The sequence below is a fragment of the Diospyros lotus genome, chromosome 15, assembly GCF_014633365.1.
Source record: "Diospyros lotus cultivar Yz01 chromosome 15, ASM1463336v1, whole genome shotgun sequence".
NCBI lineage: Eukaryota > Viridiplantae > Streptophyta > Magnoliopsida > Ericales > Ebenaceae > Diospyros > Diospyros lotus.
In genome coordinates, this window is record NC_068352.1 from 3,044,265 (window position 1) to 3,116,353 (window position 72,089).

The 72,089-nt window shown below is 36.7% G+C and overlaps 3 protein-coding genes and 2 long non-coding RNA genes across 19 annotated transcripts; 1 reads left to right on the top strand and 4 right to left on the bottom strand.

Annotated features, from left to right (window-relative positions):
* Window positions 1–13,459: 13,459 nt before the first annotated feature.
* LOC127792093 (DNA topoisomerase 1) lies at window positions 13,460–23,714 on the bottom strand. 3 transcript variants are annotated; one of them, XM_052322438.1, is made up of 17 exons: window positions 23,420–23,714; window positions 23,293–23,344; window positions 20,818–22,090; window positions 20,442–20,636; window positions 19,769–19,849; window positions 17,379–17,438; window positions 17,078–17,172; window positions 16,839–16,995; window positions 16,597–16,722; window positions 16,287–16,367; window positions 15,977–16,067; window positions 15,757–15,890; window positions 14,525–14,593; window positions 14,354–14,443; window positions 14,053–14,156; window positions 13,812–13,980; window positions 13,460–13,697 (listed from the first exon to the last, which is right to left on the bottom strand). In XM_052322438.1, the coding sequence occupies exons 3-17, from the start codon at window positions 22,057–22,059 to the stop codon at window positions 13,629–13,631; spliced, it is 2,763 nt and encodes a 920-aa protein (XP_052178398.1). In that variant the 5' UTR covers window positions 22,060–22,090; window positions 23,293–23,344; window positions 23,420–23,714; the 3' UTR covers window positions 13,460–13,628. The 3 variants fall into 3 exon arrangements, with proteins under 3 accessions (XP_052178398.1, XP_052178397.1, XP_052178399.1); XM_052322437.1 differs by lacking the exon at window positions 23,293–23,344; XM_052322439.1 differs by lacking the exons at window positions 23,293–23,344; window positions 23,420–23,714 and adding an exon at window positions 23,090–23,242.
* A 4,599-nt stretch (window positions 23,715–28,313) lies between these two features.
* Window positions 28,314–29,549, bottom strand: LOC127792246 (probable long-chain-alcohol O-fatty-acyltransferase 5). The gene has a single exon (XM_052322693.1). It carries the CDS (start codon window positions 29,519–29,521, stop codon window positions 28,466–28,468), a length of 1,056 nt encoding a protein of 351 aa, XP_052178653.1. The 5' UTR covers window positions 29,522–29,549; the 3' UTR covers window positions 28,314–28,465.
* A 27,261-nt stretch (window positions 29,550–56,810) lies between these two features.
* LOC127791385 (uncharacterized) lies at window positions 56,811–58,832 on the bottom strand. Its single transcript, XR_008020936.1, has 3 exons — window positions 58,526–58,832; window positions 58,368–58,414; window positions 56,811–57,024 (listed from the first exon to the last, which is right to left on the bottom strand). It is a non-coding gene; the product is annotated as an uncharacterized LOC127791385 (long non-coding RNA).
* Window positions 58,833–62,589: 3,757 nt separating this feature from the next.
* On the bottom strand, window positions 62,590–68,475 carry LOC127791383 (rust resistance kinase Lr10-like). 13 transcript variants are annotated; one of them, XM_052321217.1, is made up of 3 exons: window positions 68,276–68,475; window positions 64,312–64,448; window positions 62,590–64,185 (listed from the first exon to the last, which is right to left on the bottom strand). In XM_052321217.1, the coding sequence occupies exons 2-3, from the start codon at window positions 64,325–64,327 to the stop codon at window positions 62,885–62,887; spliced, it is 1,317 nt and encodes a 438-aa protein (XP_052177177.1). In that variant the 5' UTR covers window positions 64,328–64,448; window positions 68,276–68,475; the 3' UTR covers window positions 62,590–62,884. The 13 variants fall into 13 exon arrangements, with proteins under 13 accessions (XP_052177177.1, XP_052177180.1, XP_052177179.1 ...); XM_052321220.1 differs by having other exon boundaries at window positions 62,590–64,164; window positions 68,255–68,475; XM_052321219.1 differs by having other exon boundaries at window positions 62,590–64,173; window positions 68,255–68,475.
* Window positions 64,890–65,942, top strand: LOC127791386 (uncharacterized). Its single transcript, XR_008020937.1, has 2 exons — window positions 64,890–65,184; window positions 65,263–65,942. It is a non-coding gene; the product is annotated as an uncharacterized LOC127791386 (long non-coding RNA).
* Window positions 68,476–72,089: the final 3,614 nt, after the last annotated feature.

Sequence of the window (72,089 nt, forward strand, 5' to 3'; positions counted from 1 at the left end):
TCTGCATCGATTAGGCTTTTGGAGACGTAATAAATGGGGTGCTGCACCCCTTCTTCCCCTCGAACGAGGGCCGCGCTGAGAGCCTGTTGGGATACTCCTAAGTACAAGGTCAACCTCTCTCCCTCCTTAGGTTTGGCGAGCAATGGGGCCCGTCCCATGTACTCCTTTAGTTGTTAGAATGCGAACTCGCATTCTTCTGTCAATCTGAAGTCTTTCTCCTTTTTTAAAAGCTCGAAGAACGGGGCACACTTGTCAGTTGCCTTTGAAATGAAATGGCTCAGAGCCGCGACTTGACCATTGAGGTTTTGCACCTCCTTCTTTCTTATGGGCGACCTCATGTCGAGCAGAGCCTTAATTTTGTCTGGGTTGGCTTCAATGCCTCTGTTGTTTACCATAAACCCAAGAAATTTTCCAGAGGCTACACCGAAGGCGCACTTGAGCGGGTTGAGCTTCATCTGATATTTCCTGAGGACTCCAAACGTTTCTCTTAGATCGGAAACGTGGTCCGTCACTTGCTCGGATTTTACCAGCATGTCGTCAACGTATACTTCCATGGTTTTTCCGATCAGTGTTTCGAACATCGTATTGACCAGCCTCTGGTAGGTTGCGCCAGCATTCTTCAATCCAAAGGCCATGACCTTGTAACAATAGAGCCCCCGGTCGGTTATGAACGAGGTGTGCTCTTGGTCCGTGGGGTTCATGGGGATCTGGTTGTAGCCTGAATAGGCATCCATGAAACTGAGGAGGCGGTGACCAGCCGTTGCATCCACGAGCTGATCAATTCTGGGGAGAGCAAAGCTATCTTTAGGACAGGCCTTGTTCAGGTCGGTGAAGTCGATGCAGGTCCTCCACTTCCCGTTTTTCTTTTTTACTAGGATCGGGTTGGCCACCCAGACCAGATAGTGGGCTTCCTTGATGAAATTATTTGCCAAGAGTTTGTCCACTTCTTCTTTAAGAGTGGCATAACGCTCCGGAGTCATTGGCCTCCTCTTCTGGCGCACTGGCCTGTAGCTTGGATCTACGTTGAGCCTGTGTGACATGAGTTCTGGGGCGATTCCCACCATATCTTCGTGGTTCCATGCGAATACATCAAGGTTAGCTTTAAGGAAATCTGTAAGTTGGGATTTTACCTCGGGGGCTAGACTCTTGCCTAGCTTGAGGAGCCTTTCCTCGTCTGCCTCGCCAACTGAGATATCTTCGAGCTCTTCCATGGTACCGGTGGGTTTTTCGCAGTCGACCTCGCGTGGATCCAGGTCCTCCCATTGGCCGGTTGATTGCGGGCCGACTTTTGCGATGATATTTACCTTCTTTCCCTTTGCTCCCATTTTCAGGGCGTCCTCATAGCAACGTCTTGCGAGGTGCTGCTCGCCTCGTACACACCTTACACCGTCGGGGGTCGGGAATTTCACCGTAAGCGACCTGGTTGAAGTGACTAGATCCAGGTCGTTCATCGCCGACCTTCCGAGTACGACGTTGTATGCTGAGGGGTAGTAAATTATTAGGAATTCTGCCAAAGTAGTGGCCTGGCGGTTCGTATCCCCGATGGTGAGGGGAAGGTTGATCCGACCGACGGGAATCACTGCGTCCCCCGTGAACCCATAGAGTGGCTCTGGGGACGAGCTCAACTGTTCCGATCCCAAACCCATCTGATCGAAGCATGCTCTGTACATTACGTTTACCGAGCTGCCCGTGTCTACCATTATCCTTCGCACTTCGGAGTTGCCGACCTGGGCTCGTATAACGAGTGCGTCGTTGTGCGGCCAATGGACGTCTCTGGCGTCTTCTTCCGAGAAAAACATCTTCTCTGGGATTGGGTTACCCCTAGGCCGCTTCGCGGGAACCGGCTGTTCGCTCGATCTTGCTAGCAAAACATGGTTGGCCTCTCGTATGTATTTGTCGCGGGATTTGTGGGAGGATCCAGCGAGGTGGGGCCCGCCATGGATCGTGTAGATGGTTCGTACAGCCGGTGATTGGTCATCATCGGTTGGGGGGCTGCTGCTGTACCGGCGGCTGGCTTGGTTGATTAGTCGGCCACACCACGTAATCTTTCGAGCGACCTCTTCTTATCAGATCTTCGATGGCGTCCCTTAGGGCCCAGCATTCCGAGGTGTTGTGACCCGCCTCGTTGTGGTATGCGCAAAATTTTTCTTTGTTTCGGAATTTGTTTGGGGTTCTTAACGGGTTGGGCTTCCCGAATTCCTCTTTGTTCCTTTCGATGGCGAAGATCCTTTCTTGGGGGTCTGACAGGGCACAGTAGCTGTCAAAGCGCTGTGATCTACGAGGTCGCTCATCTCCCTCTGCCTTCCGAGCTCGCTTGAACACTTCATTGCTCGAGCGCTCCCCCCGAGCTTCTCTTCCGGCGTCTCCGTTGTGCCTTCTCTTATTCTGGCTGGAGCCCCCAGCTTCTTTTCTCGACCCGACGGGTTTCTTCGTCCCGAAGGCGTCTTCCCATCGGATTTCCTTAGAAGCTTGTTCATAGAATTCCCCCCAGGTCTTTGACCAGGGTTCGGTAGATGCTCTCGTAGAGCTTTCCGTCTTTTCGGAGGCCGGCGGAGATCGCCGTTAGGATACTTTCATCTGAGGGATCCTCGACGTTGGTCACCTCGCGCCTGAACCTGGCAATGTAATCCCTTAGTGGCTCGTTTGCTTTCTGGAATACGGTGGCGAGGTGGCAAGGTGGCGCGAGCTGCCTTCTTAGAGCCCTGTATTGGTTAAGGAACCTCTGTTGGCACTCTTCCCAACTGTTGATGCTACGAGGCGGAAGGCTCCTGAACCAAGCTCGGGGGATGTCTCCTAAGATTGCTGGGAAGGCGCAACATTTAGCCAGCGAGCTGGTTGTCTGTAGATCCATTTGCACGTTGTACGCATCTAGGTAATCATAGGGGTCCCTGTCCCCATTATATTGTGGCATGCTCGGGACCTTAAACCTCCGCGGCAGGTGTTCGAGCTCAATCTCTCTGGTGAACGGCGTCATATCCCCACGACCATTATTCTGGCTGCGGACTCCTTGTCGTTCTTCCAGCTGTCGCACCTTTTGATACAGCTCTTCCACAGTTGAGTCCGGTCCTACTGATTGCTGGGCTTGCGATCGCCTGCTTCTTTCTCGGACTGGGGAGCGGTGAATTGGGGACGGATAGTTATCCCCGATATCCTCTTCCGCAGGTGGGTGTCTCTCCTCCCGCAGTTGGAGGACCCTGCGAGGCGACGCCGGTGGGTCGTGGACAGCCCGTGCTTGAGCTTGGGCCAGAATTCTGACCGTGCCAGCGAGTTGTATTACCGTATTCTCCAATGCTTCCTGGCGCTGCTGCCAGTCCCGGATCGTCCCTGTCCCAGTGATTTGGACAGTAGGCTGGACAGGGACCCGTGGTGGTATGCCGGGACGTCTCCGGCGGGCGGCGGCAAAGGAGTATCGGCTGCCGGGGCAACGGGTCCTCCATTTGGTGGTAAGTCTCGTGGTCGGTCGTGGTGATTTTCAGGTGGGTCGACCGCCGCCTCGGAACTTCGAGTATTCCTTCCCCTAGCCATGGCTATTGATCAGAGCGGCCCCTTCCTCTAGCACCAAAATGTCGACATTCGATTTCGGCCGACCGTGATTCGTTTTGGGCCGCGGTGAGTCAATCCAAAAATACCGAGAAGGAAGGAAACCCCCCCCCCCAAATTCCAAGCGTGTACACCAGAATCTTTTACGTGGTTCGGCCAGAACGATGCCTAGTCCACGGCCGCCATCTGATTATTCTCTCAGAGTGGCGGTATCTGATTATTCTTTTTTTGTCCTTCTTTCCCCCCCATGGTCTCTTTGATTTTCATTTATATTGAGGGGCTTTTACAATTTAGATAATATATAAAAATACAGTGATTGTATAATGGGGGACAAACAGTTCTTATCGCCTTCACAAGACCGGGAGTGAGATCCTCATTACGAGGGGCATGGGCTGTTACAGATAAAGTGATCGGACCCTACCTCTGACTTCTCAGCAGCTTTGCCACTCATGCGAGCTGGAGGTTTTAGGCCAGCGACCTGGATGGGCCAGCGATCTGGAGGATATTTCAGGAGCTCGTTAGTCGATTGCTTGGAGCTCGTTGGGGGATTACCGGGAGCTCGCCATATGCTCGCTTTACGAGTTCCGGATCTGTGGTGGAGGCTGGACTTTCCTTGACGAGGTCGTCCGGGCCTTCTTGGCCTTGGGTGATTGGGCCGGTCTATCGGACCGAGTCTGGCCCATGCGGGGTGATGCGGGAAATACATATAACAACAGTAAACCTTCCCAGTAAATTCCTCTTGAAATTCCCTAAATTTTGGTATTGTGTACACTTATTGAAATTGTTTTTCAATTGCATACTTAGTAGCACATGGGACCATTTGTGAGAATGACTTAAAATATGCTTGGAACTCCTTTTCAACCTTACTCTTGAGTGCCAGCTCATATTGTTCAACAAACTGCTTGAGAAAAGTTTTGGAATAAACATATCCATCAAAAAATGCGTTAATACTCTCACTACATTGAGTTGTTGATATCCCTGCCCAGAAAGTAGTTTTCAAGAAGCATGAAACCCAATGGCTTTTGTTTTCAAATAGTCTAAAAAACCAATCGTTCTCATGCAAATCAAACTGATCAACCATCGCATTCCAGCTATGCTCAAATTCTTCTTGATGTTGCGACTCATACACTAGACCATGTACTACCGAAAGTATCAATCCCTTATACGGATGGCTCTCAAACTTTTCTGACAACTTCTTTAGTATATTCCATAAACACCATCTATGCTTCGTATTAAGAAAAATAATCTCAATTACTGCTTGCATGACCTTGTCCTGATTGATAATTATTCCATTGGGAGCCTGACCATGCATACATTCAAGCCATGTCCTAAAAATCCAACCAAAGGTTGTCGTATCCTCATTTGACAACAGACTGCAACCGAGTAAGATTGATTGTCCATGGTGGTTCACATCGACAAAAGGCATCTCGTACTTATTAGTTAAGTACGTCGTATCGAATGTTACAACATCTCCGAACTCTTTATACGCTTACCTGCACCTGTTATCGGCCCGAAATACATTCTTCAACCAACATTCCTCATCCAAATCCATACTGAAGTAGAAACTGGGACAACTTGTTTGCATTTTTAAAAAGTAAGTTTGTATTGTTGTAGCATCTCCTTCCCCAAGTCGTAGTCGCTTTACTTTTTCGATATAGTTTCAATAATCATTTTCTATGCATGTCAACTGGTCGTATCCACCAGTTTCGATAATAGCTGAATTAAAACTTTTTTGTAAGGGAATCCCAGCTAAATCATTAACTTCAAGTCCCCGCTTAATATGTGCATTAACTTCATGATTGCATCGGCAAAGCCTTGATTTGGACGGACTTATTTTATGATTGTGTTTACGATATACTTTATTAATACGCCAAACACCATTGAAATTTGTACCTATCTTGGCTTTACAGCCTGTATGGATTGTTGATTGGGGTTTCAAGGAAGTGCTTATGCTACCAACTCTATTACCTCTCTCCTAACTACATTCAAATGTCACATATCTCAAAGCGCTATCATCACCCTTCTTCGAATTTCTTTTTTTAACTGGAAAGCCTATGCTATAAGTATAACTTTTGTAAAATTCAAATAATTCATTGACATCATTAAACTTCATCCCAACCTCCGGAACAATCTAACTGTCTTTTACTAAGGTTTCATCATTGTGTACGTCAAGATTTTCTGTGACTAGTAATTCGTTAGGGACTTCATAACATTCTTCTTCGGAACTACGAACTACGTTTCATGAATTAGATGTTACAAAATAATTTTAGAATCAATTCTTATGTAGTGCATCTATGTGTTAATTTGATAAACTTTTCTCTAAAATTAATCGGCTATAAAAAAAAGAAAGATCATGGGATGTAAAATAACTAACATTATTACCTTTGTTTGTCATGGCTATTGAGACACTGTATATTGTAAGTGACGGCTTTGCTATTGTAATACCCCATGTTTAGATAAGATTGCCACGTAATTTTAATAAGTTTAGAATATCGAAAAATTGAATTGATAGCAGTTATAAGTACCGAATTGACTGCAGGGAATGCCTCAGAGTGAAATTGTCCAAGAAAAATGATATGGTTTCGATGAGCGTTCCGATATAGGATTTATGGTATCAAAAGGAATCAGAACGGGAATAGTTTTCGGTACAGCTAAAATGCAGCTGCCATTTAGGTTTGCAAAACCGAATTGTTGTAAAAGACTCCCGAAAAATCAACGAAACCCTAGGGGGGCTTCAATTTTGCGTAAGGAGCAACCCTTCAGTGGTTTCAGGATGAAACGATAGCCCGGTGAGGACACTGGGGCGAAATCGTCATTTTTTAACTAAGCTTCAAGTTATTAATTTTGTGTTTTCAGTATCGTAATGCCAATTAATTCAGTGTTTGACGATATTATTGCAAATAGAGAATTATTCCAATAAATTTAGGATTAAAAATAGAATTTAAATATATAATTTTTATAATACAATATATAATTATATATATATATTTATACATAGGCGTGCTATGTGTGCAATGGCCGCCCATCCCTCTGCAGCTTCAACCATGTCCTGCAACCTTCACCACGTGCTCTGCAACCAGCCGCACCGTTGCAAGATTTTTGAGTGTTTCCCATGCCAAGAGGTATGGGCAAGGTAGTGAGGAGAGAGGCGGGATGCCTATAAATAGAGGGGAAGAATGAGAGTGAGGGGGGCAGGGGGCTCGGGCTTAGTCGAGAGAGAGAATGAAGAGGAGAGAGATCCAGAGGAAGCTCACGAGAGAGAGAGAGAGAGAGAGAGAGATCTAGAGTCGAGAAGGCCACCTGGAAGGGCCGAAATCGGCCATGGTAGCAGCAGCCAAGCTGTTGTTCGGTAGCCATGGCCGCGCGGAAGGAGGCAAGCCAGCTAGCAGGGGCAGCCGCGGTGACGCTAGGGGTGTGTGATGGTGATCGGTGGGCTCAATGGAGGCCAAGGCAAGGGGCGACCGCTCGAGGGAAAGCTGCAAGCGGCCATAGCCGCGAGCTTCGCAGCTGGACGCGAGGCAAGGGAGCTGCCGCGATGGCAGCTCGTGACGGCGGGCGGTGGTGCGACCGGTGTAGCAGCGGCTGGTGGCTGGCGGGGGAGGCGGAAGCGGCCGACGAGGAAGACGACAGCGCGCGGGCGGTGATCGCAAGAAGAAGAAGATGCAGGTCGCACGGGAGAAGAGGAAGAAGAAGAAGGAAGAAGGGAGGGAAGAAAAGAAAAAAAAAAAAGAAAAGAGGAAAAGAAAAAAAAAAGGAAAGAAAAGAAAAGAAGAAAAATAGGAAAAAATATAAAAAAAATGTCTAAAAAATAGGAAATAGTAGTTTATTAATATTCCGGAGTTTTTGGTGAGAAAAGCGGCCCAGGCACGCATTTCGAGTATATGGCACGCATACCGAGGAAGTTGGGGAGGCTAAGTCAAGGTAAGTAAAATTTTCTAGAAAATTTCAAAAATTCAAGAATATTATTTTATGAATTTTCGTAGTGAAATATTTGAGAAAATATTTTAGAAATATTTAGTTTGGATTTATTGAGGAAAAATAGGAAGAAATATAGAGAAAATGCCAGAAATTATGTAAAAATAAGTTTTAATATTTATTTAAATAATTATGGTGATTAGGATGCTTTGAGGCTTAAGTTGAAGAGACTTGTGCAAATTTTGAAGTTGGCACGCAAATCGAGGTGATGCACGAATTTCGAGAAATGCGCGGATATTGAGGTAGCCTAATAAGTTTGAGAAGGTAAGTGGTACTTCCCAATTAAAGTTAGTTTTACGGAAAATGTTTGATTGTAAGTGATATATGTTTAAGAAATCCGATCCTCGGGAATGTTTTCATCATATTGACATGCCCTGATATGTATCCATAACGTAGACTACATACATGACATGACTATGAAATGCATAAATATACGTTGATATCATTGATCACTGATCGAGACTGTCGAACCTCGATGATTGTAAAAAAAATATATATATTTCGGATTTGCAGCAAGGGTGCGACCCCAAAGTTATCTCTCAAAGGAACCTCAATACAAATCTGTCATGACAAGAACTGAACGAGGGAGGTTTTTGATGAAAGAGAAAGTATGAAGATTGAGTAAAAATATAAAAATGAAATTGTTTATGGATCCAAACGCAACCAGTTACAAATCTTTCCCTTAAACCAGGTTTTCATCATCCCTTCTTATAGATTAGATCTAGCCGAGTTTCAACACCCAAAATCTGCATAAATAAATCTCCAACAACCGTCTAGAGATCAAATCAAAGCTGATATAAAAATCAAAGAAAACCTCCTTCAATCAGTCTACCAATTTTAATCTTCATTCACACAGATTCCAGAACCTAGTATCCATAACCATCCATACCAAGTTATTTGTTTCTGCTTCTTTCTTTCGTGTGTTGTATCAACCGACTATAACATTAAAATCGCAATATAGAAAAGAGAAATCCACCCCGTATATGTTCATACAACCATCTTGAACATGCACTAGAATAAGCGGAAAAGAAGTAGAGAAAACTTAAAACAAATATAATTGAAATTCAAACCAGATTTCGTAGAAGATTTCGGGATTCAAACCATGGAATAAGTTCAGATTTGCAACTGATTACAAGTGTTTAGCCCTCCATGGAGAAGAAAACAAAAACAGAGAAAAAACGGCTACTGTTCATGAGACAAAATATATATATATATATATCTCCACCTAATGGCCTCCTAAGGTGCTTAAATAGAGCTTAAGGAGGAAACCCTAGGTTACCTCAACTTCACAGCCGATTTTGAATAGGATAACGTGCGTTCTGGGCTTCGGCCCCTTCATAAAAATTGTAGATCAGGAAGAGTAGATGAATTTGGGATTTTTAATCACTTGATTTGGATATCGGACGCCCAAGTTATGGCCTTTTAAAGAATCAATGTCCATTGTAGCTTTCCTAATTTAACCCAGCTATCTAGTCCCGACTTTGAAGCGATGTTTGGAGGCCCAAACGAACTCGGATTTGGACAAACCATACCATTTTAGAAATCCTAAGAAGTCCTCTACAATATCTCTGAAGACATCATTCACGTTTTGAGATTATAACTTTGCCAAAAATTTGAAAGAAGCACAGAAGGTCAAATCTGTCAACACACTTTTGCTTCTTTGTCTCTAATCTCCTTGTTTCCCTTCTTGCCATCAAAATTCCTTATGACCCAGGAAGCCCTAATCTGTCAAAAATAAAATAAAATAGTGTGAAACCAAACAAAATCAAGATGAATAAAATGACACAACTAACGTGCAAAAAGACTAAATATGAGGGCTAAATAATATGAAAATATGCGCTCTATCAATCACGCACATTTGTGGTCGTAGGGAGTACGAACTGGCACCGCTGCTTTACCAATGGTGCACCCATACACCCTAGCTTCGAAAGAGGTGGCCACAAAAATGGTAGGTAGCATGAGGGGTGTAGTTGACACCTACAAGGAAAGACATTGCATACACACATGACATAACATTATGTACCCTTACTTAGATGATTCATCATCTAACTTGGGTTTTGCCCCTGGAATATTCAAACGTTCCAGGTGGAGATTGTAGCAGATACGAGGATAAATGAGGCATGAAATGGCACTTAGCAGAGTGTATGAGAAATGAAATATATGTAACGTAGCCCCTATATTTAAGTTCTGCTACTTTAGATTCTGAACGTTTTGAGGAATGTTGAAGATGTAAGAATTTATTTATGATTAATGTTAAGATATCAGGTTTCGATCTTTGCTTCCGCATTTGATGAGTATAATGATTCTCTTTCGAGATTAATGTATGGGAATTCTGGGACGGATTCGAGGAATGATGTGATTTAGGTTTAGTGTTTGAAAGAAAAATTTTATTGTCCCGGAATTATCCCAAGTTATAATGCGTCCGGGAAAGCGGGGCGTTATAGCTATCAACAATGCTACTGTTAAGCTCAAGGGTAAGTAAATATAATTTTGATGATAACAAAAATATTTTTATGATATAAATATATTTTTTATTCATGTAAAATGTAAATTTATTTTAAATTAAAAGTGGGTACAAAAAGTAAATTTATTTTGAATTAAAGGAGAATTGTTTTGAGACGTATTTTCTCTTACTCATGCAAAAAGTAAATTTATTTTAAATTAAAAGAGAATTACTTTTAGACATGTTTTCTTGTTTTAATCATTTATGTCTCAAAAGCTTACATTTGAATTTTCAAATCTTGAATTAAAGGAGAATTATTTTTAGACATGTTTTCTCTTACTCATGTAAAAAGTGAATTTATTTTGAATAAAAAGATAATTATTTTTAGACATGTTTTCTTGTTTTAATCATTTATGTCTCAAAAGTTTATATTTGAATTTTCAAATTTTGATTTCTCATGCAAAAAGTAAATTTATTTTGAATTAAATGTGACACATATTTTCTTATTGTTTGAGAAAGTTTAAACATTTTTTTGAATTTCAAACTTCATATTAACATTTTCTTTAATGACTAGTGTGTTTAAAAGATGTATTTATATAGGATAAGTATGGAGGCTCAAAGTGGAGAACAAACTTGATAAAACATTCAAACAAGAGTGAGAAAGTTTGAAGTGCTGGAAGTGTGATGGTTGGTGGAATTCTTAATCGTTGGTGACTTGTTTGTAATTGTTTCTGGTTGTAAGTTTGTTATTTTTATTCACTTGTTGTGTGAGGGGATTGTATTTGCTAGTAGTGTGCTAGTGGTTCTTGTTTAAGCAAAGGATTGTATGTTGGTTTCAGTTCCAATTAAAAGCTAGTGTTGATTCTCCCTAGTGGAACCTCAAGTTAAGTCTTTAGATAGAGGATTAGGCTCTTTAGAGCCGAATCTCTATAAATTTCTCTTGTTCTTTGTGGTTGTATAATTTTATTATTATTAATCTTACTGCAATCATCACATATTAAGATCACAAATTTAAGAGTTTTTAAAAGAATTAAAAATTATTAATTTATTTAAAAAACCCAATTCACCCTCATCTTGGGTATTTTTCTAGGCAACAATTACAATAAGTCAAACCCAATAGGATTGGCACCAAAACTTACATGCATACAAAAAATGTATTAACTTTTTTTTCCACAATATGAAAATAATTACATTATATGAATTTTAACTTTTTGAATACTAAATTTACACACCCAAATAGCAAAATTTGATCAGAATTACAAAGGAATCGTACCTATATTTAAATACTTGCACAATTACATTGAATATAACTGAAATTTAGAATGCTAGAATCAAACTTACATCCACACACATCTTTGGAAACAAATACTTAGATACATAACTTGGCGATGAAAAGTGACGTTTGTCAAAATCACAATCTAGAAATTTACTTACAAGCTCAACATTAATTAAGGAAAAATATGTTATAATTTTTTTCATGGATTCCAAGAAATAGGATCAATGGAGCACATATTCAGTTATGAAGTTTACCAGAACCCCCAAGGCCTGTCGATTCGAACCAACTCCATATCTTTGTCCTCCAGCAAACAACAAATGATCTTAGCTGTCGATTTCAAATCTACGGCGGATCTGGGCCTAAATAGAGGGGGTGGGGTCGATGGTGGAGAGGGGGGGCAACGGCAGCAGGTTAGCTGGGGGAGGGGGCGCGACCACGTTGGGGTTGGAACGACGAATGATGAAAATGGAGAATGATGATGATGCCCGAAAATTGAGGGGGTGGCGATAACGACAGAAAATGGGGTCGACAACAGGGTTGGGTTGAGAAGGGGGTGGCAGGTCACGGGGACGGATGAGCATCGACAGTGGGGCTCGATTGAGAAGGGATAGGACAACTACGAAGTTGGGGATAGGTTGAGATGGGGTTTCGACAAATGACGAAGGTGGGAGGCAAGGGGTCCCCTGGAGAGAAGAGGAGAAAGAGAGAGGGGGAATTTTTAGTGAGTGTCCGGGAGAAATAAGGGGGGAAGGAGGGAAGGGCGGCGTGAATGTCGAGAAAAGAAAAGAAAAATTAAAAATAAATTAAAATATTTATTTGTAAAACTAGTCTCGAGACATATAGTATTATCCAAACATAAAATAAATTATTATATTTTTTAGACTCACTGACAGTCTGGAGATTAAGGTAGATGTCATCTTACTGCTTTATAGAAGTTTATTTAGTTACTTGGGAGAGAAATGTTATGTTAGCTGGAAAATTAAGTTACATATTATCTTACTGATTTATAGAGATTTATTCTGTTGTCAGTTTCAAACAAATATTATGTTATTCGACAAATATTATGTTATTCGATGTAGCAAACGTAATATTTTTTTTGCTTTATAATGGTGTTAACTCTATTTTTAATCAAAACAATCTGCACAATTACTAATATCTAAATTTAGATTCAAATAATTAAAAGAAGTTATAATTTGACCATTTTTTATGGTATATTGATTAATTCGAGCCTAAGTCTAAAAGTATAATTGCTTATTTGATCTTCTATAAAGTACAATAACTCATTTATTTTTAGAGTTAAAATATAGCGATTTATTTGATATATGATTCTTATTTTTATTTACTCATTTAATGATTAAATTTTTGTTATATAAAAATAAAAAATAAAATAAAACTATAAATGTTAACTAAATAAATTCTATGAGACTATAAAAAGAATATTATGGATCATGCCAAGGTAAAATAATTAATTTATCAACCAATACAAGGGGACCATGTGATCCAATCCAAAATGAGACACGTGGATCAACAAGACACAAGCACGTGGCTCAATAAATTGACCTAAGCACCACTAAGAAAGCATTCGAACTTAAAAATCTTCGTTAATATGCCCTTAAAAATCTTAAACGTACAACAAATTAATAGGTACTGCTTCCTGGCAACATCACCAATGAATTTGGCAATTACTCATTAAATCTAGCGACGTTTGATTTGATAAAAATTTATTTAAATTTATTTATCAAGATAAATAAATCAAGTTTAATTCTAATTTTCAAACTCAATTTATAAACAAACAAAACTTAAGTACAGTAAAACTCTACTCATTAAATCTCAAAAACACGTTCTATTAAATACTCATAAACATATTCAATTAAAAATTCTTAAATAATTTACAAATAAACTCGTTTATAAATATATTAATATATTTATTTGATATTTTAAAAATAAAAACGTTTGGAAAGTGCCATCGCAGCTCTGTGCATCATAGGATACAAGTGAGATGGGTCTGATTATCAAAGACGCTTCAGATTGCATTTTGTTTTAAATGAAAAGCAAATCACAAAATTAAAAAGCTCTATCCACAGAGCATTGAACACATAATTGGAACATTTGTGAAGTTGAAGAAGCAGATACAGTCCGTCACCAGGTTTTTATCACAGTATTATAATAGATTTGATAAAAGAGGGGAAAAAAAAAATTAAAGAAGGAAAGAAAGAAAGAAGAAAGGTGTGAAGGGACAATACATCCCCCAATAATAATAATTTGAGGCTGCAGCCATTCAGGTGCTGAATACAACAGTTAAAAAGCTTTCCTCTGAAACATTAAAAGAAGAAGAAAAGGAAAGAAAAGGGAAATATGTTGGAAAGACTAACAGAGTGTGATGATAGTAAGAACTCAGAATCTGAAGGTTGGATCGATGTCCATTGCCCAAGCGAACTTCGCCAGAAGAGACTTGTTGAAGATCTGCACAACCGCAGGAGCAGAGTACATATGATTAGAGGGAAGTCAGAAGAACAATCCAAAGAAGACTCCAACAGAATGGAAGAGGATGGATGGATGGATGGATCTCTCTCTCACCTTCTCGATCGGGACTTCGTGTCGCTTGCACCAGGCGACTGTGATGCGAGGGTCGAGATAGTTGATCTTCGAGGTGCCCAACGCGACTGTTTTCAAGTCTTCTTTGGTTTCCTTATCCCGCTCCATTTTCTCGATCTTCACTGTGGTTTGGGCAATCTTTCTCTCCAACCTGCAGTCATATCCGCCATTAGCCATTAGCCATTAGCTCTTGATAAAGACAAGTGATATTAGTATGTCTTACGCTTCTGGGTTCAGGTTCTTCTTCTGCTTCCCATCAGCACCCTTCAAAGGGGGCTTCCCTTTCTTCGCCCGAGCTAAATCTGTTCTAAGCTCGTCCAGAGCGGCCTACAGCCATGTAAGAAAACTATGCTTAAGAACCAACAGGCACGCGGTAGAGACCACATGGCGTAAGAGAGTACTGACAATGCAATGACGCGTTTCTTGTGAGGGGAGGGGGAAAGGGGGGTAGGAAGTAAAAATTTCAATGTTCTACTCAGGATGGTTGCTTCAACTCCCTTAGAATCTTGAGAAGTTGACATTACCTTCAATTCGTCGATCTTCTCATTCAACCTTGATATCTGTGCTGAGTGAGTCTTTGATACCGTACGCTGATGATTACAAATGATAGCAACCTGCAAGAGGACAGCTAAATTTGGCACAAAATAATATGCAGACAATTAATTCATGAAAATTTTGAACAGGATGCCTCTTACCTCTTTGTTTGCATGCTGATAAACTACAACCTTCTCAGGAACATCTCCACCTCTTGTTTCCCTACTCAACTGTCATAAGCAGGGACCAGTTTCAGAAAAAGACAATCTTGAGCAAAAAAATTTGAACGGAAACATCCAAAGCAAGAGCACAGTGACGATACAAGTGAATAAGAATTCCAAGAAAGCAAAAGCATAACCACACAGAAACACTTTATAAACATTAAGGACAAAAAAACAAAATGATAATAGATATTTTGCATCTTTGATAGAAATTCTCAAGCAAACATTCACATATTACTGAAATCCACAGGCTTTCACTTCTTTTAAAATCCATAATAAATCACGACAGCTCTCTTTTCTTACCATGCATATGATCATTATAACAACTAGTATCATTCATCTCAATTACTTCTCTCATTCCAACCAACCATATCTACATGCCACGCACACACAAAGCCCAATTTATTAATTGACTTAGCTATAAGATGAATGTGTTGCCATGTGCCCATTCATGAACATGTCAAAAACTAGGATCCATGCAGCTGACCTGAGAACTGGGAAACTTAATGTAATAACCATTAGTTAAGGCTCCTCCCAAGAAAGAAACACGGTGAACACAAAATAATTGACCAGTGGAACCCTCACTGAGCTAATTGGGCATTATGTGGCGGAAAGAACTCGGGTTAGGAGGCCTGGAACAGGGGTTCAAACTTGGGATTACCATAATAAGAAAGTATAGCTGGATGTTTGTCCATAGTCCAGCCTCCTATCACAGTACCACTTGGGATTCACTGGACCATCACTGATATAGACTTTCCTAGTGAACACCAAGAAATATAAGTGGTCGCAATATGAGATGGACCATGTTGGCCAGCTTCCTGGCTTTACAAATTATTTTGTCAATAGATTGTTATTGCTGAGGCATGCTGTGTCTTCAGGTCATCCTAAAGGTAGTTTTGAGATTCAAGGAAAAAGAGATATATCATGTTTATTATATATATAATAAAACACATTTCATGCTTATTAGATTTTTATAGCTTCTGCTTGCAATAACTGTTCAAACAAGCACCACTACCTGATTTGGAGGTATCAAGAAAGTGGTTGTCCAAAGTTTTACAAATTGATGGTCAGACAAACAAAACATCAAGATACATATTAACCACATGCATCCAAGTTTGGTTGAAAAATAACACGTGCATAACAGGAGAAAAAAATTCAAGCTTGCATCTTACCATGTCATCCAAAGTGATAGATGCATTATAGGTACGGAAAACTTTGGCTGTGAGGCCAGGCATAAGTTCCTTCAGATGAGCATTTAGTTTGCTGGTATCTAGCTTGTCAAAAAGATCATCACTGCCTCTCTTTCCTGTAGAAAAATAAGAAGCATGTACTTAAAGGTTGAACTATTAGATGTAAGAAGACAAATTTCAATACAGAAATCCATCTACCCACCAGTTCGGAACTGCTGAATTGCCTTAAACACAGGAAGTTCAACTGCAACATCATTTTGGTATCTAATTGAATCTTTACCAAGGAAGTCAAACTGAAAATCAGAAAAAAATGGAATTACCATGAATTACAATTTCCCAACTTTGTGCTTTTACATGGTTCTACAACACCAAAACATTTCATGAACTAATTCTCTCTCACAACATAAAATCCATTTAAAATTACTTAGAACTTTAAAATTTCAACTAACCAACCCATCAAATCAAACCTATCCTAAGTTGAGGTTTAAACCTTTGCTGCTGAGATATTATACCTTCAAAGTGTTTGGAGGTACTGGCTCTACATTCTCTACTTTCAACGTGCAACAACCAACAGTATCAGCTTCATCATCATCCTGCAAGACACCAAAAAGTTTACCAGACGAGATCAGGATAACTTTCATCTTTTTTCTTCATGTGTTCTACTTACTACCATGCAAGATAGGCATTGCATTTGCAATATAATCTGCATCATTAACTTTCCTACTGAGTGAAAGATTTCCACACTGCTTGACATTGCCTTATCCAAGAACCAGAAAATAAAATACAAGTAAATAAGCACAGAGGCATTTAAGCAGATCCTACCTTCTCATTGCCTGCCCTGAGAGCCAGTTTATCAATAAGATAGGTAGCAACAGCTATTTGACGTTTTGTTATATCCTTATTGGTAAAATCTTTGGTGTAAGCTGCTCTGATGCCTTGTATGTAGTCCTATACTCAAACAATGCATTATTGTGGGGATTGGAAATCAGAATAATTTGTCTAAAATTCAAGAAAAGGAATCAGAGGATGGACAAAGTAGATTTTTTTTTTTTTTATAAATTTACCTTCAATAGCCTTGCTTTCTCATATTTCTCCTTGTCACTTTGTCCTTTCAAGGAACTGCTAGCAGCCAAGAACACATATTTGAATTCCTTTGGATTAATTGGGTCATTCCAATAAGCTAGCCATGTGACGGTATTATCATTCCTTATTTCCTTCCAGCTGCAAAGATCAATTTCACATGAATTTAACGAACAAGACATGTATATTCTTGGACTATATAGATTGTCAAAGAAACAGCAACCTTTCGCCAGGGATAGGGCATTCTGGAATTGGAGCATCCTTTCCAATATTTATTGTAATGTCACTAGGCCGAATTCGGTTTTTCAGCTTACCCATCTGAATTTTTTTTTTTTTTTTTTTTGGGGGGGGGGGGGGGGGGGGGGGAGAAAAAGAAAAGGAAAACAAAACATAATCAACAGCAAGTATTGAATAGAAATTGAGCACTGTTTTTAAGTCTTTTACATATATCTGTACTGAATTGTATATTTTATATAGGAGTACTTAAGTTCTTCATCCTTAGTAGAGAAAACTAAGACTAGAACCTTTGGGTGCTCTCCACGGCCACGAAACAACCCAGGCGGTTCAACTCTGAAGTTTCCAACCTGCAGTTTTAGAAACAAGCAGATCCTACATAAATGCTTCAAGAAAAATAGTAAAAAGCATTCAAAGCTAAAATATTGTTCCACAACTAGTAAACTGATAATTTCAAAAGAATCAGAACCTATTTATCAGAATAGCGGGATTCACGATTTGAATTGTGGGATTCAATACAATTTTGAACTAGACCTATTCGATTCTATAGGAGAATCGAAAATTAGAAACAATAGGAAGTGAATTGGTGAATCAGAAATGAATAGTGAATCGGTCGCAAATTGAAATTTAGAAAATGCTCGAAGAAAGATAGGAAAATGCATTCAAAGCTACAATATTGTTCCATGACTAGTAAACTGATAATTTCAAAAGAATCCGGACCTATTTATTAGAATTACATGATTCACAATTTGAATTGGGCGATTTGATACAATTTTGAACTAAACCTATTTAAATCTATAGGAGAATAAAAAATTAGAAAGAATCGAAAGTGAATAGTGAATTGGATGTGAACCAATCAATTCTGGTCAAATCAAAATTTAGAAATTAAATCAGAAAAATCCAAACACCCATCCATCTTCTAATGATATTTATACGTTATGTTCAAGGAACTTAAGGATTGATAAAAAATTAAAATGGTAAAGCTGTTGAAGGTGAAAAAGTTAAATTGATAGACGATGAGGAGAGAGAAGATCAAGAAATTTAAGAATAAGAACATGAGGATATGCTTGTACTCAAAGACAATGGTAAAGGAGATGATTTTGACCTTGAGGATGATTAACTAGAACTTAGAAGATGATGATCTTAATAATTGATATAAGTTTATTTATTTATTTAGTATTTAAATATATACTTTTTGAAAATCAGATATTTTATATGGATATTTATTAATTTTTCGTTGAATAATATGAAGATTTATGCTTGAATTTATATATTAATTAGTTTAAAATATATATATACATATATATATACTGAATCTTATGATTCAATATAATTCCCGATTCTCAATTAGTAATATGAATAAATCAATTCATGATTTGAATGTCAATTTAACAACTGTGTCTTAGACTATGTTTGGAGTGGAGACATCATGAAGGAATGGGATCCTGTTACTATAAAACCCAATCTAATAATATGTGTTCTTAGATAAACAGACTTCAAGTGATTGGGTTATTCAAAACGCGTCTTCGCAAGTAAAGTATGTTGAGATGTGAGGATGAGATCCCAATCCACCTTATATAGAGTTAGCCTGGAATCACAATTAGAGTCATTAACACACCCACAACTTAATAGAAGAGTTCTGAAATGAGATTCTTCCCACTCCTGTCTCCTAGCATCCAAAATACCACCTTGGAACTACTTATCATACAAAAAATAAGGTAAATAAATACTGAAAATGAGAAGAAATGAAATCATAATTACTTAGAAATTTTACAAAACACAGACATCATCATTTGTTTCAAGTATAATCATCTGATACAGAAACTGTAATGGCTCCTTATCCTGGAAAAGAAAAAACAAAAAATGCCCTAAAAAAAAATGAAAACTTCAGTGTTGAAGAATGCCTCATAAACAACACCATTCTGAAACATATATTTATATTTTGAGAATCACCAAAGCGAAGATGCACCTTCAAGTGGAAATTTAAATGGGCAAGACTCACAAACCCCTTACTCTAGAAGATAACAGCTAAATTTACTGCGAGTTAACACAAATAAGTGAATGGTTCCACATGCTACAAGTTTATCTTCAAGAACAGTTAGGTAGATAAAATAATCTATACAGTGAAAGAAATAAATTTTAAGGCCCAAAAACAAGAAATGACATGAAGACCTTTTTACCATAACCATTCATTCATTTATAAATTAAGAAAATAATGATCTGACAGGACTGGCATTAGGCTAGAAAAGAAAATATAAGAATAGAACAAAACTAAAAGAGGAAACACAATTCATATTTTACATCCAAAATGGAAATTGCTGTTACAAGAGAAGTTTCACTTCAGCACATTGACAGACAACCAACTAATAGGGAACATGTCAATAAAATAGATAAAAGATAATCAATCAATACAGCTCTTAGGCTAGCAGGTACCATCCAAGAAACTGTTGAACAGATAATTGCTACGCTTAACCCCCCATAAGTTATTTCAAGTTGCTTTTATCTACAATAGCCAACTTCAGAAAAGATACTACAAAGTACCGCTGCTGATGGATGCAGGCCTAAAGAGCACTTTATTTTTCCTGATTTAACAGGTAAACATAACTTCCAGAATGACAAAGGAAGGGATTAGAACCACAAATTCAAAAGCACGATACATAGTCAAAAGTTTAGCAGTAACCTTCTCTTTGACACCATCAACAATGGCCCACATGTATTTCTCTTCTTGTTTCAGTTTCTCTTCTTTCAAGGTCTTCTTCTCCTGCATGAGCAGCAACTCTCAAATTGATAAATATTCAAAATGCAAAATATCATCAAAACTAGTCTAAATGATTGAAAGAATTCTCAATGTAACAAACACTATACAAGCATCAAAACTTATCAAGTGAAACCATTCAAACTAAAATCTACTTGTATCTTTAATCATTAATACATTAGGAAGTAAGGAATTATAATACATGTTATAATAAAGGGGCGTGCACAGTGCATGAGGGTTCCCACTTTGCAAGGGTCGGGTGAGGGTTGTTTTTGTATGCAACCTTACCCTTGTTTTGCAAGAGAATGTTTCCATTACTCAAATCCATGACCTTCTAGTCACAAAGGAGCAACTGTAGCCATTGGTACCAAAACACACCCTCAATATATATCATCATAATGTACTGATAAAACTTGACCAATAAAATAGTAGATATAATCTGTTCAATGGTCAGATAAAAACCAAGTAAGTTAACAACGTAAAAAACCAAGTAAATTTTAGAACATTTAGTTTGATTCAAATTTTATAAGCAACTCATCAGGTCTGAGTTCTAGTATCCTTTCGCCCTATAGCCAGAGTTAATGGGCATTAAGCTTACTTCTGAACTCATCTGCTTCTTCTTATCCTTTTCTCTCTGGTGCCACTCATAGATTGGGGTGAAATCGCAATCGTCCAGCCTCTGAATTACATGGTTTTTACCAAGTATCTTTCTCCAGTCATTAAAGAAATTCTCTTTGAATTTAGCTTTGTTCATATAATCAGTATCTAACATCACTGCAAACATCGTTGCAACCTGCAAAACACAATTTCACAATTCCTTAGCAGAAAGAGGCAACCAAGATGACCTGTAGAAATAATACTTCAAAAACGAATGCAATAACAGTGAAATTTTTATGTTAAAAAAACAGAAATAAAATGCTATTAATCGAAATTTTGTGTGTGTGTGTGTGTGTGAGAGAGAGAGAGAGAGAGACCTCTTCTTGTTCAGAAGTCAAATCAACTGGCTTCCCCTTATAGAGCATCTTAACCCCATGAGGCTTGTATGGAGGTGGGAAAATGACACCATTGTGAACCAAGGTAGTCCATTTCTGCCCTTCACCAGAGCCAGGGGGCACCTTTAGTGACTTCGAGTATTTTGATTTTTTCATCACTTTCTGGGACTTCTTGCTTGATTTTTTGAATGAAGACGTTACAACTTTTGTTACTTTCTGTTTTGCAGGCAATGGTTTATTAGCTGATGTACTTGGCTTCTTCAATCTCTGGGAAATGGGAACATGATCATCATCGTCATCATAGTGTTTTTGTTCTTCTTTTACAGATACTTGCTTTCCAGTAATTGGAGAAGACAATCCACCTTCAAGCTTTGGTCTTTTAACTGAAGATTGACTTGAGGATTTGGCTTCAACAAGAGGTCTCTTATTCAATCCAGTAGCAGATTTTTTAAGTTGGCCCTCTTTTGTTGAGGAGCCATTTTGTTGAAGTTTCGATAAAACTGGTTTTTTTCCATCAAACTCAGAGGATCTTGAGGTAGATGGTCCTGCATTTGGCTTAAATTGGAACTTTGAGGACAAAGGAATTTCATCATCTGAGTCTTCATCTTTGATTCTTGGTTTTTGAAGCAGTTGTGAACCCAAGCTAGAAGTATTTCGCCCTCTGTTGCCATGATTGGCATTACCCTTTGACACCCTAGCTGGGAGCCTAGCACTCAATGGTTTATCATCTTCTGAATCTTCAGAATCACTATGAGGTTCACCAGCAGATTTCATCAACTGTTTCTCCTGCTTAACAGATTTTGTATTTGGTTGTGATGAATGTTTTAACTGATCAGCTGCTGAAGTTGACACTTTAGAATTTGCCGTGGGCAAATTCACAGGTGAAGTTGAGGGCTTTGGGCTAGGTGAAGGCAATTTGACTGCTGATGCCTTGGCAGAAGAAGTTGACGCTTTTGGGCTTGCTGCAGGAGATTTTACCTGTGATACCTTGATGGACGGAACAACCTTACCCTTCTGTGAAATGGAGTTTTGAACATTGGGAGAGCGTACTTCAGAGACCTGTTTCCCAGACTGTCCATCACGCCTCTGAGATGCTGGCTTCTTTGCTTCTGAGTTCAATTGATTTGGTCTTGATGCAGTGCTACTGCGCTTAAAAACTAAGGGTTTATCATCATCATCCATATCATCCATCATTTTAGAATTCATGCAAGCCTCAACCGCCATTGTCCAGTTGGCATGTATATAATATTACTTTCTGCAAGATTATCATTATATTGTTTGAATTAGGGAAAGGATGCACAAAGAAGATATGGTTAGACAAATCAGAAGAGAAGTTTAAATAGATTAAATTCCCATAAAGGTTCCATAGTCAAAAATTAAACAAACACAATGAAAAGAAAATTTTTTGGTTTTTACCGAATGATATATAAAACCAACAGACAACATAATGCACTCAAACAGCATTTCTTGTGAAGCGTATTAATGGAAGAAATATGGTTCTAAAACTGTGCAGAAAATTTTGGATCCTTTCTTCTTTTATTTTTCATTTTAAATTTTCTTTTAGTTCATCATTGGTGCAATACCTTCTGCCTATAAACACCAAAGCATTTGTCATTTACATGATCAGTCAGGTTTATTTCTGCTGTACTTTAACATTATTTTAGAAAAAAATTCACAGAAATGCTTGAGAAGACATGAACTATGGGAATCATAAAAATGTTATATTGATTGAGTTGGGACTAGTTGAAAGGGGACTGAATGCCAATGTTGAGGTCAAGTAACTGGTTGGTGCAGCTGAGGAGCAATTGAGTGGAAGACACAAAACAATGAAACCTGCAGACATAATTGTAACCAACTTGCACAGATACCCGCTAAAAGAAAAAGGAAACCTGATGGTCTGATCTAACCACAAGAGGAATCAAGTTATAGTCTCGAAGCACGCCCAATGAAATAGGAATGAGCCTAGGAATTTTTTGCAAATGGATGAAAACGTTCTATGTCAATACACTATCATCCTGACAGAATCTGATCAAGGGTTCAACATAAGCAGAAAGAGAAGTGAAAGGAAACAGTAAGGAAATTTATTTTATTCTCTAGCACTATATTGGGAATTAGGATTCTGAGGAGAGAAAGAAAAACAAAATTACATGTGAATAATTACTTTTTGGTAAATATCAATTGATTTCCTTCTCGTTTTAACCCAAGCAAAAGAAAAGGTAACTTTAACTTCAATCCCTTCATATTCTGTTCCTACCTCTCACTTTTCCCCCAAAATCCTACTTCCCGAATAAACCTTTAAGAATCTCAAACAATGCACATATCCAACACCCAGCAGAATCCAATTGCAGGTTCAACATAAACATATGCACATATCCAACAACTAGCATTCACTGGGAATTCGGGAAACGGCAACAAGTCTCACAATATTCAAAATCAACAAGTAAGAAAAACTAATACTCCGCCGGATGCCTCGACACCTCACTCTAAGCCAGCTGCAAACCCTAGAATCCTATCAAAACACAAATTCCTAGAATTAACGAAAGAAGCGGGCACAAAATAAAAGACAGATGATGGCGATACGTACCGGAGGAAGAAGAGCGAGAACCGACGGGGAGATAGGGCTTGGATCTGTGAGATTGTGATCTGAAAATCTGACAGACGATTGGCGGCGGCGGCGGCGATGAGAGAGGGAGAAAGGGGGCGGGGGGGGCTAGGGCGAGAGCTGAGAGAGTCCACAAGAGATGAACCCAAACCACCCCGACTGGCGAGAGGATAGATAAAGGAAGGGGAAAACACGAAACACAAACACAAACACAAACACAAACACAAATACGCGAGTCTGTTTCTTTCTCGGTGTGTCGTCTTTTACAGATATCGCCACGCCCAACCAAACCAACCAGCAGAGACGCCATTGATAAACGCCGTTAGCCGCGTCCAAGCTCAGGCCCAGTACAGGCCGAGAATTGGGCCCGACATTCCACGGCTTCCAACTTGGAAGCCCAATGGGCTTGGGCTCAACCTGTCCGTCCTTGTCTTAGGGGCAAGTAAAGCATGGCTGCTTCAGCTAGTTTTAGGGCTACTACATGCAAGTCGACTTATAAATTACTCATGAAACTCTAAACTCTAAATTCTAAATTATTTAAATAATTTAAGTAATTAAATTATATTATTGTTAAACCCAAAATTCGATTTACGTTTTGTGGAAAGAAAATTATATATTAAAATTATGTTAATTTTGTTCGGATCTTTATATATATAGATACATATATATGTAGATATATTTAAATTCATATTAGAAACGAGAGAAAAAAATGGCTTCAACCCATTAGGACTAAATCAATTCGGTTTGGTCCCTCTTTAATCGATATGATTTTTGGTCTGTCAACATCTATCCCATTTAGTTCGGACCAATTTTATAAATAAAATCTTACTTTGAACATGCCTCTTGTGCAATTATATTTTATATTTTAAAATATAATTTAAATATATTAATGTTTATAAAATAATTTTATAATTATATACAAATTTTAAAATGTTAAATTAATGGAGTTGTTAAGTATAATTTTTAATTATTATTATTATATACATTGATATTTCCAACATGTAAACTCAAAAAATAAAAAGAAAAATATGTGTAAAAGAGTTCAATGCATAACATGTCATGTGATGGAAGAAATGTAAAATAAAAAGGTCAAGACTTGTGAAAAGAAATTAAAAAAAAAAACTCAAAACTTTACTTAAATAAATACTAATTAGGACGGATTACACTCGAGATTTGATAAAAAGATAGAAATATTTTTGAAATTTAAGAAATAAACTTTTCATAACTTTACAATTCTAGTTGCACTTTTTTCTTGGTTATTTCATCGATGTTAAAAATTTTAATATGATAAAAATATTATTTTCTCACTCCATCTTTCTCTTCTACTCGTATGATGAATTGGCCAAAACATGGCTGGTTGTCGATCTCTTTCTTTCCAGTTTGGTAATGTTGAACTAAAGAGAGAGATAGAAAAACTGACAAATTGTTATATTATAGCTAATTTGCCCAATATAGAAGGAGGATAGAGGCAAAAGAGAGAAAATACAAGGGTATTTTCATTATGCTAATACTTTTAACAATGATAAAGGATAAACTATAGCTAAAGTTGTAAAGTCGAGAGAGGTTAGGGGTGTGTAAACAATAGGTTTAGTTATCGAATCAATCGAAATTTACTAACCGATTAACTTGAACAGAACCGATCAATTAACCCAAAAAATCGAATTAATCAATAACAGAAAAAAATGAATCCAAACGGTATAAACTAGATTGAATCGATTAAATCGAAGAAATGCAAAAATATTGAAGAAAATCTAAGTAACTGATAGAAAACACACAAAATCGAAAAAAATGATGTCATTTTATAAATATCAAAATAACATCATTTTAAAGTTCAGTCAATTTGGTTAGTTCGATTTTTTCAACCAAAAAATTGAACCAAAAATCAAAAACCAAACTTTTAAGAAAAATTAACCAAATTGAACGTATGCAAGAAAAAAATTGAACCAAATCGATAAGTTTGATCGATTCGATTCAATTAGTTCGGGTAAATTGAATGTTTGCTCTCGCCTAAGAGAGGTTACTATTATTTCTCAACTATCAGGAGTATATTTGTCTTTTTTCTCGAAAATCAAATATGTCAAAGTGTAATTTATCCAGTTAAGTATTATACATGAATATTTTTATAAAGTTTTATTATTCTTATCATATTGTAAGATTTTTTTGTGAAGTCTTTATTGATTTTTCTCTACCTTGATATTAAAGACTTATTTTACTTAGTCAAACCTCTTGACTTGAGTTTGCATTGGTCTTATTCATGTATTATCAAACTCTTTTTATGTAAATATGTATATGAATGTAAATGAGAATGTGAATAGTCATGCATACTCTTTCTATGGAGGAGATGTCTTTTGAGATTGAGGTCAGTCATAAGACATCTTATGAGGTTAAATAACACAAATAATCATTGAAATTTATATTAAAATATAAAAAAATTATTGAATTTGAATTTGTACTCAAAATGTCTTTAAATTTTAATTTAGTATATAATTTCATAATTATCGTCAATTAATATTAAAAGAGACTAACGAAATATTGATGTGACTAATAATATGGATTCATATATAATATTAAAATGTCACGTCATTTAAACCCTGACCCAAATGGATAACTCGACTTGAAAATTGAGCTCTCATTCACCTTCCCCTCATCGTGCTTGGTATCAATTTCTTGAACATCGACAGCCTTGCTAGTGACTTGCTCTTCACTTTTGACACCGACGACCTACAAAGAATCTTCACCTTGTTGGTTGAAAGGCTTACTTTTGTCCTCTTTGCCCTCGTCTTCTTCTTATGGGCTTGCAGAATGGGTGTCTTGTTTGTGCCAAAACATATTAGTAATAAGGTTAAATTCGTAAATAATCAATTAAACACTTTTAAATACATTCTATACTTTCTTTTTAAATTTTTTTATTGATCAATGCTTCAAAATTATTGATGGAGAGTATTTTGGTTATGGGAAAAATTATAAAAATTTCTCTTCTTAAAACTTTCTAAAAACGACATGTGTTCAGTGATATTTATATTAGTGTTTGGGTCTATCCTAATTTGATAAAAAACTCAAATCAAATAATTCAAATTCTCTCGATCATAGCCATAGATTGGAATCAGATCGTCTATGTGGCACGATCATGGCCTTCTTTTACCCTCACAATATGTCTATATTTAAAAGTACAAATTTCAAGAGACATGTACATAATTTATTAGGTGCTATTATTTTATTCCATCTCTAATATCAAGATTGACTTGATCTTCAAATATGTAAGAGAATCGAGCCTCGCATTTGTAGGTCGAGAGAGTTTTGGATATATAAGTTTAGGATCAAGGACATCTACCAAATGCACTTCAACTATTATTAATTACAAAATATTTTTTTTTCTCGATTTGACAAGAAACTAATAAAGAATAGAATGATAAATATTTGTCCATTTTCTTTAATTCTAGGGAAATGAAAACATGTATCCCCTAGACACCTAATTAGGATGAATTTATCACTAATGTGAACCCTTTTTTATTGAGTAAAGAAAAAATTGTAATTGCTTCGTCGTGTTAAGATAGCAAAACACGTGAAAAAAAATATCAAAATCTAGTCACACTAGTCTAACAATTCAAGATTTGTCTCACCAATATATAAGAATAAAGTAAATTAAAAATACATTGAGCATGTTGCACTAGATTAGATTGAGACCAAAAAGCTTCTAGTTTAAACACCGCAGATTGTATCGGTTACCTAGTCAATTGAACCGGCATAGTCGGTCTAAATTGGTCTAACAAATTTATTTTATCTCTGTTTAATATGAAATTAAAATATGTGTTGATATATATGTGGATCCAAGGAAAATCAACAATAATTTAACATTTAATTTTTTATTCAACGAAATAATTCGACTTCAAACACACACACACAAACTTGGTTTTTAGATCGGAAACCAAAACTTGGAAATATAAAATTACCATTTTCTAGACCAAGATGATTCAATCTTGGATCAGACAAGTATTTGCATCCAATATCACCTGAGGTGTGCCAATGTGGTGGTTGACGCTTTGAGTAAGAAAGAACCCAAAGTAGCTTTAAATGTCATCCAAAGCCAAACCAAATACCTATTCTCACCCCGATAACAAACCCTTTGGATTCAATCGTTGGTTTTTATCTAACCTTGGTCTTGATCAGGTCATCTTGAAGAAAGATTTATGAATACGCTTGGACGACTAAGTCTCGGGACAACTAGCTTTGATGTGGCTAGGTTGATGGCCCATAAGTGACACTTGTTGGAGGCTTTTAGCCAATTGACAACGGGTGTAGCTTCGAAAGGATCATCTGGTTCGACTAAGTTTGGTGAACTAGATGTGTGAGCTCTTGTGGGAGACAAATGTGTGAAACTATAAAGGATTTTAAAGATTTTGCTACTTGTACATAAAGGTTGACATACAACTTGACAGAAACAAAATTCAAATGACGAAAATACCCTCACTCAATTGCAAAATTACAAAATACCCATTCCTTTGCTCTAGCAACCATTTCTCCTCGCTGACTTGTCTCTCGTCATCGCCTCATCTCTCATCATTGTGTGTAGCGGTGGCAAGAGATAGAGATGATGCAATGTTGAGAGGCAAGAGGTTAGGCGGTGAGAAATAATCGGCGGTTAAAGAGTCGATTGCAAAAGCAAATGCAGGGGAGAGAGAGAGAGAGAGAGAAGGGGGTAAACAAAATTTCACGATATATCGTAGTATTTTGATATTAAAATATTACGATATATTATTTCTATTAACCAATACATGGACTTTTATGTATAAATAACAAAATTCAACTATAAACAGATTAGTATGGACAACTCTTATTGAGATTGAAATTTTAATATTAAAATATAATATATGTTGACTTTTATGTATAAATAACAAAATCCAACTATAAATAGATGAGTCTGAAGGACTCTTATTGAGATTGAAATTTTAATATTAAAATAGACACCAATTTATTCAAACATTTGATTTAGGAGTCAACCACTACATAAGTCGTTACCGAACATGGGATTTAATTTCTACGAGAGAATTTTAGGAATGAGGAGGTGAGCTTCCTCTTGAGAAAGTCCACAAACATCCCGAACTCCCCAATCACCATCGCGTCGGCGCCGCCTCTCGTCAGCGGCGGAAAGAATAGCCAGAAGCTCGTCGCCACCACGAACCCCAGAGTCAGCACCACCGACACCACCGCCGGCAGCCGCCACCCCGAAGCAGCCGCCGCCCGCTTCAGCCCGAACTCTGCAACCACGCACACTCCGTGCAGCGCGAAGAACCCCGTCATCTCCCACGTGGGGCTCGCGCGCGTCACGTAGTAGAACAGCAGCTCGTGCATCAGCCCCGACACCGCGAACGCCGCCAGCACCGCCGGCAGCGCCGCCCACCGGAACCCCACCACATGCTCTGCCGCTGCCCGCACGGGACTGTACACCGTGTCCCGCAGCGTCTTCGTCACCATGAGGTTCCACCGCCTCCCCCAGAAGTCCTGCAGCGACGTCGCCAGGTAGGGTTCATTCGACGGCGGCTCCAGCTCCCACCCTGCAGCCGCCCGCACGGCGGCGTTGGAAACCGCCACGAGAATGTCCACTGTCAGAAAGACGAGGCAGCAGTAAAGGAGCAAGACGATCTTGGGATGTAAAATCTCCCTGTAATCAAGCAAGGCGGCCATTAGGACGGAGAAGGCGACGGATTCGGCCGCGAGATTGAGTTTGAGAGGGAGGGTTGTTTTTCTGGGTTTGGATGGGTTGGGGGAGGCGCGGATGGGGAGAATGGCGGCGAAGAGGAAGAGGGGGAGAGGCAGTGGGGGGAGGGAGGAGAGGGGGCCGAGGTGGAAGGCGAAGAGGAGGAGCTTGAAGTTGGCGAGCCAGGTGATGAGGAAAGCGGTGACGGCGGTGGGGAAGGCGGCGGAGAGGCGGAGGGGGAGGAGGGAGAAGAGAGTGAAGACAGGGAGGAGAGAGAAGAGCCTGAGCCGGGCAGGGCTGAATCTGGAAGAGACGAAGCGGCAGTAGCAGAGGGACGCCATGACTGTAAGCCAGACCTCCATTATCCGCTTCATCTCTCCATTCTCCATGCTTGGTTGGGAGACATCAAATCTATAATTTTTCAATAGTTTCAGCAGTTATAGAGCTGCAGAAAATTCTTACGTAAACCACCGAGTGCATGGCAGAGATTGCGCCACGTGGCCATCTAAAGCAATAAAAAATCTCTGAAATGAAAATTAAGTCCTTGTCTTCTTCTTCTTCTACCTTGCGATCATAATCCAATCCTTCTATTTTCTTCTTCCACTCTTCTACTATTTTTCTATTTAATATTGTTTTCTTCTTCATTTTTTTATATATAATTATATAATTATTTAAAAAAATATTATATTACTCGTATCGAATAATATAATATTTGTCCGATATAAATAAAATGAGAGGAGACATAAACCCCCCTCCCAAAACACCTCCTTTGCATGCCCGTATTGGGATGAACAAATCTATAATTATCTATAGAGTGATAATGATCAAACATAAGATTGTCGACTTAGTTCGAGCAATTAAAAATTTAGATTTAAGGCTAAATTTGGATTTGCAATCCTCAAATTTGAGTTTAGGGTAGAAAAAAAAACAAAAGAAGGGGACAACGATGAAAGTTGATAGCCATTTGTTGTTGATTAATGGGAGTCAACAATGACAAATGTGACAATCTCGACTAGTGGCAAAGGCAGAAGGCTTCAACCCCCAATTTTTTTTAAAAGTAAATTTTGAATACTAAAAATAATAATTTTTTATTACAAGCGCCCCCCCCCCCCCCAAAGCAAAGCCCCCCACGCAGCTCCTCCCTCTTTCTCTTATTCTTTCCCAGATTTGGTTAAAATTCTAAAGTTTCCCTTGATTACTGTGGTTTGAAAAAAAAAAAAATTCTATCGATGAAGCTCACGATTGAAAATAAAAAAAATTTAAAGCACCCCCGATTAAAAAATCCTAGCTCCGCCCCTGACCTTGATGATGGTCAATGAAGCTAAATTCAGAGTATTTGCAAGAAAGGTGTTGAGTTTGCTATTAGAATGTTTGGATGATGAATGTTGTATGCTAAAACTTTAATGATCTCATATGTTATGTTAAGTTTGTGTTGATAGATTGTTAATATGTTTTATACATGTGTAAATTATTTTATGTTAAATTCTCATATTTCTTAAAGTAATGTTAAGGTTGTATTGATAACCTTAACATGTTATTATATTTTATCTATTTGATAATAAGATTGCTTTTATGTCTTATCTATGTTAATATGTTGTTTGTAGGATTTCAAAGGATATTATAAATTTCTATAATGCGTTAGTATCATGGATAAATATCATATATTCTTATAATATTTAGAGTAAGTTTAAGATTAAAAAATATCTTAAGTATTCAAAATATATAGAAGCATTACTCAATATCTAAGAGCAATATGTTTAAATTTCAAACATTAAGCTCTTGAGTAAATGTTTATATTCTTAGTAAGTGATTTTAAGTTCTAATTTATAAGAGCTTAAATTGCCTATTTGATATTTAATATCAAATTCTTAAAGTTCTCGAGTTTTGAAATTTAAAAAGAAACTTTTGAAGAACTTATAAAGTTGAATATTTGTTGCTTGATAAGCAAAATTATTCAAATATTTGAAAGAATTTAAATGATGTATGTTTACCAAGCAATACATTCAAGTGTTGTTTGTCTAGTCTGTGAATCAAGTATAGTTTCAATGTATTTGAGTAACAAAATTTTAAAGTTTATATCTTTCAAGAATTACTCAAAATATGCATACATGATGCTTTTAGAGCTTATAAGATTAGAAATCATATATGCTTTTTTTTCAGTTGAATGATAAGCAAGCCATTCGATTTATATGTGTTCTTGTTTTGATAAGTATGATTAAAAAATCATATTGCTCAAGTTGCTACATCTTTGTATTATATGCAATGATTTCATGAAGCATGAATTTTGTCTTGAAAATAAATTTTCCTAATTGAGTAACATATATTGTGCTCGACATATTTGCAATCTAGAAAAATTCTATATATTTTATCTCAGTCAAGTAACAAATAAATTACTTGACTTATGTGCATTTGATGTGTATATATTTGATAGTGTGAATAAATGTTTATTCATGTGTTTATATTTATATGAAATATGTTATCTTAACAAGAATAATCTTTACTTGATCTATAAAGGAATGTTTTTAGTTGAGTAACATTCAGTGTACTCAACTTATTATTCTTTGAGAATCTATCGAAATTTTATGGTATGAGAATATCTCATTATCTTGGTCCATTAAAGCTTTCTATGAAATGAAGTAAATGTGATTGAAAAGTTAGTTTTAATTAACTTTTACAAACAACACTTGCATATTAAATGTCTTAAATGTTTGAACTTAATATATTGTGTTAAGTTATATATTAGGTGTTGGTGAAATAATTGTTTTGATGATGATATTCAAAAAAATATATTAAAGATAAAAGTTGATAGAGCTTTAATCGAGTAAAGATTCTATCTTACTCGAGTAAAACATTGATATGAGCAATTAAGTCTTTGTTTTCATTGTTTTAATCGAGTAAATAATCAATAATAATCGAGTATATCTCATATATTATTATAACTTGTAATTGAGTAAGATTGTTTAATACTCAAGTAAGTCAAATTTGTATAGAATATAATCAATTACAATTTAATATGTATTCGAGTATGTATGAATTTTTACTCAACTAAATATATTTTTAAATAGGTTGTTAAATGATAATATGGGATGGAGTAACTATAATGTTGTTTAAAAGATCGGGCGGCTTGTGGGCTTACCAAGCTTGTTATTATAATGAGTCAAGCCTAATTTGACCTGGTAGGCAGATAGAGTTAGATTTAGTAGGGTTGAACTCGCAGTCTAGCCCATTACTCGACTTTCCCCAGGAAGGCTCATGGGCTGAGTTTTTTTTTTTTTTTTTTTAAGTTGGGCTTCAATCTAGCCCTGCCTATTTGACAACACTAAGCAACTGTTACTCTTGAAAGGGATAATTTTTATATTTATGTCAAATCTCTCTCAGGTCACTAGTGTAATTAATTCTCATTAATATATACTATTATTATCTAAAAAAACACCATATTTTGGTATTATAAATATTTGTCAATAAAGCACTTTTCTAAAATACTATTTATGTCTTGCTTAAAAAAATAAAATTGAATATGTTAATGTTGTTATCAAATTACAACAATGAATTTGTAAAAAATAATCAAGTGGCTAAAAGAGAATGACTTATTCATGCTGATGAGGCAAAAATCATAGAGAGACCCCAAATAACCAAGGGGTTGTTCTCTTTCCCGTTTTCGAGCCATTTTATGTTTTCAGTTTTTAAAAACATCGAAAATACGTATCTTTGTTATTTTTCAAAATGCGTTTTCGAAAACAACTAAAAATTTTGTTAAGAAAACCCAAAACAACATTTGTTATTTTGGGCGTTTTCAGTGAAAATACACTGAAAACATAAAACAAATGGAAAACGCGGAAAATAGCCCCCCGCACCCCCCGCACTCACACGGACAGACTCACTGCCCCCTTCTCTCTCTCTCTCTCCCCCCTTTCTTCTCTCCATTCTCCTCTTCTCTTTTGGCCATCGACATCCATCACCACCGCCGTCGACCTTCGACTCCACCGCCACCGCGACCAACGCCTCCCAACGCCACTGCGACCAATACCGCAACCACCATCATCGACCTAGCCCCCCACAACCATAGCCACCGCAACCGCGACCAGTACCTCTCCGCCATCGCGACCGCGACCAGCACCCCCTCCACCATCGCGACCGCAACCAACACCCCCCTCCACCTCGCGACCGCGCCTCCACCGCCATAGCCACTGCGACCAGCGCCCCCACCACCACAACCACCGCGAATAGCGCCCCCCTACACACACACACACAGAAAACCCTAGATGAAGAAGATGGTTGCGGCTCCTGATTTGATTTTTTTTGTTATTTAATTTTATTTATTTGTTAAACTGAATATGTGATGTTTTGTTTGTATTAATTTTTTTAAATGATATTTCTAAGGTTATTGATTTTTTTATTTTATTTTATTTAAATTTTATTTTATAGTTTAAAGTATTTGAATCAAATTTATAATTTATTAATAAATATTTATTATTTATTTTAAATAAAATTTATTAAATAAAATATCATTATAACAAAAAAAAAAAACGTTTTTTAAATTTCAAAGCAAACGCGTTTTCTAGTTTTCTGTTTTGAGAAATAATTTTTCAGAATGACAAAAAGAACACATTTTTAAAAATTTCAAAACAAACACTCAAAACACAAAACTCACACAAAACTAAAACACAAAGAGAACACCACCTAACTCTTTCAGGAGAATCAACTGTCTTGAAGAACCAACTAACCTTAAAAATCGACTGTCCCTAAAGAATTGACTGGCCCTGGAGAACTGATTGGCCCTGAAGAATCGACAGGCCTTAGAGAATCAATTGCCCCTGAAGAATCAATTGGCTCTAGAGAACTGACTGGCCTTAAAAAATTGAGAGGGTTGCAAAATGAACAAACGGTGAGAAGTGCGGGAGACCTCGCTTAGATCTTCTGATATTTAAGTCCGTCCGAGTTTGAGAGCAAAATGTAATCCCAGCAAATGAGTGAATATACTTAAGAGAGGAAGCAAGCCTTTTATTTATGAAAGAGAGAGACGAAGACAAGTGACAACCATATCGAATTTCTCAAATGATATATTTAGAATATATTCTTAGCATATTGGGCAACATATTCGGTTCGAGACTTGAAAAAGCGTTGGGACATCAAGAACTGAGAGAGGTTCTCCATGGTGGCAACTTGAACCAAAAGGCTCTTGGTTATCATTGAATTCATTCCAAGCTTCCATTTATTTATTAACATTTATGCTTGCTTCAATTGCGACAATTTCTAATTTAATATGCAACCATATTCAATTATGTCTTCAGGTGCAAGGCTTCACTTCCCTCGTTGCCTCCAATTTAGTCTCCAATTATTTAATTAATTTGTTATTCAATCTCCCACTGCCAATTAATCTTCAAGTTCCACCAATAATTTAATTATTTTAAGCTTCATCCTTTAATTTGTTTAGTTACTATGTGGCTTGATCTCCGTTCTTTCTCTGATTGCCGTATTACTTCCCTTTAATTAATTCTTCAATTTTTCCTTTTAACTTTCTTCATTAATTTAGTTTTTTGCTCTTGTTTTGTAAATTTTTTTTGGGTTAACGCACCATTACGAGCGCCCTCGTTGTTCGGCTCCACGATTTCAGCAAGAGAGGTATATCAAAAAATTTAGCAGGCATATTTCGACCCCTAGCACAATCGCAAACGTGAAGGTGGCAAGCATTTTTCATTTTTTAGGGTCGTGCCTTACCTGCTGAACTATTTTTTGGAGTGTGTGACAAGATTATCTGATAACAGAATGTCTTAAACCATTCATAGTCCTTAGATTCTTTGGATGGAGACTTCGATTAATCGAATATGAACTAGCACAAGGGTTACTATCTCGTTCGGTATGGGAATACCGATGAAAGGATGGTGTGTCACATGCCATATGACATGAGATGTCGTTAATAGACCTGTGGGTGGTCGTTGGGGAACAATCAACCGTATATGACGTCGATGATTGACCACATGGCATGGTGGATAGTGGTCATGTCATTAAGTTGCGATGGTGTGTTGATCCATAGACTTGAAATGACACAGTTATTTTGTGTATTGGTGTGTAGGATTTGCTAATGAGCCAAACCATTTAATTTGAAGGTGGGAACGTTCATCTATGTGGTTTTGTATTGGTAATATATGGAGACAAATTTTGAGAATAAGATCTGTCACCCTCAACAGTATTTGATGGGGTGAATGTCCTATGTGATCTACTATTGATGTGAAGGGACAGTCCCTGGCCATGACAAATTGAAAGTTAGGAAATATGCTTTCTAATGTGTCATTTGATCACATTAATGAGGTTTGACACATAGTTATTGAGTTTGTGAGTTTGTCACTCCATGGCTCTCATTTAGTCGAGACATTAGGTGATGAAAGAATTATAGCACACGGTAACCGTTAACTATAATAGGTTCACTTAAAGTAAAATTTCACTTCATTTATATTGTCTTGAACCGCTGTTAGGTGTTATTTAGGAACTCTTGGAACGTCATCAGGATTTGGAGAAGTTTCGGTGATAGGTTAAGGGTTAAACCGATACCGAAGGGTTTCGATGTTATTTGATTGTTAGCAGATAATGAATTTAAAAAGTCACACATCATATAGTGTTGCATTTTGATGTCGACATCATATGCCCAAAATATCTTTGATAATAGTTGGTTAAAAGTGAACCCTTGACCCCTTTTACCAAAATTGCATAGTGTATAGTGTATGAAATCAATAATTGATTGCACAGTAACCAGGGGTGGCGGACGTGAGAAAGAATGAAATTGGGAGGAGAAGAAAATGGAAGAGGGAGAAAAAAATTAATAAATAAAAGGGCAGGGCTTCTGCTCCCTTATCTCTCTCGCTCTTTCTTTCCCTCTCACACGCTGCTTTCTTCTTCTTCTGTTTTTTGCCTCATCTGAAAAATTATAGAAATTATACGTGTAATTGTTACGCGTATAATTTTGAGACACGAGCACTGATGATACATAGATCCTCTATGTTTAGCATGGAAAGAGATGATCGAAACGGTACCTTACTACATATTAGGTGTGAATAGACTAGGACCACCATAACATGAGGTGGACACGGTCTCAGTACAAAAATAGTTTTTGTATCCCAACCTTATATTGAACAACAGGTATGTATTTATATATTTAATTATTGTATATGCGTATTGCTTAAATACTCAAGTTATATATAGCGTGTATATTCTATTCTGCTACGTGTATCTGATACAAGATAAAAAAATTTACTTTTACTTGTACCGACTTACTAGTGATTCCCTTCGAAAGCAAATCTCTTGATAATTGGTCTTCATCATCATCAATTCTTTTTCCCATATTTGAGAAATTAGATAGGTATCTATGAAATATTTAAGAAATTATATGGGTATCCAAGTAAGTATATAAAATATTAAAAATAGCTTGTGTGACTTAAAATTTTAAACTAAGACATAGAATTTGAAAGTGATGCAAAGCCCTTAAAAAAAATAACTTATATATATCTTTCATCTCATAAAAATGTAACTTTTAGTATATTTTAAAAAAAATTAATAAATATTCTGATAAAAATATATCTTGATAAAAAAAATAATATAATTTTATCTTATTTATTTGAATAAATATTACCTAGATAAATGGGCCAAGAAACTGACTGCACTCTTACCCTGCAATTAAAACATAATAAAAAAAACACAATAAAACTTTTTTATTTTTATTTCAACTCATCAGTGTACGAGTGCAGTTGTAGTCCCAATTTAAATTTGTATTTTCTGGATGAGTTTAGGTTATCCACTGAGAGATTTATTTATGGTAAAAGAAAAAGAATGTCACACACGCACATGTATTTGGACGAATTGGCAACAAGATTTTTTTATGAATTTTTAGATAACAGATAATAGGAAATAAAGCAAGGCATAAGTTGAAATAAACGTTGAATGTGAGAATATGAAATTGGATAGCACTTGAGTTAAAACAATTTCAGCACCAACCCGTTGATCCCAAATTTTTAGCAGAAAAGATTAGCAACATTAATTTAATTTCAGATATGAGGGTTTGTTATTAAATACAATTAGAGATGATGATAGTTCTACTTTAAGCAATCCCCATACATGATATGCGGGATTTTAATTTAAGAAACTACCATAAATTCAATTACAATTAATACACAAAATAACTAAATTAATTATCTGAGTTTGTGTATGATAGCGTTTCCAGTTTTAGTAACTCCCATGTGTGGCATGAAAGCTCTAAGTTAGGCTTATGCTTCAATCCAAACCTAGTGATTTCTCAATAATTAATACACACTTATACTGAAATTTAAATTAATGTCACTCATTTAAAGTGTACATTTCTTCGGGAATCATTGGCGTTGGACACTGTCCTTACCTTAACTCAAGATTGGATTTAGCTACTCATCTCCATTTGAAAGTTAATTGATAGGAATTTAAATGGCATAATTTAAATGACAGAAATTAAAATAACAGAAATTAACTGCCCATTTAGGCAGTAGATAATAAAAAGACGTGAATTAAAATTGCAAAAATTTAAAGACAGAAATTAACTGGCCATTTAAGCGATGGATAATAAAGTAATAATAAATGACATAAGAATTCAAAGAAAGAAAGTAAGATCTCAAGAGAAGACAATAGAGAAAAGAAAAGAGAACAAGAGTAATTCTTAAAGAGAAAATCTAAGAAAACAACTAAGTTTTGATTCAATAATAATAATCATACCTTACAAGTGCAACCAAGTGAGTTATTTATAGCTCACAAGATGCACTACAAACCATATAATTTCAATTATACAACTAGACATAATTATATCTAATGGATACTCACACACCTAAAGTTAAAATGAATTTTAGCTAAAAGACATACTTAAAGAAGCACTCATAAAATAAATATTTAAAAATTTTAAAAAATAGATTTTTTACAAGTTGGGTTTTGGGTCTTTTTTATGTTGGATTTGGGCTTTCTTTGGAATTAAAATGCTTGGGCCTTCTTTGGTTGGACTCCATTTAATAGTTGACCCAATTGCACTAGATTTTGAGTAGTAACGTTGGCCATCCGATTGACTCTTTAACATCTTCAATTACTTGGAAAATGTTAATTTCTTCATATCATCCTGACAATAGTACATAATGTGCATAATTATTCAAATTAAATATTAATATAAGATAAAAAAATAGAGATATAATTCATTAAGATTTAAAAAAATTAACTCCTATTAGAAACTACCTCGAAGCTGCGAAAAATTAGCTATTGAGTGGTGGGCCAGGTTCGAGTACCAGGCCTGCGCGTGCCCTTCCAACGTTGCCAGGAAAACTCTACACCACATGGCGTCAGAGGCATTTTGCACCATCATATGAGAGGTAAATAGATCTAGATGATCCATCAGATTGGTAGTTTCCGCATAGGGCTTAATGGCTGGAATGCGAAGGCGCTCAGGCGGCATCGCAACCATAATCTCTGGGCTCAGGGGCTGATTTACCACTGCCCTCTGGGACTCTCCTTGCTTCCGTTTTAAGGCCGCAATCTCCTCCTCCAGCCGTTGCAATCTTTTTTCCTACTGTTGCTGCACATACTACAAGCCGGAAGATTCTTCGGACTCTTCTCATTCGTCTCTTTGTGGATCCCCCTCACGAGGACAAGATCTTTCCTCCGGCAGGGGCTCCTGCCTTCTTCCTCCTTGAGAATGATGGGCTTGTTGGTGCTGGTGATCCAAAAAATCAGTGAGCAACTCCGTCAGCGCTGAACCTGATTCGCCAAAAGCGTGATCAAACTTGGCGGGGATGGAGGGTTGTCTGGGCTACGGTCCCTCCTTTGCGGACTCCTCGGGGGGTTATTCTGGCTTGGTTCAGGGGCGAGATTACCACCAGCAGCCTGAGATTGATTCCTTCTAGTCACCATTGAGACAGAGTGAGAGCCTGAGCATAGTAGTAACTTGCTCCAGAGAGATAGAAAGAAAAATGCGTCGGCCCCATGGTGGACCCCAATTGATGATGCGGTGGCCGATCACCCTCTTCTACCTCTGATAGGTTACCTGCAATGGAGGCGGGGACTTGCTCCCTCGGTTGCCCTCTGACGCTCAAGTCAGATTACTAGATCAAGAACAAATTTTAGGTATGCAATTCTGAACTTTAGAGAAAAGAAAGAGTTCAATCCCTATCTCCCTCCAACCTTCTTCCTTTTATCCCCTTGTCAAGATGAGGATTCTTTTGAAATCCCAGGGATCTCTATCTCGTTCTTCCCGGAATCTTACTAATATGAGTTCCATATTCACAATCTCCCTCAAAGAGTTTGGAGTAGTTCCTATCTCCATGATCCTTGGCGGGATGGTCAATCCAGAGGAACTTGGAGAATCCTTGTTGAGCAACAGGCCAGCTGGTGTGGTGATAAGCATCAGCCACGTATCCCCTCTGAACCCTAGCAGAATGACGTCAGTGGAGTATTTCTTTAAGGAACACGTGGCACCGCTACCAATGGTTATATTTGTGGGGTATTAGAGTAATCAGAGACCCGAGGATATTTCCCCTCATCAAGGCTATTACTACTACACTAAGTTGATAGAAAAGTAGTTTCTTTCATCACAAGTACTTTATGACACCATAACAACAACAAAGAAAGAAAAGAAGGAATTTTAGGAAAAAAAGAAGAAGAAAGAAATAAAGATATTTATCAAAAAAGAGAATGAAAGAAAGAAAGAAGCTGATTCAAAACAAGAGAAACAGTGCATATAGAGGAATGGGGTCCAAAAGAAAGTCCATCATCACCTGGTGGTCTACCAAATAACCATCAAGACAACCTGTGTAATGACCCGTTAGGGGGTTTAGGCATTTTCGGATATTTTATTTTAGACTTAGAATTTTTTCTTTAGTTAATTGAAAGTTGGAAATATTTTTTTTTTATGGAATAAAGTGTAAGTGGAAATAAGAATTTGGGAACCCATTCAAATAGGATTTAAAAATGTGGGGAAAAGTCCAAAGGAATTAGGCCATTGAGATGTGGTTAGAATTTTAATTGTGAATGAAGGGGAATGGGAAATTGAGTTAAGCTCAAGTGTAAAGTTGATACAAATAAGTGAAAGTTGAAAGAAGAATTATTGGGCCTTAATTTAGTTGAGCCTAGTTTATTTGAGATAGATTAATGGGATGGGCTTGAGCCTATTTGCAAATAATGATTGAAATTTAGTATGAATTTGAAATAAAATGTAAAATGTCTAAAATGGGTTAATGAATGTTTATGCATGGTAAAAAGGTAAGGGCAAATGTGTAATTCTACAATTGGGTTGAATAAAGAATGTGGGAAAAGAAAAGGAGAAAATGGCAAATATCAATAGTGCCCTTGGACCTTTGTTTGACCATTGTTAGGGTAAGGGGCAGTTAAGTAAATTGCCATGGGATGCAAGGGGCAGACTTACAACCCTCTCTTTATCCCACTATTTGCGTCGAGGCTTTCCTCTTCCGTGTATCCTTGCCAACATCCCACTTTCTTCACCTGTCATCTCCCCTTCTTCGTTTACGTCTTCTTATTCAACATTCTTCTTCTTTTTCACTGTTTATTGTTGCTACTGTGTTGTTGTTGTTTTTCTTCTTCTCCATTGCTGTGGCAAAGTAAGTTCAGTGGAAAGATGATTGGCGGTGTTCTTCTTGGATTTCTTTTTCTCTCCAGGCAAGTTCTCTTTCTTGCACCATTCTTTTATTTTCATGCAAGTTCTCTTGCACAACTCTCACTCTCATGGAAACCCTGTTAGTTGTTGTTGCTTATATATATATATATATAAATTTATATACATATACATTCTGCTGTACTTCTTCATGTAATGGTTTTTGAATCCCCTACTTGATGGTTTTCTTTTTATGGGTCTTATTGAGTTTCAAATGAGGCTTATATATCATTCCATATCTTTTTCCAGTGGATGGCATTTTTTATTAGGGATGGATACAAACCTTATTCGTTCTGTATCCAAAAAGTTGCGTTGAATGCATGTACAAATATATATACATATATCCATCTGAATAGAAGAAGCCTCACCCGAATATGCACCTCCCATATCCGAATATAGCCACGAGTCATCTGAATACCTCTCACAATATTTATTTGACCCATCCAGATATGCCATGAGCCATCCGAATGCCTCTCACAACATTTTTTTCATACATTTGAATATGCCATGACTCATCCGAATGCCTCTCACAATACTTGCTTGACCCATCAAAATAGGCCATGAACCATCTGAATGTAACTCTCATTATCTGTTTGACACATCTGAATATATATATCAAACCCATCTGAATGATACATTCAATGATAGCCATATCCGAATAGATATACATACACATCCGGTTACCACTCTTAAGCCCTAAAGGCCATATCCGAATAAGTATTTTTCCATATCCAAATAACCCCCAAAGCCCACCTAATTCGGATGCCCAAGGCACCATATTCGGATAGATCACAATAACAGTAACTTCAAACCCAATTTTGACCTTGATGCAGTCATAATCTCTAAAAACTCAAAACATGAAAGTTGTAGATATTTTTCTTGTCGTTTCATAGTATCTTGAATCATCTTAATCATAGCTCAGACAAGAGGGTTATGCCTAGATTCCCAAACGATGTCAAAATTGCCCAGAATAGCCTAATCCGAATATACTAGCCTCATATCCGGATAGATACCCCCATATTCGGATACATCCACCACCTATTCGAACATGAGACACAAAGCCTCCAACATATTTGACTACCCTCTCATGAGTGCGTATCCTTATCCGAATGAGTCTTGAGGCATTCGAATGTCTCTCATATGTATATTTATCTATCCGAATGAATTTCTCTTACATCTGGATTAATTTCATGAAAGTTGATCAAATTATGTTGATTTTTTCCTAACATTTGGATGTTATAGTTCCCTCATTCGAATGTGCTAGAAAGCATCCGAATGTGCCTTTCAAATTCGTGGTTTACTATAGCGAATTTGATCGTGCTTCATTCTTTTAGGAATATCTCTTTCTGATGATATTTAATTTAAAATCCGTTTGATGTGTTGAAAACTAGATTTCATAGGATTCGATTCGATATATTATTCGAATGATTTGGTTACATTTTGAGCTCGTAACAACCTAATTAATTTCTGTCAAGAAATTTGTAGCTTACTGTTTTCGTGTAATCTGACCACATGGTATTCTTTGGCCTATAACTTTCTATTCTGATCTTCGAATTGAGATCCGTTTATTGGGATGTAAACTAGACATCATAGGCTTCGTTTTGATATATTATCCATGTTATTTCACTTCATATTGAGTCTGTAATGGCGCCATCAATATTGGAAAAAAATTTGAATTTTTCTATTTTGAATTATGCATTGTTGTAGTTTTCGTGGAATAACTTTTGGTAGATAATTTCGATTGTGAATCCGTTTGATGCCCGAAACTAGAGTTCTTGAATTTAAATTTTAAATTTTTTTTGGGGGCAATTAATCAAATATCTAACCTAAATCAGTCCCTTGAAATCACCCCAAAAAGATCTAAAAATTTAAGGAATCGTTGATATGTAATTCTTTTTGGGTTGCCTATTTTTTCTTATGGTTGAGTTATGAGCACGAATACAAGTAAATGCATACTGGCACTAGTTAAATGAATTCAAGAAAATTATATGATGGGAAAAATTAGCATATTAAATCTATAATACTCCTCAAATGGTGAATCAAGATTTAACTTTAAATAGCATCTCCCAAAATTATTTTGGTGTTATAAATGATGTGATAAATTGGATCATGAGTGTGGTAAATATTATAAAGTAAGATATGCTAGATTTATCTGATAATGGTGAAAGACTCGGTATGAAAGTGTATAGTATTGAAAGTATTTATATTAGGAAAACAAGGATTTGAATGCATGTGGTTGGTAAATGCATACATGTACATGATATATATATATCTTGCGCACCTATTATTTTGCGTGGAGGGAAAGGGCACCCTAGAACACTTGGCTCGGGATGAGGTGGCCATAGCCTAACATGTTGACTCCATATTTATTTATGAGATTCTATTTACATGATGCACTTTTGCATATGTTGAATGATGGTTTGCGAGCCTGTGAGATTTGATACTGATATTGAAATTTGGTGCACATTTGCATAGTGGTACATGGTGGCTGACTGCACTCTCACCCTGCAATTAAAACACAAAACAAAACACAATAAAAATTATATATTTTTTTCTTTATTTAGGTGAGAGGTTTATACTCGTCAGTGTACGAGTGCAGTTGTAGTCCAAATTTAAATTTATATTTTTTGAATGAGTCCAGGTCGTCCACTGAGAGATTTATTTATGGCAAAATAAAAAGAATGTCACACACAAGCACACACGCATTTGGACAAATTGGCAACAAGGTTTTTTTTATGGTTTTTTAAACAACAGATACTAGGAAATAAATTAAGGCAGTAATTGAAATAGATACTTAAAGTGAGAATATAAAATTGGATAGTACTTGAGTTAAGACAATTTCAGTGCCAACCTGTTGATTCCCAAATTTTAACAGATAAAGTTAGTAACATTAATTTAATTTCAGATATGAGGGTTTGTTATTAAATGCAATTATAGATGATGATAGTTCTACTTTAAGTAATCCCCATACATGATATGCGAGATTCTAATTTAAGCAACTATCATAAATCTAATTACAATTAATATACAAGACAACTAAATTAATCATCCGGGTTTGGGTATGATAGCGTTTCCAGTTCTAGTAACTCTCATGCGTGACATGAAAGCTCTAATTTAGGCTTACGCTCCAATCCAAATCTAGTGATTTCTCAATAATTAAGACACACTCATACTGAAATTTAAATTAATGAAACTCATTTAAAGCGCAGCTTTCTTTGGGAATCATTGGCGTTGGACACTGTCCTTGCCTTAACCCAAGATTAGATTTAGCTACTCATTTCCATTTAAAAGTTAATTGACATGAATTTAAACGACGTAATTTAAATAACAGAATTTAAATGACAAGAATTAAAATAGCAGAAACTAACCGGCCATTTAGGCGGTGGATAATTAAAATACAAGAATTAAAATTGCAGAAATTTAAAGGCATAAACTAACTGGCCATTTAGGCGGTGAATAATAAAGTAACCATAAATGACATAAGAATCTAAAAGAATAAAGAAAGAAGTAAGATCACAAGAGAAAATATTAAAGAAAATGAGAGAGAACAAAAGCAATTCTCAAAGAGAGAATTCTAAGGAAATAACTAAATTTTGATTCAAAAATAATAATCACACTTACAAATGCAATCAAGTGAGCTATTTATAGGCTACAAGATGCAATACAAACCACACAATTTCAATTATTCAATTAGACATAATTATATCTAATGGGCACTCACACACTTAAAGTTAAATGAATTTTAGCTATAATACACACCTAATAGTTAAATGGATTTTAGCTAAAAAACACACATAATAAAGCACTCACATAAAAAAATAAAAATAGATTTCTATAAATTGGTTTTTAATCTTCATTAGGATTAAAAATAATTCTTGGGTCTTCTCCAAATAATATCTTCCATGGGTTGCTCAAATTGGGCCTTAATTCTTCATGGGTTTGAATTCTTCATGAACTTTAATTTTTCATGGGCGTGATTTCTTCATGGGTTTGAATTCTTCATGCCTGAAAAAATAATTTAATGTTATTAATAAATTATATATTATATATATGTATTACACATGGCACATATATATTAGATTATATTCTATATATATTACATGCATGCATATAATGATATATATGTATTATATATAATTTTATATATTAATATTATTTACTTTAGAACTTCATTTCATTCATCTTTCAATTTAAACTTGCATATAACCATAAAATATATATTAATATCTAATTTAAGCCATTTTTAAGATCAAAAGAAGGGTATAATTATAACAAAATTTTTACAAAATTAACCACTAATCAGTGGCATGATATATTTAAATTTGAATTGATAAATTCATAAATTATGAATCTTGTACATGACTGTTGAGTCCTTGATTACTCTTTTTAGTGTCACCATGTTCTTGGATTCTATTAATTGTTCATTGTTTCTCGAACTTGCTGAGCTTTGTGGCTCACTTGATCTTCTTTGCCATTTCAGGTAAAGGAAATGTTGTTAGTGGGGGCGAGTCTAGTGGGATTATAGCCCAAGGGGTAGTGGTGTACGGAGACGCGTCCTACCTTGAAGATCCTTAGTAGCATTTTGGAGAGGCTTGTAATGAAATGAGTTTTATTTTGTTAATTCACACTAGAGCCTCTTATTTATTTTGTACGGCCTTCGAGTCTAGACTTATGATATATTGAAAATGTAACTGAATCTTACTTAAGTTTCCACTGCTAGTAATGAAATGAATTGTTTGTTTTAATATGGTCTTGTTCTATATCATCACTGTGACAACCTCTTTTCGAATATTCTATACTAGCGGGAATATTTGAGAGTGGGCCCTTACAACTTATGTTTTTTTTTAAGAAGACTACCAAGAAGAATGACTAGTGCTTCCTGGATTTGCAGGGACAGAATAATATAACAACCAGGAACTATCTTTCCATAGGGATAAACTAGTGGGGCAACTTCTAAACTAGTTGTCATGCCCTAATTCTAGAGGTTGTGACTGGCACTACCCTTTTAAGAAGTCGTAGACTCTAATAGGGAATAGTAAAACTTACACGATACATTACCATATATCATTTAAACATCTCAAATAAATTACAAAAATTGCCATCATCTTATTCTAAAATTGAAGTGCCCACCGGCCCGAAGTCCGCCATATGATTACAATATCCGAATTACTAAATCACAAAAGAATAAGCCTCCCTATGCACAAGTCCAGTGAAGTGAGGTGTTTGTACTGTAACTCAAAGTGTGTTTAGAGTCTATACAATTAGAATCGCCTACCACGATTCTTACCGTCAGGTTCAATGCCAACATACAATTCTAAAAATATTAAGGGGTAAGTCTACCACAGACCTAGTGAGACGTAAAGAGCATTATAATGGAGGGAATATAGCATCAACGCACTGAAAGATAAATCATGTTATGTCATGCCAAGTAGTAATTACGACAATGTAGAAGATGACGAATAAACATGTACATTTAAGAGTAGACAAGTTAGAACCAACATTATTTCATTAACTTTGGGGCAAAACGACTCTCACCTACAAATTATTCTTCGATGGAACCACTCATTTCTAATTTAAATATAATAGCGGAACCTCTCACGCCTAATTTGAATATGATGGCAGAACCTCTTATGCCAACAAGGGTGGACCAACTCTTACCCTATTGTATATGTGGTACACTAACGACTAACTTTTACTATAATTAGCAATATAGGGTTCTAACTAGTTATTCCCTTTAAAACATATTTTATGCTACCATTCAATGTTAGAATTGTCACATGCAGTGAGTCAAATATAAGAATCAACTAGCATAAATCAAGGCAACATGGATTATATTTTTCCCACATGTAAATTAAAGGAAATGAAATCAGCTATAAGTGTCAACATGCACAGATTAGGCAACATGAATTCTATTTTCCCCAAATGCAATTTAAAGAAATGTTATCATGATAGTATATCAAGAATACAAGGATGATGCCTCCACGAGTATGGTGCAGTGATAAATCATTTGGAGTTTCACATGAAGTATCAAGGTTTGAATCAGTGCGGCGACTTGGAAGGCGGCATTATTGCTGGAATGCAGTATTTAGCTAGAAGACAACAATTAAGTTGGATGGAAGGTCCCGCATGGACTGCTCCAAATGTTCAGCTCTGAGTGTGTATAAACCGTGTCTGCATTCGGATTTACTCGGGGGGTGCATTAGAGGGGAAGGTCACCCATCCCTGGGGATTAATTGGGTAAAGCTCGGACACTTAAGGTGAATAAAAAAAAAGAAGAAAGAATACAAGGATGATTAACAATATGAAAACAATATAAATGCAGTAATTGCCACTATAATACAAATTACCACTCATAGTGTTATATTAAATTTAGAATTCCCTCAATTGCCTATTCGCTGAGTCGCGTCAAAATCAGTTAAAAAATTATTGTATTACATGAGAATTAAACAAAAAAATGCAAGATCTAAAATATTTGTCAATGATCTAAAACGTCTATCTTAACTGACTAACGCACCACGGGTAGGACGAGCACGAAAAATAGAGTGAAGTGAATATAATTCTAACACTGAACTTTTAAGAAAACTAGTTGGGTATTAATGGAACATGAGAATTAAGTTTTAGGCCATCTCCAATGGAGACGACAAAACCTCACACCAATTTGGTGTGATAAACTGTGGAACACCATATTTGGCGTCCCACTGTTCACCCACGGCATTTTTGCCGTGAGAAGTTAATGGCCAAATTATTCCTCTCATTTTAATTTTTGTATTTAATTTAACTTTATATCCTTTCTTAATTTTAGTTTTGTATGTATAATTATTGAATAGGCACCTTCTTGGAAACCGACCAAAGCAAAGCAAATTAAGGGAGAGCGCGACCAAAGCAAAGCATTGGCGAAATTTCGCATAAAAAATACAACAGCATGGGCAAAATCATTGAATGATCTTAGAGAGCATCGTCAACTCTGAAGTTAAAAAGCAAAGCAAATTATTGAATGGGCATATGCTAGGAAACCAACTAAAGCAAAGCAAATTAGGAAAGAAAGAGAGAGAGAGCGTTGGTGAAAAAACACATACTGAATGGGCAAGCTAGGATAGCGGGGCGAAATTTTGTGAGAAAAATAGTCAGAAAGAAATTATTATTAATAGGACAATTTGATTTCGCCCCCCACAGGCGTAACACGGATGGTTCCCAGGGTAGTAGATTGCAACCAAGAATGCACGTTCAAGTCATGAGAGCTGTAGTGTGAGAGTTTTACCCTCCTGTGGGAGTGGCTCCTTGTGGGCACCATGCACTGTGCCTCCTGCCTTGGGGGCCACCGTTTACCGTGATTAACCCCTCCCACATGCGTGGGGCAGTGTGTGGGGGGCCCTTAAGGTGAGGGATTTCATCTTTTGCAGACAAGGATAATTTGATTTCGTTGCTTCCAAATTACACCATCTCCACAGGTACATACTGCCATTGGTGTCATATTGCTTCTACATATATATATTCCCACATTTCTTTCTTCATCTAGTTGAAGCTATGCCATTCACATAACCAAATAACAACCACCGATATGAGTTGGAAATCATCACTTGTGGTTTTGGGATGTTTATGTTAAAGATGAATTCTTATGTATGATTTGAAAAATTCAAGAAGTCATACGAAGTGTTACTTCATCTGACTGCACATTGCCTTTAGTTTCTAAACATATTGTCATTTAACAGGATGATGATGCAGATAAAGTGGAGGTGGGAAGAGGAAGGCGACGATGGGGGTGGGGCGAGGAGGTGGGTGCGGCGGCGGCGGCGAAAACATTATATATACAAATATATATATATATATATACATATATACATAGTCCCTCAAATTGAAGCTCCAGCCCTCCTTTGGATTCCCTCTGGATCCGCCCCTGACGACGGGGGTGGGGTGAGGAGGTGGGTGCGGCGGTGGCGGCAAAAGGAGGGGGTGGGTGTGGTGGCGACGCAGATGAGTGCGGCGAGGCTGGCGATGACAAGGGTTGAGCGACAAAGGAGAGGGGTAGGGCGATGGCGGTGATGGCGGGGGGCTCGGCGGTGAGAGCGGGAGTGGCGGTGGGGGGTAACGGCGACCTTGGCAGAAGGGAGGGAGAGAGAGAAGAGAAAGAGAGAAAGGATGAGGGAAAATTCAGTGGGCGAGAGAGTTTGGGGGGGGGGGGTGGAATGCGAAAAAATAAAACTTACCTTAAAGACTTTCCGTAAGGCATTTTGGATATATAGCATTATTCTCAGATAAAGGCACAAAATATTGGGAGGAAGCAACAAATATTACAGTAAATGCCCTGACTGAGTTAACACAGAATATTAAAAAAACATAAATTAATAGATTGGATAGGTTGAATAAATTCTCAGTGCAATAGCTGGTAGTTTTTTAATGTTGGTTATATCCCTTGTTAGCAATCTCGGGTATCGAAAAAATTCAGAATAATAAAAATACGAGTATTATTCGGTTTGATATATTTTAAATACAGTAAAAAATTCGGTCAAATATTCATCATACGAAAAAAATTCAGAATAGAATTAATTCGTATTTAATATATTTTAATTGAATAAATTCGATAATAAAAATTTGACATATTATATATGTATATAAATATATTCCTAATAAATAACTAAATAACTCATTAAATAGAAAAATATAATTCTATATTTTTACTAATATTATCAAATGAGAATTGTTAAGGGATCCATTCATATATGCATACAAATATATTTGGAGTGAGATAGAAATGGATAAGGAATTTGAGAAGAAAAATAAATATAAATAAAAATATTTAAATATAAGGATATTTTTTTTATTTTTAATATCTAATGAGGTTAATTAACTGTAAGGGAAAATTTACACCATTATATTCATCCCAAAAGAAGCAGACAAACTGAATAGGATGAGATTTCACATAACTAAGGAACCGGTTAAATCGTAAAGCAATCCGTGTCACACTAAAGGAGACATAGTAAAATGCAATAGATACAGTGACAGCATTAACAGAATGTGAACATGCAATCCTAATAACTTCCTTTCACTTACAGGTTTCTCTCAATGTTCAAATATAAAAATCTTTGAGTTGTACAGATACCAAGCATCATTACCTTCCAATTTCCAAAGAAAGAGGGTGGATCAGTGAAAAACAACCAGCAAAAGAAAAAGAAAAGAGAAATCAGGGGCGGATCCAGGAATTTAGGTTGGGGGTTGAAATTTAAAAAATTAATGTAATAAAAATTTTATGTAACTGTTCGTGATTTTATATAACCCACGAATAACACGTAAGTATACGCGATCAAGACAAGTAAAGTGATAAATAAGATATTATTCCCATGGAGATTGGTTACTAATATTTTAAATACTAAAATTATTCACAATTAACTATATTTGGACAATTGATTAATTAAAAAAATTAATTAATAAATAACTAACAATTAACTAAGAATTAAAAATTAATTGATTAAGACCTAGGGTTTTCTAAATTCACCTAGCAAATTCACTTTATCAAATTATCTCAATTTTTGATTGATTAGATTACGAACTATGTGAATGAAGCACTCTAATTTAATTGTTAGCCTATGTCTAGATCTAACAAGTTTATTCAACTAATTTAACTCACTATATGTCTATGTGAATTAGAATTAGAGAATACATCATGCATAGGTATTCATTATATGAAAATATTCATTACAAATATAATCACAAATTGCACATGTAATCAAGTGAATGTCTTTCCCAATTAACATATGGTATTTGATTCAAAGTTTACTTCTTATTTATCTATGTCTAGTATCATAAGAAATCTCAAATCATGTAATTGATGATCAAGCAATTACAAGCATTAAATTTAAAACAAAATAAACATAGTTGATGTAACAATCACAACCAAAAATTAAGTAAATTAATAAAATTAAAATAAACATAGTTGATGTAACAATCACAACCAAAAATTAAGTAAATTAATAAAATTTCAATGCATAGGATCCTTTAAAAACCCTAAACAATTATTTAGCCACTCATAATAAATACAATATTTTCAAAATCAATCAAGAGTTGCTGCATAATTAAAATCTTAAACAATCGAAGAAAAACAGAAAACGAAAAGGCAAAAGAAGGAATGAAAGAAGCCCTTGTCCAGATCTGGAATCAGATTTGATTCAGAACGGATCCAACGGTTTTGCCGCTTGCATCCGTTTGCTGCTTCGGAGGAACAGCGTGTTCTTGCTTTGCTGTGCACGGCCGTCCAATTTCTTCCTGTTGCATTATAATTCTGCTGCTGCCTTCTCCTTAATTTCTTCTTGACTATGTGTGGTCCCAGAGCCTTCAATTCCTTCAATTCCCTTGCGTCGTTCCAAGCCTCCAAAATCCTCCCTTCATCTGTGCGCATGTTATAATATATATGCATACACATGGGCTTAGCCCTCCCCTGCACATTCACGGCACTCACTTAATAATATCATTATAATATATATAAGTAATGTAATATATAACATATAATATACAATATGTAATATATAATATAGTATAATATAATATATATAAAATTTAATATGCTGTTAATTATATTAATTTTATTTATATTATAATAATAATTATTTTTAATATTTATTTTTATTATAATATTAATTTTAAAATTAATTTTATAATATCTTTTTTTTTCTTTTCTTTACTTTTTATGCCAAACTCTTCGAATTTATTTCATGTGCTAGATTCCTACAAAAAGATTAAAATAATATAAAATTCATATAAATACATATTTTTTATAAGAAAATAGCACAAAATTAAGATAAAATTTAGATAAAAATATGCATATAATTAAGCCAGATCAGTAACCAAAAAATTAGTACAATAAATTTTCACTAAACTTGTGTTCGACGAAATTTTGAAACAAAAAATTCATTAAACTTGTGCTAGATTGATTTTGCTCACTATGAATTGAAGTACTTTTACTGGTGTGATGATGTGATGATCTCTCTTTTTGAAAAAAGATAACAATGTTTTTCCTTTCTTCGTAGAAAATTATTGTTTCATTATAAATTCTAAGATACATAAACAAAAAATAGCACAATTCAACAATGAACAATTAAAATATTTAACTCAAAATTTGAGGCAAATGCAAGACAATCCAACAACAGTATTTTTAGAGTTTAAACAAGAGAAGACAAAAAAATGGTCAATTCAAATATTCAATAATAAATTCACAATAACAAATTCAAATTCTAGGCTTCCAGCCACGCCAATTCCTAAGTTCCTAACTAAATGCAGTAGTAAAATAGGTAAGCATACACAAAATTAGCAGAAAATCACTTAAAGGATGCTGAAAAAATTGCTGAGATTTCAACAACAAATCAAGCACAAACAAGGAAAAAAAATATGGGCGAAAAATAAAAAAACTATATAGATTTATCTATCAATCAAGAGATTCAAAGAACTGAAATAGATAAAACATACCTGGGCTCAAATGAAGCAAATCTGGGTTTGGGGGAGGGGGGGAACGAAGACCTGAATCAGAGGGCAGCGAGCAAGAGAACCCAACTGGCCGAGCGAGCGTGGGGGCTAGGGCGAGCGAGAGCAAGAGAGAGGCAATCAGGTAGAGAGCGAGGGCGAGAGCAAGAGAAAGGCAGCGAGAGCCGGAGGGCGAGCGAGAGCAAGAGAGCCAGAAAGCGAGGGCGAGAGGTAGCGAGAAAGGCCGAGGTCGAGGTCGAACGAGAGCAAGAGAGGCAAAGAGCGATGGCGAGAGGCAGCGAGGGCGAGCGAGAGCAAGAGGGGCCAAGGTCAAGCTCGAGCGAGAGCAAGAGAGAGCCAGAGAGCAAGGCCAAGCACGAGCAGACGAGCAAGAGAAGAGGAGGCAGAGAGCGAGAGGCAGCGAATGGTGAGTTGTGAGCGAGAGTGAGTTTGACAGAGGAAGAAGATGAGAAGGGTTTGCAGGCAAGTGGGTTGGGCTGGGAAAAATTAGGGTGGGCTAGGCTGAGCTTGGGCTGGGCTAAGACTAAATAATCAAAAAATTTACTCTAGCAATTTAATTTTTGCTGTGGGCTGCCCTGGGCTTCAGCCCAGGGCAACTCACACGTGGATCCGCCCCTAAGAGAAACAGACAACTTTATTAGACACAAGCAGCAACATGCAAGGCCCACACGCTCCTGATTAAAAAGAAAACTCCTGATTTATTTAGTGGGACCATCACAATCAACAAGCTCTAAACAATTCTTAGAGTGATGCCTTTCATTCCATAACTGGCCCCGCAAGAATAGACAAAAATGGGGACCAATTGATATTCACGCCACCATCCATGGTGATCTTCCAAATAACCGCGAGGACAACTTGTGCAACACTCAGAAGGATGGGTGCCAAGAAGAATGACTCTACTGCTTGCTGGATCTGCAGGCACTGGAAAATTCTTGTACTCCTCGCAATCCCCATTACAAAAACCAGGAACTACATTTCCATAGGGATGAATTTGTTGGGCAATTTCTAAACTAAGAGATTGTGTGCTTTTTTTTCCTTCTGCCTCCTTGTACTCAAGATGAACCCCAACCTCCTTCACTTGATAACGATCACTTTTAATTGAAATATTCACTTCATCTCCACCTTCCAACTGATCCTCAAACTTCCATTAACTTAACCACATCATGTCCTCACCAGCTCTTGGAATCCCATGAACTTCTGGGCATTACTGATAATTGTGTGTTATTGCCAGCCTCCCATCCCAAAATAAACAGATGAAGCATTGGAAGCCCCAGGGTTGGGAAGTGCATAAACAGAACATGCAGACAAACCTTGAGTTCTGAAATTAGCATCAGAAGGCATGGTAAAAGTTATTGAGTGTGAGCGGAAGATCTACAAAACAATATGTTAGTGCAATATAATCAACAAAACAGAATTTGAAAATGCACACAAAGTATATGAAAAAACTCCCTAGTAGTCATGATGACTGCATTCAAGGCTCAGATCTAGACAACGAATCACTATTTAGGCAACACCGAGAATAGAGCCACCAAGTCCCAACAAAAACCCAACCCTGAACCGCCCAATCGCCCCTCTCTCTTTAGGCTGAAAACAACCTCTCTTGCCAACAGAATGCTCTTCACGAAGTAGAGTCCACAAAGGAACAAGAATCACGAAGATAAAGCGAGAAGAGAGAAGTGAGAATGAATCAATCGTAAAAGCTTACCTTCTAAGGATTGGCCATACCGAATATATAGAGAATAAAATCGGTGAGGCACAGCTAGAAATGGAAAGAGATCACCGCACAAATCAGCAAGGAAATGTCGCACAAAGCAGCAAGGAAAGATTGGATATGGGAGATATTTGGGGCTGATATGAGAGAGAGAGAGAGAGAGAGAGAGAGAGAGAGAGAGAGAGAGAGAGAGCATTTCAATGGGCGGGGCTTCTCATTTCCTGAGCAAAAGCCCATTTCTCCTCCAAAGAAATGACTAATGGGCTTATGGCAATTGGGCTGCCAGTAAGTGGTGATTTTGGGTCATACTTCAATCACAAGTCGAGGCCTATGAAGATTAGACCCACCCGAAACATCATCATCGCCTTGGGCCTTATTTGGAAACACAACCTAACATTGAGGATCCTACGTTGTTAAGACTGAATCTGTTAGGCTTCTTGTTTCCAAGCACATAAATGCAAAATGTACAAGGCCCGTGTAATCCTTATACAAAAAAACAACATAAGTTAAACAGTAAAATACAACCCCCAGAGCGAGAGCAGGAGGAGACATCCACGTTTTATGTGATGCAGACATTGATAAAAACTCTATATATGTTTTTTCCATGCCTTCGAAGTCACATAAGCCCAAATTGTTAATTAGCTCTGCATCAACACTTTCTAAGAGTGTTACTTTGAATAAGCCGGAAATCTCAACTAGCCTTGGGCAAGAAGAATAACATAAGATTTTTAAGGTTAAATCTACTAATTCGAAGCTTATTTTTTCCAACAATTCACTGCCAGTAACCCACAATTCTAAACTTTGATGCAGCCTGTGAAGTGTGAAAAGCCTTGGGCATAATTTTAACCATAGCCTCTTGAGCCCCAAAAGATCCCTAATGCAATTTGGGAGGCTACAAATTGGATTATGGCTCAAATTCAACATCCGCAATGAGGATAAGTTGCTAAATTCCCTAGGGAAACTGTCATCAGACATATTGCAATTTGCAAGACTTAAACGTACCAAAGATTGTGGAAAAGAAACCCATGAAAATTCTGGCTGAATTCTTAGATTTAGTGGCCAAGGCCATGTAGACAAATGCCATGCTTTCACCTCCTGAGTGATGGAGAATAATTGATTTATTGCAATTCCATATGCTAGAAGCATTGCCAAAGAATTCATATTGAGTCCCTTAGGGGGGGTGCAAACCTCAGTGAGGACACTGAGTCCCTAAGGGGGGTGCGTGTAGGCACCTTAAGCAAATCTCACATCAGCCATGCAGGGGAGGAGATCTGGGCCCGATTGTAAGATTGCATGACGAGGACGTCATGTGCTCAAGGGGGGAGAATGTAATACCCTAAGAGCCCAGAGAAGAGTAGTATATATCAAGAATAAGTAAAGAAGTAAACAACACCAGTTAGATACCTTTTGGGCTGAATGTTGGCAAAAAACTCCGAGGTTAAGCGTGTTTGAGCTGGGAAAGTTCAAGAATGGGTGACCCCCTGGGAAGTTTGCGTAGGCCCATCAGGGTAAGTTGTTTCGGTCTTTCCTATCGCTCAATCGAGATGTTACAAGAACAAACATTAGCTCATCTCTAAAAAGAAGTGAAATAAAAGAAGACAACATTGAAAAATGATTTTTTCACTATTTTTTCATTTTCTAAAAAAAAATTGAGCAAAACACAATTATTTTTTAAAAGTTAATACTAGAAGACCGCTTTCTCACCCATATAAGACTCACGTTGGTGTAGGGGTCAACGATCAATTGGTAGTATTAATAAGGAAGATATAGAGCCACTTTTAGGACAAGCAGCTCGAAAGAAGAAAACATAGTCCGTCTCGTAATCTAGAAAGCCTTCAAGCAACAACCACCAAAAGAGGTAACAAAAGCAGTAGGTGGATCGCCCTCGTGGGCATAGCCCAGCAGTTGGGGGAGAACGCGATTGAAGAATCTTGGACTGTAGCCGTTATATAACCAGTAAGAGGTCCCGTGTTCGATCTTAGATTATTGAGTTTCGTGATTTATCTCATCTCCTATGGGACTGGTGAGGAGGAGGCCCTTAAAATGATGTCACCTTTTGAAGAAAAGCAGCAGTTGGATGAGAAAAAATTGCCAACTTAGGTTGCTGTTCCAGCACCATCGAGTAGTTGAGAGAATTAATCTAATTATGGAACTTCAATTATGGGCCTGAAATTGAAGTTGTTCCTCAGCTTGACTCAAATGTTATTGGCCACAATACAACTCGCACATTTTTATATCAATACGTCACATCTGAAAACCATAGAGGCTGGAATATAGGAGTTCTGTACCAAAAAACTTTTCATTGTTTAAGGTCCTAAGGGAACCTATTTCGTAGGTTAGAAATTTGCAGAAGAAACATGGCATCACTGGTTTTGGATCCAAATTATAGGTTCAGTTTACTATGTTTAGCAGCATAAATTTGGAAATATCAAAATAGTATGGTATGGACCCAGACAAAACAAAATAGTGTGGTATTGAAGGAAATGATAGAATATGAGGGAGAAGGGTGAGCGAATCTAATGGCATATACATGACCAGAAAAAAGGAAACCAGGTAGACGCTAAAGATGTTCTGAAAGTTTCATGGAGGGTGGATCACTTTATTATTAAAGGGAATATTGCAACACTTCCACCCAAACTATACTCATGGAACCATATAGTTTCTTTGCAAGGCAACAGGAAATGCAAAGAGTATTTTTTTTCTTTAAAAAAATACATGCTTGTTGAGAACAATGATACTGCATAAGAATGGCAATTTCAAAATTTTTATTGATTTACTAAAATGTGCCAAGTCAAGGCCTACTTAAAAAAGCACGCCATTGAACATATGGGCTCTTAACAAATCTCTCCAGCTTCATAAGTACTTAAGAAAATATATTTTTTTAAAAAAAGGAAAGCAAACTGTTTTTCATTTTTCTTTTATAGGTAACAAGTCAAAAGCACAAGCTATTACGTGAAGTATGGTGGATAATTGAAGAAGTGGGGCAGCTTGAAATCTCCCAATTTCTGCATCCTTCTACCTTATTACTTTATGAGATGTATGAAGTGAATCTGTTTAACAGATAACAATAACGATAAAGCAGTTAGCAAACAAAGATATAGCAACATCAATCATTGCACGATGCAGTATAAGCAAAAAATTAAAAAAAAAAAATCCATTTTCCCATCGAACTTAACATTTGGCTTAAATATCACATCCATAATTGAACATATTTATAGACTTGGATATCCAAAGAAAATGGGATCTGTAGAAGCACACATACATGAATATAATATATATTGATAAATTATTAGCAGATAATATAGATAGATACAAAGGATCTTTCAGACAATTTACCAAATAAGTGGAGGTCATCAAACAAAACAATAGGCACTTGCATGGAATCAAAAAACCAACAACAACAATAACAAGCCTAAATCTGATTAGGTGGGATCAATTACATGAATTCTAGATCTCCAACCATCTTTATTCGGGGAAAAAGCAAACCATAAGATTAATACTAGTTATGAGCAAACCGGCCAATTGAGATTTGTCAGTGTAAATCACTTACCTAGAGAAGAGTCCAAGATGGTGAGAAAGACACGGGGTGGGGGTGGGTAGAAGGTCTTACCTATTAGCCACTTGAAGGAATACATATCCTAGACGGCTATGGATAGTCCATAGTCCTGATCAGTTGAGTTCAACTCATGTTTGGGTCAATCATCATTTAACTATGACCAAACTTTTGAACAAATAGATTGTATGCACAAATCAAAACCCACTCATCTAATCATTATTGTCAAAACTATTGTATAGAGGGAAAACAAAGGTTTTACATTGCCCCTTAACTCAAAGCTGTGTCACAACAATTTATAAATTTTGAACTTTGTGCACATATAAAAATGGGACCTCATGTAACTTAAAGCCAGATATGAATTACATAGAAAAATCTCGACTATAAAAATGTGCATTCGAGTGAGCATGTTTTTTACATATGTCTAGTAGGTTGCTCCAAGACTACAAAAATGTCTTGAGAGAGAGAGAGCACTACAAATGCGCCAAATTATATAAAACTCCAGCTGATTGAAGCACAGTAAATAGAAGAAAAGCGGGAGCTCTATTCCTGATCAACTGCAGAAACTAAGATAAATTCCCAAAAATGAAAACCCGAATTCTCGAATTTCCTTCTACATGTACATTTTCCCATTAAATAACCAATCCAATAAATGAATTTCAAGACAAAACCCATTTTTTTCACCCCATTCCCAAACCAGACAGGAAAAACAAGCCAATCGGCCTTCAATTCTTTCACTTTATTTTTGTTGTCTTTCATTTTCCGTTTTCCTCTCCTCATCAAATCCAAATCCAAACGCAATGAAAGCAAAACAAATGAAAATCCGTCGATTCAACGTACCAGAAGGAGTGCTCAAGCACGCAAGCTTCGTTCGTCCTTTCCCTTTCCTTCAGATACGTATATATATATATATATATACACAACCAGTAACGTTTACAAGGATTAAAACTAGAAGAAGAACGAATCGAATCGAATCGATAGCAGTGATTGATAAATACTTCTTGAGTACTTCAAATCTGGAACTGAGATGCGTGAGGTAATTGATCGAATGATCGGTACCCTGCTCTCTCTGTCTCTCTCTCTCTCGTAATTAGATACGATGGACTGAGGTGGCTGACGACCGTACTCCAGCATTGCCATCGACTGCAAATGAAGTTCGAAGAAGACGATGGCAGAGTAAGAATGGACTTACCGGCAGGCGGCGACGATCGGGCTGGTGGGTTAGAAGTGCACCGCTGGTTGAGAGAACACAGAGAAGAAATGTGGTGCGGCGCTGGTAGAGAGAACACAGAGAAGAAATAGAATGGAAGGCATAAGGGTTACATGCCCTTTACATTTTGTATTTTATTATTTATTTATTTTATTATTATTGCTCAGACAGATCTGTTCAAAACCGAACTGCGAAATCTCCGAACCACAAATCACGCGGTTTGAATATTTCTTAAACCACGTCAAACCAATCATCCAAAAAAATTGAGCGGTGTGATACGGTTCGATCGATTTTCACGTTAAATCAATTTTTTTAAATACCCTTATTTTGAACCATCCACAATATTAATAAAACCATAAACATAAATTTACAGTTAATTTTGTATATTAACACACCAACAAGGTTAATTGCAATGATTGCATTAACAATTAGATGCATTTTAAGATGTGTGGTTAATAATCTAATAATCCAAGAGTATTAAAATGCCTTACTGTCACTATTGGGCGGTGACAATAGCTGCTTCCCTAATTCAGTAAGAATCAGGAAGTCACAACAGAGAAAGTAGTAGGGGAGAAACAGAAAGAATAGGAATAGAGAGAACAGAAGAAGAGGAAAGAGATGAGAAAAAATTGAGAGAGAATTCAGATTGTTCTTGATGAATTTCGAAAATCCTTTCCAAGAGTACCTTGGAGAGTATATGCATTCTTAGCAAATGTACTACCAGAGAAGATCACACCTTACCAGCGATTATAACAATCCTTTTTGTCCTATTCTGGCCCTCACATGTGGGCCCTCCCTAGGCTAATAATCTGATAACAGAATTATAGCTGGAAAATGTAATATCAAAATTACAACAGTAAGAAATAATCAGAAATAACAGCAGCAAAATGAAATAAAAGTGACAGCAAGAGGAGAAAAAATTCGAATTGGGTAACTTAGTCGCGGCTTCTGACACTTACATTGATAACCCCCTCCATTGCAACTTAATATCATGATACCCCTTACAACTACTAAAGTAAGAAAAATCTGATCCACAAAATAAACTGTTTGGTGATGCAATTAAGTTTATAACTGAGATAAATTAAAGTTTAAAACTAAGAGTTAGCTTCCAGAATTATCCAAGAAATGAAGTATAACCATAACTATGACTTAGCCAACAACAATAGAAGAAATAAGTCTATACCATAGTTGCCTGATTTGTAGAATACAGTATGGAGGTGTGGTACACCACATTTCTTGGAACATGGTATTGGGTGTAGGTTTCTATGGTTGGCTAAAGTGGACTGCCTCCAAAACATCATGCGCGAGCACATTTAATAACTATTTTTTAAACACATTTTGAGTCGTGTCTTTTTTGGGTTATCTTTCTTACATTTTATTTCTAATTTCTCTTTCTCTATTTTATAAAATAACTGAGCATAAAATAATAACTAAGCATCAAATAATTATTCCCTTTTCTTATATTTTGTTCTCTAATTTGTATTTGTTTTATTCTTTAGGCTTATCCCCTTTTTTTCACAGAATAATTTTTTCCATTATAATAACTGAGCATAACAAGTTATATATTTGATGTTGGTCCATTATATAATATTTACATTTTTTCCATTATATACTAAGTGTAATGCCTGCCAAATACATAACTAAGGTTATATATTTACGTTTTTCCAGTTCTCCAATCTTGGAGAACTGACACATGTACCATGGTGTTCCAAGAGGCCAAAGCACCATGTTTCAGTGCATGGTAATTAGAGCATGGTTCCCGGAGTGGTAAGGGGAAACTATAACTCTGGTCTATACCAGATTTAGACAATAATGCATTTGTACTGAGGTTTATAAAAATAGAAAAAAGTTGATGAACTTTAAATTAATGGCATGATTCAGGACAATAAATTTAAAGACAAAAACATCATATGAGCTTACTGTGAGCAGATTTTATGGAAGACACTCGGAGGTCATTGGTAAATATACCCAGCATACAAAGGAGCTCAAAGCAAGCCATTGAATTGTAAGCACATTAGCAAAACAATAAAAGCAAGAAATTCAATATTGTGAAGAACTTAATAATGGAGCAGTTAATTAGTTGATTTGCTAAAACCATAGCAATTATTGGGTTGAAAAAGGAGTGGAGTGCCACCTTTAACTGCCACCTAACATTTTTTCCTTCCCACTTAAGTAAAAAAGAGTTTTAAAGGAATTCTTTTTTGACCACTCATTGGCAGCCTAAAAAATTAAATCAAGAACCTGAAAGAAAACCTACCCATCAAAAAGCCATCTCAACAACCATAAAAATAAGATTACGTTTGGATAAGGTACTTAAAATGACATCATTTCAAATTCTTCTATTTCTTGAGTCCAAATCCAAATGCTTCCAAAAATTATGTAACCAAATATGGATTTCAATTTCAGATTCCAAATGACAGTAACAGGGTCAATTGAACCTATTCAAACGCAACATGACCCATCCAAGCACAACCTTAATCGAATTATCATAAATGAAGAGTGAAATCGTTTGCTTATGGAAACAAATAAGACTCCTTAGATTTCAGAATTGAAATCATACGGGATCACCAAAACCCCCATTGACCATAAAACAGGAAAAGGAACATAAGAAAGAAAAAAAGAAACCAGTCCATCTAGAAAACAGTTGCAGGTCATATATGGGATAGAATCCTAGCTATCCAAAACAACTTAAATTCATGTAAGCACAACGAACCAACCCTACTCCAATGATATCAGCAGAAACACAATTGCATATGTTACCTTGTCGATGCATTAATGCCGGTTTGTAGAAGCACTGACGGAAAAATTAGCAGCGCTTCAAATTAATGTGGGTTTGACGAGGGCGACTCTTGGCGCCAATCGGTAGCAAAGAAGTATAGAGTGCCGCGCCGAGAGACTTCGAGGCTGTTTGGATAGGCTTTTTTTTTTTTTTTTTTTTAAGAAAAAGCTTTGAAGTATCTCAGGGGAGAAGTGAAGCCGGATCGGGAACTCTGTGACGCCGGAAATAACAGGGTGAACAGAGCAAGGAAGATGAGCGGCGAGAGAGAAGGACGCTGAAAGCAGCATATAATTGTTATAATTATAAAATTGTTATAAAATTATTAACAATTCATATAATTGTTATAATTATAAAATTTTAAATATATATTTAATAAAAATTAAAATTTACTATTTAATTAATACACATTGAAAATTTAAAAAAATGGTAATTTTCCCTTTATTTTCTAAGTTTCAGGTTTTTCGTTTCATATTTAATTTAATTTTATATTTTTCTTTTCCAAAAAATAAAATGTCTTTAAATGCCAAAATTCAAAATTCTTTCAATTTAGAAATTAAAAATTTTGTATTACCATGGTGATATTAATTCTAAAATAGAGAGTCTAACAAAGACAAATGGAGAATGTTTAATGTTTAAGTTTTAGCATTTAGAGTTTAAGTCATTCTCCTTATTCCATCCTTTATTTCAAAATCAATATCATCATTCTAATTTTAGTTAATTTTTAAATATAAACATATTATATTTAGCATCTAAACATACTAAGTGAGTCAGTTATTATTAAAAAATAAAAAAAGTACTTAAACAATAACTTATATAATGTTGAGAATTAAAAACTATAATATAGTGTAATATGTCTCTTAATTATTTGAAAGATCGATTCTTAGAGAACCTACAAAATTTAAGTTTGAAACTCTACCAATATTTTTAAATAAGAATTGCCAAGTGCTTACCCTTAAATGGTTCAGAATATAGTACAGTTCTGTTATTAATCATCCAATCATTTCTATAAAGGAAAGAGGCTTGAGTGAGAGAGAGGGGTGGGGGGGGGGGGGGGGGGGGGGGCGAACCTGATATCTAGCTATCATTGATTGAGATTAGGCATTAAGTTTCAATGCCACTCGACAAACAATTTTTTTTTCTAGAAGCCTCGTTTTCATTTGGCTCATGGCATTAGGCACAAATCACGTACATTATTTAAGGGTAAAAACAAGGAAGGCTTTTAACACATCTTTTTTCTATTTTTAGGTAGTGGTAGTACTACTGGCTATTTGAATCTCGTACTTGGCCATGATGGGCGTGGTGTCCTTGTACCGACGCGAATTCGTTCCACAGCTGGGCCAAGTAGAAATGTCTGAACTGTGGCTCCCATTAGAGGGTGCGTGCATCAGGCCTAGTCACGGAAATAGATAACCAGTAATGGAATGGCTTCGAAGGTGGCATCACCTCCACTCCGCCTTCCAGCATTTTCACCACCTCGCTCATCGACGGCCTGTCATCAGGAGAGCCCTGAACGCACCACAGAGCCACCATAGCCGCCTTCTCCACTTGCTCCCTATCCTTCTCCTCATTCCAACACCCCGACAACATTGCAGCCAACTTTCCTTTCTCGTACTCTTCCCACACTTGTTTTGGAAACCAATCCAAGCTGTCCGTGGAACCTCTTCGGGCATTCCTCCTCCTCCCTATTATCTCGAATAACAGCATCCCAAAGCTGTAGACATCGCATTTATGCGTTATGCGGAAGTTCCTGAGCTCAAATTCCGGTGCTGAGTAGCCGCGAGTCCCTCGATACCCAGACACAGATACATGGGTACTATCTATGTCGCAAAGCATTGCCAGCCCAAAATCAGCGACCTTGGGGGTAAACTTTTTGTCTAGGAGGACATTTCCAGGCTTTATATCATAGTGAATGATGCGCTGCTGGCACTCTTCGTGCAGGTAGGCGATGCCTTTTGCTGTTCCGATTGCAATTTCACGTAGCTTTTCCCACTCTTCAATTGCTTGCGTATCATTGAACAGGTACTTGTCCAATGATCCGTTCTCCATGTACTCATAAACTAGTGCACTCGTGAATTCATCAAAGCAAAAACCATAAAGCCTGACCAGATTTCTATGGTAAGTTCTTCCAATGGTGGTCACCTCAGCCATGAATTGCTCCTCAGCTCTTCCAACTGAGTTCCTATTGAGGACTTTTACTGCAATTTTAACCCTATTTGGCAACTGTCCTTTATAGACAATGCCAAAGCCTCCAGAACCCAACCTTGTGGAGTAATTGGAAGTGAAGGTACACAGTTCTTGGACTGTGAATCTGATCGGTTTCTCCTTTGCCAGGTCTTCGAGGAACCTCTCCATTGTCGGAGCATCAACTTCCCACACATGAACCACGTGACCTGGGGCTTGAACCACATAATTACCCGGGGCTGGCTGAGCAACAGCTGCTCTCAGTTCTGAATGAACCACATGACCTGGGGCTTGAACCATAGAACCCGAGGCTGGCTGAGCAACAGTTGCTCTCAGTTCTGAATGAACCACATGACCTGGGGCTTGAACCACAGAACCCGGGGCTGGCTGAGCAATAGCTGCTCTCAGATCTGAAACAATGGCTCTTCTTACTCTCTTGGCACAAAAACAACAGATCACGCTAATGCCTGCAATTACTGGCACTAACACTATGATGGACTCCGGTACCACATCAAAAAACATTAAAAACAATGGTGAGTTTTCAATGCCTTGTCAGTTGATAAACACTTTGATATGTAAGAATTTTGTAACTATTTCTTCATCAACCAACTTACCATCAGATGAAGACATCTATAGAGGCATCAACCAAAGTCGAAACTCAGCAAAGCAAGATTAAAGGGCAGCAAAGACAATTAATTTTGTGCGAGGAAATAGTTTCCCAACCAAAAACTTCTTCATCTTCAACTCATTCCTAGTGTCAAAGATTGCAAAAAAACTATTACAATCAACTTGAATTTAATGTTTACGCATGTTTAACTTGCTTGTGAAGGAAAATCTAGCCCCATGTCAGAAGATGTGTGAGAGAATAAATAACAAAGTTGTCCAATCTCTCTAACAATTTTAAGTTTTTTTTTTTTAGATGAGTTTGTGGACAAATCATTAGTCATAGTTTTCATGCATCTAAAAACTCATGATGGTTGCCCCCACAGATATGCTCAATGATAAAGTATGTAGAGTTTTATAGGGAGTATCAGGGATCAAATCCTTATGGTGGCATTTGTTCTATGTGAAGGTGTGAATTAAATGTCCTGCTTGTATAGACTGTGACCACATTCAGATTTACCCAACGGGTGAATCGAGAGGGAAGATTGTCCATCCCTAGGACTAGTCAGGTGAAGCTCGAAACCTGGATTATAAAAAAAACAAAAAAAGAAAAAACTGGTGATGGTTAGGGTATAAAATCACGTCAGCGTGATAAATAATAAGTTCATTGAAATCTTTATTTTTAGTGAATTCTTTTTGTGTAAGGCCCATGGCATTGGGCCTTAATTTTTGCAAAGGCCCAATTCTCTCTCTCTCTCTTTCTAGTACTCTAGGTTTCACTGTACAATGCACATGGACATTTCACTCTTTCTCGTCTTTTGGTTCACTACAAATTGAAAAAGATTCCAGCTTTGGGCATGGGAGATCGTCAATCAATTTTTCAGGTAAGTTAATCATCTATTGTTTATGATCTGTCTATTCTTCTTTGCTCTCGCTCCTTCGATCTTGATTTCTGGTTTTAGGGGTTTGATTTCAAAAGTTAATGAAAGGGGGACAGTTTAATCAAAGCACAATGTTGTTAATTGAAGGAAGCAAAGCTGCTGGTGAGTTCTTTTCCCATGAATTTAAATTTCTTTCTTGCTTCTTGCTTCATTCAATTGGTGAGAACCACTACACTGTACATCGTGAGAAAACGCATTTCAATCACCTCCATGAAATCAAATCCCATTTCTTCTAAGTGGAAGCCTTGAATGCCATATTGGAACCCCATGAACTTAGTTCTAGAGCAAAGAGGTAGGTTAAAGAGAAAAAAGAAAATAGAAAAGCTATTTTGCTTGTAATAGAGCAATTGAAATATGGCAGTAACTATCCCAAATAATTAAGTCCCAAAACACTTGCCTTCATCTTTTCTGTACTTTGCAAAGGGTTGATGTTTAGTAACCCTTTGACTTGTTATTATCTAATTAGAGTTGGGGATTCCATTTGGATTAATGGGAAATAAGGCTTTAGCTTTTAGAGTGGACTCAATTCCATACAATTGTATAACCCAGTTGCAGTTGCAGGACCTGCTTTTGATTGCTTGAGGAGGAAAGTCTAAACTAGTTGGAAGCCACCTGCAGATTGCTATTTGGCAATTAGAATATGTAAGAAGATAGACTCAATTTGAAGGAGCCAATTAGAATCCAACTGTCAAGACTCCACCCATTCATGCAAAGGTTCACGTCCAAAATGATAAGGCTTAGGGTCTCAATTGGAAGCTTTAATGTCTAATCTAACCCAACTTCGACCAACTGATTAAAAATCAATTAAATTATAGGAAAACCTAAACACTTTAAAGTTTCGATTGATTACACAAATCTTGACCCATTTTAAATTAGAAAATAACTTAGGCAAACTTTTGGATTAAATAAACTAATAACTTAAAACTAAACTAAATGAATTTATCTTGACTATTTTGTCATATTTGAAAATCTGACAGGGTGCTCTCACCAATTTGTGGTGAGAATTTGGGAAGAATTAACGGGGAATTTAGGAGAAATGTAGGGAGAATTAGAAGAACAGAGAATGAGGGAGAGAAAGATAGAGAGAGATATAGAAAGAAGAGAAAGGCGAAAAAAGAGATCTCAATTATGATATTCGATGATCTCACTTGGGTGTGATCAATTTGCTTATATACTGATCCAGCAAGCCATATGGCGCCAAAGTATGCCAAAATTCAAGAGAGTACAACCACCTTAAGCTATCATCTGAGTACAAACAATCACTGCTATAACTACCCATGTACAACCACTCACTGCTATAACTACCCATACAAGGTACCACCCCTTATTAGCAGGAGGTACATGACATATTTGTAAACCTTCACCATAGTATTTATAGGAATTAGAAATAGATACATATTTTGGTAAAAAAAAAAATTGATATAGGAATTTAAAGATCATTTTATTGGTTAGTATTATTTTAATTTCAAGTTTTCTTATACACCTAATTTATTTATATTTATTATCTAGGTGATTCTCGGGATGTCCCCTGTGAGACCTAGTTGACCAATTTAATTCACAATAGCATTGTGAGTGTGATATTCTATTATAATGGTACTTTAGCGTTCACTTTGCATCTTCACTTATTTAGTGTGACATTAACTATTCAAAGTAAGTATTAAAATTTCATTCACAAATCTGCATAAAAATGCGGAAGTAAGAGTCCATTTCTTTGACCATGTGTAACTGTTATCATTATTGTTTCATGAAGCAATTGTCAATACTGCTGATGCTAGAGATTGAAACAGATTTATTGTACTATGCGTTTTAACATTTACCCAGTAATATTATAAATTATTGTATCTCATGACAAGGGAGTATTCATGTTAGAACCTGCATGCTAACACTAGTAAGTGTTAGCCGATAGTCCACTACTTACTGTCCCAGTTAGCAGGGTAGTGCTAACCCCAGTGTGTAGGCCAACACATCTGGGTATTGATTGTTATGAGGCTGAGGCTTATTATTGTGTTGATTGAGATGTTGAACTGACTATTGTTCCATGCTGATTAACTGTTGTTCTTCTTGATTACTCCCTCCCGGCATCTGTATGTCTTGCATTCATTGTTGATTGATCCCTAATCCCTATCCCGTTATACTTACTGTCATGGCATTCTCATTATCTATTTGTTGCATGTATTCTTATTTTCCCAAATATAATGTCTTTATATCCTTCACTAGGTCAGTTGAGATTTACCCCAGTTTTACATGTTTTCTGTGTTCCCCCTCCCAATATTTTACTGGTAGGTAGACCTGGACTATCAAAGCACAAAGACTGGTATGAGCTTTTCTCGGACTATACCTTAGGCATGCTCCTGGTACAGTTCTTGTTGCACAAGCTTTAGGTAGTACACTGACTAGTGGTGATGTTAATCATCATTGATTAAGGGATGATTCATACAGATTTATTGGTTACTGATATTGGAATTGTTAATGTCACATAAAAAATCTTGATTAATCAATAATATTTAATTTTCAATATTCGTATTATATGATAAACTTAATGAATAAACTATATCTAGATTGATATAGTACTAAACTGTATGAATTGAGGCTTGCTACCTATAGCAGGGTAGATGGTTCTCTTAAAGGGTAGTGTCAGTCAGGTCCAATTTTGAGTCATGACATTTTGACTCTTTAATGATCCACATATTGAAACAATAAAACATATTTAACTATTAATTATTACTCAACAAAGAAAAATCAAAATAAAATTGTTAAACAATCCTCAACCCCTAGGTAGAAAAGGGAAAAAAAGTTAAGTGATATGATGATTTTTTGTCCCTACCATACCAAAAGGATTGATTATATGATTTCTGTTTAGTTTCCAAGCTCACCATTAGCTAGTTATTTACCTTGTCAATCACCAGATCAATGAAAAAGAGGAGATTTAAAGACAATAACAGATTCAGGACCACTAATGGTGGCAACTACAACTGATAATCAACTATTCGTATTGAATAAATATGTCACATACCAACAGGTAGGCAAGTTTCACCTGGATGAGGAATCCTGCTTTCACAACAAAATGCTGCTGTAGGGCTAGCTCGTAAGTAGACAACTAAGCTTTTTCCTCTCCTTCTTCCCTTTATCCCTCTTAATCTGACAAACAAAATTTGTGATATATATATATATATATATATGCACAGAGAGAGAGAGAGAGAGAGACGACCCCTTGTGGGGGGAGGGAGAGTAGCAAGAAGGTGCGAGGAAATTTCACAGAATTATTGTGTATTCAAGTTCAGATTTCAAGAAAAGGATTGGCAGAAAACTGGTGGTTGTGGTTGCTTTTAAGACAGCTGCATCCCAAATTGGACTAGTCTACTTAAAGAAATGCACAAGCAAGAGACTAAGTAAACTAGTCTACTTAGAAGACATCTAGCAAGCAAACAAGCAAAATTAACATAAAACAGAGTTATCAAGGATTAATCAACTCAAATGAAACTAAATTAATGCTGGACCCCCCTTGTTACAAAGAGATTGAATTCCTTGGACGGTAAACAACAATAGAAAACTCTCACTTGTCCGGACTTGAATTGAGCTGTTTTACTACTTGTCTGTCTAAAGCGCCAAAAAAATGGATAAAAAGAATATGGAAAAGAAGATAGAATCCGGCTGAGGTGAAATTGGAATTTACAACCAACGAAAGGACACCCAATTGTATAAGCAAACGAATATTCCTCATAAGCCAATTCTAGTTTTGGAAGCCTTCACAAACTGTTTGAATGGTGAACCTAGGTTGCACGGAAATGGAAATGAAAACGGAAACGTGAAAATGGTATTTTTTCAAAAAGGTAGGAAATAGAAACATGGGGTAAACTGTAAATTTAAAAAATATAGGGGTTTTTTTGTAAATATAATTTTTAATATAGAAAAAAATAAAAAAAATATTCAAATATAAACAATAAACATAAGTTCCATAATGTATTCAAATAAACGTAAACATAAAGTCCACAATGCATTCAAACAATCATCAACAATATTTAGAAAGTTCTATTATCCTTACATGACTTAGTAATTAAAAATAAATAGTAAATTTAAATAACACTTCATAAATCAACCAAGATTAGAAAACAATAATCCTAAGCACGCAATTTTACAATGTTCAAGACATAAAAAATCTTCCATTTTTACTAGTACACACTTTACACAACCTTCATATACGCAATTGTTTATTCTATTTACATGCATTCATATACACAATTACACATTACGCAATTTTACACGCATTCATATACACACATATAAACAATTTTACTAATACCCATTACACAACCTTCAAAATCTTCCATTTTTTGTTTATTCCCTAAAAACCTTTCATGGCAGGAAGATAGATCAAGGCTTAGTTTGGCTAGGCTTTTTTTTAATAGCGTTTAAGCTGGGTAGTGTTTAAATTGTGTAATAGCGTTTAATTTGGGTAGCGGTTAAACTGATAACATGTTTGGATAAATATGCTTTTAAGCTATTAGTGTAAAGTTATGTGTTTGGTTTATAAAAGCTGATAAGCTGTTAGAACTTGACAAAAAGATTAAAATAGACATGACATTGAATAATGCAAATAAAATTCAAAAAATATAATTTAAAAAATAAATAAATTAATTTCTAGCTAAAATACTTACAGTTAATAAATTATAAAAAAAAATTAAATATATATTATTACATATGTTATATCAAACTAAATATATATTATTACATATTATATATATATACACATATATACACAGTGAAGAAGAAGGCCGGCAATGGAGAAGCAGATGGGCGACAGCGCATGAGGGGACGGCGACGGCGACGGCGCAGGAGGCGATCGCGAGAGGAGGCGATGCGATGATGTTGGTCGGCTTGCGGCAGCGAATTTGGAAGTAGAGGTGGCGATGGCGGTAACGGGACTGAGGCAACTTGCGGCGGCCGAACTGGGCTTGTGATGGCGGTGAAGGAGCCGGCTTGTGGCGGCCGATCTGGGCGACGGCGACTACAGGAGGAGCTGGAGGCAATGACGAGGCGGATGGCGACGGGCAACAGTGGCGGTGTGGGAAATTCGTTGCTAAGGGTTGAAGAAGAAGGATATGGGTTGGAATTTGATGATTTGGTTGAGGATAGATTGGTAATTTCCATGGTCAACGCAACTTTTTCTCCACCAGCGATTTGCAAAAGCTGAGGGGGAGGAGCTTTTGAAAAAGCTATTCAAATAGCGTTTAAGCTATTTAGGTTTACCAAACACTTAATTTAAAAAGCTGGACAGCAGAAAAGCTATACTAATAGCTTATAAGCGGTCAAACTGCTTTGCCAAACGAAGCCCAACTATGGTTACAGTACAACAAAGCATCAATTTACCTAAACAAAACCCATCAACAAATTGTTTTATACTAACAAATAATCAGAAAAATAACTGCAAAAAGGGTGCAGTACTGTCATTTTTGTGGCCATCAACTAAAACCCTTTATACCATGCTGGTAAGATAGATAAATCAACAAGAAAGCCTATTAACAAAATCAAGTATGTTACTTATAGTCTATTAACAAAGGGGCTCTGGAAATACAGCCTATTAACAAAGAGGCCGGGGAACACCGGAGCAGACGGTGGCGAGGGCGATCGGAACCAAGGGAGCACCGAAGAAGAAGATCCAACTGGAAGCAGATGGCGACGGCGAGGGAGATCGAACTGGAAGAAGAAGAAGAATAAAAAGAAGAAGAGAAGGAATGAGCCAGATTTAATCCAAGTAGCTAACAACTGTGTTGTAAATTTGTAATGGTGCGCTGGAAATGCGTTTCCAGCCAAGTTTTTAAATTTGTGAAACGGCCCAGACATTTTAGAAAATTACACAAACGACTCGAAAAAGTTTCGGGCCGTTTTTCATGTTTCCGAAACGGGAAACGGTTTGGAAAACGCCGAAATGGTGCCCCCGAGCCATTTCTGTGCTTCATAGTGTTAGGGATACAGAGAGTATAAATGCGTACGTAATACAAAAATAACTTGCTTGATACAAGAAAGTAGTTCTAACCGGCTACGATACAAGAAACATATACTATATACTTGACCACTATTATAACAGCTGATATTCACGGTAACAAGAGCTTATAATTAAATGAACAACAACAAAAGTTACCAGACCAAAACAGCAAATCAGAGAAGATGGTTGAACAACAACGCTTGCAATTGGAGCAGTAAGGAAGCATGAACCAATTTCTGGAACGTGGAAGAGGCAGGAACAGAAGTAGGTTGAGTCGTGCTTTGCGCTGTCCTGAAGACAGTTAGCGCCCTGCACCGGCGGCAAGCAGACTACGGCGACTGTCTCAGCAGGATGAAACAACCTCTCCGGTGAACGGCAGCCACGAACAACCGGAGCTAGCAGAACTCAAGACGGGCTTGCTCTCAATGAAGAAAACTCAAGATGGGAGGCAAAACTTGAGAAGAGAGAACAATTTGAAAGCTTGTGGAGAAATGGAAAACTTCACACACAAAAATGAGCCAACACAACCAATATATATAGGCACCCCATAAACTTAGCAATGAAGGAAACTTGGAGACCAATCTAATTTAAAAGAACTTGGGGGCCAAGTATTTCTAGAAGACCTTGGAGGCTAAGGAAATCTAGATCACCTTAGGGACCAAGCAAGAAAAGAAAATAAAAATAAAGATAAAACCACACACACACACACTCACTTCCAATAATCCCCCACATGAGTGTGTGTGCTCAAAAAAATTATCAAAACGACATGGAGTCACTGAGAGCAAATAGACAAGTCATGCATCAACAAGGTGTCTTTTGGACTTGAACCTTCCTTAGTGAATGTCTATCAAATTTATCGAAGAAA

Excerpts from the sequence above, each read along its gene's own strand:
- LOC127792093 (XM_052322437.1), bottom strand. The coding sequence starts at position 22,059 with ATGGCGGTTGAGGCTTGCATGAATTCTAAAATGATGGATGATATGGAT. Across the intron at positions 16,368-16,596 it reads TCAGGGCAGGCAATGAGAAG|GATGATGATGAAGCTGATAC; the intron begins GTAGGATCTGCT and ends GGTGTCTTGCAG. Across the intron at positions 13,698-13,811 it reads ACGAAGTCCCGATCGAGAAG|ATCTTCAACAAGTCTCTTCT; the intron begins GTGAGAGAGAGA and ends GCGGTTGTGCAG.
- LOC127792246 (XM_052322693.1), bottom strand. The coding sequence starts at position 29,521 with ATGGAGAATGGAGAGATGAAGCGGATAATGGAGGTCTGGCTTACAGTC.
- LOC127791383 (XM_052321214.1), bottom strand. The coding sequence starts at position 64,219 with ATGTTTTTTGATGTGGTACCGGAGTCCATCATAGTGTTAGTGCCAGTA.